The sequence below is a fragment of the Pipistrellus hanaki genome, assembly GCF_964339955.1.
Source record: "Pipistrellus hanaki genome assembly, chromosome: 10".
NCBI lineage: Eukaryota > Metazoa > Chordata > Mammalia > Chiroptera > Vespertilionidae > Pipistrellus > Pipistrellus hanaki.
In genome coordinates, this window is record NC_140512.1 from 73243286 (window position 1) to 73313972 (window position 70687).

Sequence of the window (70687 nt, forward strand, 5' to 3'; positions counted from 1 at the left end):
GGCACATCCCCAGTAGGGGGTGTGCAAGAGGCAGCTGATCGATGATTCTCTCTCATCGATGTTTCTAACTCTCTATCCCTCTCTCTTCTTCTCTGTGAAAAATCAATAAAATATATTAAAAAAAAGAAAAAAGAAAGAAATGTTCTGAAGATGTCAATTCCATCTGGTCTAGTGAGTCAATTAGGATTGATGTTTCTTTGCTGATTATTATTATTTTTTTTTTTTTCATTTTCATTAGCCAGAAAAACCTTTTCCCATCCCTTCACCCTCAGTCTGTATGCATCTTTTTTTTTCTGAGGTGGGTTTCTTGTAGACAGCAGATATATGGGTCATGTTTTCTTATCCAATCTGTTAACCTATGTCTTTTTTTTTTTTAAATATATATTTTTTATTGATTTTGTACAGAGAGGAAGGGAGGGAGATAGAGAGTAGAAACATCGATGAGAGAGAGTCATCGATCAGCTGCCTCTTGCACACTTCCCACCGGGGATATGCCCACAACCAAGGTACATGCCCTTGACCGGAATCGAACCCAGGTCCCTTCAGTCCCCAAGCCGACGCTCTATCCATTGAGCCAAACCGGTTTTGGCAACCTATGTCTTTTGATTGGGGCATTTAATCCATTTACTTTTAAAGTTATTATTGATAGGTACTTGTTTGATGCCATTTTTATTCTTTGTCCCAGTGTTCTTCGCTTCATATTTCTCTTTTTCTTTTTTTCCTTTTTTTAATAGCAGACCCTTTAGCATTTCTTGCATTGCTGGTTTGTTGGTAATAAACTCCCTTAGTCCTTTTTTTGTCTGTGAAACTCCTGATTTTACTTTTAATTTTGATTGATAGCCTTTCTGGGTACAATATTATTGGATTCAAACCCTTCCTTTGCATGACTTTGTATCTCTCATTCCATTCCCTTCTGGCCTGATGTGTTTTTGTTGAGAAATTAGTTGCTAATCTGATGGGGGATTCTTTGTAGATAACTTTCTGTCTCTCTCTGGTCACTTTTAAGATTCTTACTTTATCATTGGTGTTTGCTAATTTAATTATAATGTGCCTTGATATTGGTCTTTTGGGGTTCATTTTCCTTGGGACTCTGTGAGCTTCTTCAATGTGTGTGTGTGTGTGTGTGTGTGTGTGTGTGTGTGTGTGTGTTTTCCACCTATATCAGGGATGTTTTCTGTTATTATTTCTTCAAACAGTTTTCTCTATTCCTTGCTCAGTTTCCTCTCCTTCTGGGACCCCTATTATGCGGATGTTGTTTTGTCTTGTGTTGTTCCAAATTCTTTTAGGCTTTCCTCCTGCTTCTTAATTTTTTTCTAGAAGCTGCTCTACTTGGGTATTTTTTATTACCCTGTTTTTTAGCTCACTGATGCGGTCCTCTGCGTCTTCTAGTCTACTCTTGATGCTTTCTATTAAGTTTTTTACAGCGGCAATATCATTTTTCATTTCTTCTTGGTTATTCTTCATTTCCTTTTGGTTCTTACACATACTGTTGAATTTTTCTTCCATTATTTTCATATACCTTATGACCATTTCTCTGAATTTTTTCTGTGGCAGGTTGCTTGCCTCTATTTCATTTACTTCCTTTTCTGGTGATGCCCACTTTTCTCTCTTTCTTTCTTTCTTTCTTTCTTTCTTTCTTTCTTTCTTTCTTCTCCCTTCCTTCCTTCTTTTCTTCCTTGCTTCCTTCTTTTCTTCCTTGCTTCCTTACTTTTTTCCTTCCTTCCTTCCTTCCTTCCTTTCTTTCTCTTAAAATATATTTTCTTGATTTTTTACAGAGAGGAAGAGAGAGGGATAGAGAGTTAGAAACATCGATGAGAGAGAATCATCAATAAGCTGCCTCTTGCACACCCCCTACTGGGTATGTGCCCACAACTAAGGTACGTGCCCTTGACCGGAATCGAACCTGGGACCTTTCAGTCCACAGGCCGACGCTCTATCCACTGAGCCAAACCGGTTTCTTTTATATGTGGGCTGTTTCTTTGTCTCCCTATGATCTGTCTTTTCCTGGTGTCTGGTTATGTCGTTCTATCTCTCCTGCATTGATTTAAAGGCAAAAAGCACAGCACAACAAGGTACAATGCACATGGCACTGAACACAAATATATTTGCGATATTAATAACCCCAAATAAAGGTGACCACCAGAGAAAGTCGAATTAGAGGATAGGAGAGAAAGAGGAACAGAAATAAAAAAGAGAGAGAGAAAGAAGTGCAAAAATAAAATTGGGAAAAGGAAAAAAATGTAAGAGAGAGAAAGAGAGAATGAGAAAGAAGATGGGGAAAAACTATATATATGGGGAGAAAACTCCAATAGAACAGCCATTAATCCCAACAAATGCCAGCAACAAGTACTTGGAGGTGAATGCGAACTACAAACAACAACTAATATCAAGCAAGGCGAGGGAGAACAGAAGCAAAAAACAAACAAAAATAAAACAAACATAAAAAGCAAAACAATCTCACAAACAAGCATAAAAAATTGATATAATCAACAATCAAGCAAACAACAACAAAGGGACAGAAAGAAAAAAATTATTTTGGATAGTGAAGACAGAGAAGAGAGAGGTATGTATAGATTTGGAGCAGGGGATTGGAAATTATATTTATAAGTAAGGTAAAATTTTAACGGGGGGTAAAAAGAAAGAATATGGAAAATCTAAAACAGGAATAGGATAAAAGAAACAGGACAATAAAAGGGGGAAAGTGAGGAAGAGAGTGTTGGCACAAAGGTAAAGTTGACATAGAGTAAAATGATGCTAAAGGAAAGATGGAAATAGAATGTAGAACATTAATCCCAAAGTAAAATCAAGAGAAAATGAATAACACTTAAAAAAGGGTAAAATAGAGAACCAAGATGGCGGCCTAGGTAAGCACCTAAGCTTCTGCCTCACACAACAATTTAAAAACAACAACCAAAATCAGAACGGACTTCATCCAAAACCACAGGAGAGCTGGCAGGAGTGGGAAATCTGCAACCAGAAAGAAGGAGGCTCACGGATTGGATTGGGAGCCGCAAAGTGCTGAGGTAGGGAGACGCTCGCGCATGCAGAGAGGAAGTGCGGCCGAATGCCTGGCTGGCGGGAGGGGAAAGGAAGTCCCCGATTGCACTGAACCCTTACTACTGCGCTGAACCCCAGCCCTGGCTGAAATCCCAAGGACCCAGGCTCATACGGGTGGAGTCTGGACTGTAGAGAAAGGCACCCAGAGACTCAGAGACTGGGAGACTGGGGGAGCCGGGAACCCCAGCAGGCAGGGTCTTCAGTCGCGAGCGAGTGAGTGCGCACAGAGAGGTCTGACCCCGGAGGTTGCCACAGCCTCTCCATAGCAGAAGGAGTCAGAAGCTCCAGACTACAGAGATCCAACCCAATTCTGGGCGAGACCCTGGGGCACCCACACTCTTGCACGAGGAATCAGGACAGTCAAATGGAAACTCAGGGGAGCCGCGGAAGGCAGAGGTCAGGTGGAAACTCAGGTGAGCTCACAAGGGCAGGGCTGATGGGAAGCCAACACTGTCAGCTCAGCCTTGAGACTGCCCCATCCAAGCTGAGCAAGTCTGATCCTATAAGACTGTCTCCAATACAGAAGGTATCCCAGAGTAGACACAGATGATACCCACATCCAATTGGCCTGAAGGTCAATTCCTCCCAGGGATACCAACAACGATAAAGACTTAGCTACAACAAGGCTGTACATGCAGTCCACAAAGGGGAGCACCAAGAGTGTCTACCTCAGGTAACTGAGGAGGCTGACCCACTAGCCATATAGGACACCAAATACACAAAGCCATCCTACCAACTCTGGGAAGCAGCGAAAATGCTGAGACCAAGAAATAGATCTCAAACGAAAGAGATGGAGGAGAACAAAAGACTGGACATAGAGTTCAAAACCACGGTTATAAGGTTTTTCAAGAATTTCCTAGAAAAGGCCAATAAAATAAAGAAACCTTTGAGGATATGGAAAGGATCAACTAGAAATAAAAAATACATTGTGTGAAATAAAAAATATTATTCTTGCGTGCTCCATCCCGCTGCCTGCCCAGCACTAGTGCAGCAGTTGCTGTCTAGATGGTCACGGGTGTTATTTTGTAGAATCTATTGTAATTCAGCATTGAGGCCTTCTTCACGTTTACATTTTCTGTAATGGCACAATTTAATTATCCAGGTTTTCTCTATTTCAGCTGAGCTGGTGCTGGCAGGGTTTTCCGATGCCATTACTTTCTGGAAATTTCCATTTCCTGCATTTGTCAAGCTGCTTGTGTGTATCTTCATTTAAAAAATAAACTGGCGTCTCAGGGGCTTTATATTTTCTGAATATATATATTGTCTCTGCCTTTACACAGGAAAAGGAATTTGGCTGGTTACAAATCTGGATATAGTTTAGCAGAGAAATTTGAGGATAGCTTTGTTCTTGGCCTTTAAAATGTAATTTGTTTTAATGCTTTTAGAAGTATTTCAATTTTTTAAAAAGTTAAGATATAATTTGACTTAAAGTTTACTGACTATGGCCAGGTGTACTGCCCACGAAGTTTTTATCTGGATTGTCATAAAACCCAGCCGCTGGCAGCCTGAGTGCCATGAAGGAGATTCACTGTGAGAGAACACTGGTCACTATCGCAGTCACTGCTTGTCCTGCCCCTCCGGACACAAGTCCTCCCCCTGCGCGGGGCCAGAGTGGGGTCACATCATGGAACATGAGGGAAGAACAAGGCAGCCACAGTCTTTATTTATCACTGACATTCCCTAGAGGTGGATCCCCCCTCCCCGGGCACAGCCCGCCACCTCCCTGGGCACAGCCCCCACCTCCCTGGGCACAGCCCCCCCCACCTCCCAGGGCACAGCTGCCCCCCTCCCCGGGCACAGCCTCCCACCTCCCCGGGCACAGCCTCCCACCTCCCTGGGCACAGCCCCCACCTCCCTGGGCACAGCTGCCCCCCTCCCCGGGCACAGCCTCCCACCTCCCTGGGCACAGCTGCTCCCCTCCCCGGGCACAGCCCGCCACCTCCCCGGGCACAGCCCCCCCACCTCCCCGGGCACAGCCCCCACCTCCCTGGGCACAGCTGCCCCCTCCCCGGGCACAGCCTCCCACCTCCCTGGGCACAGCTGCTCCCCTCCCCGGGCACAGCCCGCCACCTCCCCGGGCACAGCCCCCCCACCTCCCCGGGCACAGCCCCCACCTCCCTGGGCACAGCCCCCACCTCCCCGGGCACAGCTGCTCCCCTCCCCGGGCACAGCCCGCCACCTCCCCGGGCACAGCCCCCCCACCTCCCCGGGCACAGCCCCCACCTCCCCGGGCACAGCCCCCACCTCCCCGGGCACAGCTGCTCCCCTCCCCGGGCACAGCCCGCCACCTCCCCGGGCACAGCCTCCCACCTCCCCGGGCACAGCCCGCCACCTCCCTGGGCACAGCCCCCACCTCCCTGGGCACAGCCCCCACCTCCCCGGGCACAGCTGCCCCCCTCCCCGGGCACAGCCCGCCACCTCCCCGGGCACAGCCCCCACCTCCCTGGGCACAGCCTCCCACCTCCCCGGGCACAGCTGCTCCCCTCCCTGGGCACAGCCCCCCCACCTCCCCGGGCACAGCCCCCACCTCCCAGGGCACAGCCCCCCCAGACATGGTGCCAAGGTCTTGAGGAGCTGGGATTTGCAGCAACACCCTCAGCTCAGGTGAGTTTTCATTTCCGGAACGTTCACTGTTCTTCGGTTGTAAGACCAGGCCGGCCTCATGCTCCTGGCCTCCCAGCACAGGGAGCGGGCGCGGGCTGCGCTTCTGTCACGTGCTTTCCCAGAGGCAGGCTCTTGGTTTTGTCACTTTTCTGCTCCCAGAGCCCAGGGACCTTGCCTCTTCCATGGAAGGCACTTACATTTTAATTTCTGTTCTTTAAAATATATCTTTGTTGACTTCTGAGAGGAGAGAGATAGAGCATCAGTGATGAGAGAATCCCTGAGCAGCTGCCTCCTACACGCCCCCTACGGGGGACCTGGGCATGTGCCCTGGCCACAATTAAACTGTGACCTCCTGGTTCAACTGCTGAGCACGTGGGTCCGACTGACATCTTAGCTGGAAGAGAGCGAGCATCAGGGGAAGGAACAATACCCCTCCCCCAAGGAGAATCCCTTGAACTTGTGTATTTGTTTTTGGTATTTGTAATGTATTTTGTATGAGCAAAGGATTCTAGATACAATGTGAGTGCTTTTAAAATCTTAATTTCCTAAATATTATCTTTTTCTCTCTTTTAAAAAAATATTATCTTTTATCATAAAAACATTCACCAATGTCCTTGGCCAAGCTGCACCCAGGAGGGGGGCGTGCGGGTGGAGAGGCAGGCTCAGCGCGCTGCCTCCTGCTACTGAGCAGCTGCCCCTCACACACAGGCCGGCGTCGAGCTGTGCTCGCTGCTGCTCTCTGGGAATTCTGGACCAGCTTCACCTGTCATGCCACCCCTGCCTGACACGGACCAGCACCCGGTCACCTTCTAGGTCTTACAAACTGCCGTGCACGTTGGGCAGAATACCGTGCCTGCCTGGCTGCAGCTGCAGCTCCTCCCAGGGCTTCTGTGTGCGTGTTGGCCCCGTACCGCCCAGGCCTTCTGTGTGCGTGTTGGTCCGGTACCACCCTGGCCTTCTGTGTGCATGTTGGCCCCGTACCACCAGGGCCTCCTGTGTGCGTGTTGGCCCCATACCACCAGGGCCTCCTGTGTGTGTGTTGGCCCCATACATCCTGGGCCTCCTGTGTGCGTGTTGGCCCCGTACCTCCTGGGCCTCCTGTGTGCGTGTTGGCCCCGTACCTCCTGGGCCTCCTGTGTGCGTGTTGGCCCATACCGCCCGGGCCTTCTGTGTGCGTGTTGGTGCTGTGGCGTTGCTCACTGAGGGGCCTTAGGAACAGGAACTCCTCTTTCAGATCCTGCAGCTCTTTCCGCCTTGGTCTCAGCCCGAGTCGTGGCCGCTGGCCTGAGCGTGGGGGTCGGGTTTCCTCCAAGGGGGCTGTCTCATTCAGGAAGGGAGCCTCCCCTCCGAGCGCCTTGGGTTCATGTTTAGTGCATTTTAACTCTCCAGTCCCTTCAAGATTTATATTTATCTGCCATGTGAAGTGCTAACAGATGCTCATTCTTTTTTGGTTTTGAGGATGAATTTTTATCATTTCCCTCCCCACTCCAAGGCGCCTCAAGACCCTGCCGGCGATGCAGGCACCGTGAGCACGGGGGCGGGGCCCGTGTGGGCTCCGGGAGCCTGGCTTCAGGGAGCACTGTCCTCCTCACACCAGCCCGGCTGAGGGCTGGGCCCGGCGGAATTTCTGCTCTGGTTCCCACGGGTCTGTTCTCGCTGAGCCTGGCCAGGCCCCCCAGGCTCTCCATCCCAGCAGCTCGGACCCTTTGGGGCAGCCCGCCTCACCTCTGGGGCTGAGGGGCCCCTGGGGCGTTGAGGCTGGGAAGGTGCTTCCTTTGACGCCAGCGGTGCTGAGAACAGAATCAGCGAGAACAGACCCCTCTGCAAGGAGCCCAGGCCCCCTGCAGGACGAATGGAGCCTCTTCGTTTCGAATCAGCTTTTTTCTCTCTTGGAGTTAAATGATTTCAAATGTATTTTCAAGAAATAAGCCAAACCCTGCGGCAGTGGGCGTGGCCCTTGGCCCTGGAGCACAGCCTCAGCCTCTGCCAGGGGCCAGCGAGTCGTCTCCGTCCTGAGCACTGCTGCGCCTGTCCTGCAGCTGCGGGCTGCGGGCTGCGGGCTGTGGGCTGTGGGCTGTGGGCTGTGGGCTGGGTGCTGTGGGCTGTGGGCTGTGGGGCTGTGGGCTGGGTGCTATGGGCTGGGTGCTGTGGGCTGTGGGCTGTGGGCTGGGTGCTGTGGGCTGTGGGCTGTGGGCTGTGGGCTGGGTGCTGTGGGCTGTGGGCTGTGGGCTGTGGGCTGGGTGCTGTGGGCTGTGGGCTGTGGGCTGTGGGCTGGGTGCTGTGGGCTGTGGGCTGTGGGGCTGTGGGCAGTGGGCTGTGGGCTGTGGGCTGCGGGCTGTGGGGCTGTGGGCTGTGGGCTGTGGGCTGGATGCTGTGGGCAGTGGGCTGTGGGCTGTGGGCTGGGTGCTGTGGGCTGTGGGCAGTGGGCTGTGGGCTGTGGGCTGTGGGGCTGTGGGCTGTGTGGGCTGCGGGCTGTGGGGCTGTGGGCTGTGGGCAGTGGGCTGTGGGCTGTGGGCTGTTGGCTGAGGGGCTGTGGGCTGTGGGCTGTGGGCTGTAAGCTGTGGGCTGTGGGCAGTGGGCTGTGGGCTGTGGGCTGGGTGCTGTGGGCTGTGGGCTGTGGGCTGGGTGCTGTGGGCTGTGGGCAGTGGGCTGTGGGCTGTAAGCTGTGGGCTGTGGGCAGTGGGCTGTGGGCAGGGGGCTGTGGGCTGTGGGCTGTGGGCTGGGTGCTGTGGGCTGTGGGCAGTGGGCTGTGGGCTGTGGGCTGGGTGCTGTGGGCTGTGGGCAGTGGGCTGTGGGCAGTGGGCTGTGGGCTGGGTGCTGTGGGTTGTGGGGCTGTGGGCTGTGGGCTGTGGGGCTGTGGGCTGTGGGCAGTGGGCTGTGGGCTGTGGGCTGCGGGCTGTGGGGCTGTGGGCTGTGGGCAGTGGGCTGTGGGCTGTGGGCTGCGGGCTGTGGGGCTGTGGGCTGTGGGCTGTGGGCTGGGTGCTGTGGGCTGTGGGCTGTGGGCTGTTGGCTGAGGGGCTGTGGGCTGTAAGCTGTGGGCTGTAAGCTGTGGGCTGTGGGCTGTAAGCTGTGGGCTGTGGGCTTTGGGGCTGTGGGCTATGGGCTGTGGGCTGTGCTGGGCTGTGGGCTGTAGGCTGTGGGCTGTGGGCTGTGGGCTGTGGGGCTGTGGGCTGTGGGCTGTGGGCTGTGCTGGTCTGTGGGCTGTGGGCTGTAGGCTGTGGGCTGTGGGCTGTGCTGGGCTGTGGGCTGTAGGGGCTGCGGGCTGTGGGGCTGTGGGCTGTGGGCTGTGGGCTGTGGGCTGTGGGGCTGTGGGCTGTGGGCTGTGGGCTGTGCTGGTCTGTGGGCTGTGGGCTGTAGGCTGTGGGCTGTGGGCTGTGCTGGTCTGTGGGCTGTGGGCTGTAGGCTGTGGGCTGTGGGCTGTGCTGGTCTGTGGGCTGTGGGCTGTGGGCTGTGGGCTGTGGGCTGTGCTGGGCTGTGGGCTGTGGGCTGTAGGCTGTGGGCTGTGGGCTGTAGGGGCTGCGGGCTGCTCCCCAAATGGACGGCTCTGTGCCAACGCCCTGCTGGCTCCAGGCCCTGGGCATGTGCCAGGCCGGCAGGCTCCCTGTCTCCCAGCCCTGGCGCACCCCCGGGACCCCAGCTGCCAGGACCTATGGCCCTCAGCCCCGGCCTCCTCCTTCAACCCTTCCTTCCTGGCTGAACCAGGCCTGTCTCCTGCACGCCCACGTGCAGCCCAGGTTAGAGGGACACACAGCAGCGAGGACACACACCGAGACCCCGTGTGCCTGCTGGCCAGGCCCCGCCGAGGGGAGCCTGGCAGCGTTTCCTGTGACCGCAGGGTGCCATAGGAGCTACCCCCTCCCCAGGCCACCGCCCGGAGGCCCCACAGCAGCTCTGGAGGAGGGGAGGATGGCGAGGCAGCGCACCTGAGGGTGGGCAGCCTGAGTGCCCTGGACGCCAGCACCTCCTGTGCACATGGACACGCGTGCAGAGACGTGGCAGACACGTGGCGGCCTCTGCAGAGCTGCGGACCCGGGGTTCCCGCTGCAGGTGGCTCCGGGGAACGTGCTCTGACCGCAGCTGTCCTGGCCGGCCCGCTCAAGCGCACAGGGTTCCTTTCTGGTCGGGGCACGCACCTGGGCTGCAGGCTGGTCCTGCAGGGGGCGCGGTCCCGCCTCCTCCCCTCCTCCTGGGTTGTGGTGTGTGGCAATGAGTCTCTCACATCGCTGTTTCACTTTCTCTCTCTCTTTCTCTCTCCCTCCCTCCACACTTTCTAAAAATCAATGGAAGCCCAGCCAGTGTGGCTCGGTCGGTGGTTGAGCATTGACCTATGAACCAGGAAGTCACGGTTTGATTCCTGGTCAGGGCACATGTAGAGGTTTCAGGCTCTATCTCCAGTGGGGGGCATGCAGGAGGCAGCTGATCAAGAATCTCTCTCATCATTAACGTTTCTCTCTCCCTCTCCCTTCCTCTCCGAAATCAATAAAAATTTACTTTAAAAAAAGTCAATAGAAAAAAATATCCTTGGGTGAGGATTAACACGTAAACCCTGCGGAGTGTGAGCCTGCCCCGGCCTCCTGCTGTGGTGTTTCCTGCTAGTATATCTGAGAGGTCTGTGATCGTGTGATTTGAAAGTCACCAGCCTTGCGTATTTTAGATACGCCACTGTAATGATTTAAACCATGAAGCCTGAGTTTTGTGCTGTTTCTCAGACTCAAGCAGCACAAGAGGTGAGCGACCACCATCTCAAAGGAGAGCTCGGCCTGGCCGGTCTCCACAACTCTGACCGCGTCACCATCGTTTATTTCCTTGTTTCTCGGACTTCAGCTCAGAAAAGATCCCAGCAACGCGGTGCCCCAGCTGGGCCTGCGTGAGCCGCGCCCTCCCCCCAGGGTCCTTGCTGAACCTTTTGAGGAGACAAAGGAAGCGAGAGTCCTTTCCTCTCCACCTTTCAAACTACACGTCCACATAAAAGGCGTCCACATAAAAGGCGGCCTCAATCCTTTGTGCTGCCACTGCAGGCGGCCTCGGGCGAAGACGCAGCCCAGCCTCTCCGACGTCCCCAGAGGGAAGGCAGCGTGTGACAACGCATGCAGGCGGGCCACTCAGGCCAGAGCGGAGGTGGCCTCCTGGGGAAGCTGTCCCCAGGGCTGCAGGGGCAGCTGCGGGGCCGGGCACAGTGTGAGGAGCCACCCAGCCTGGGGCGGTGTGCCCGCCCAAGCCCAACCTTAGGCCCACTGCCGGTTTGCTCTGTGGGAACGCGGGGACACTCGGTGTGTGCGGGGGGAGGGGAGGAGAGGAGTGGTGGTGGGAGGGGGACGGGAGGCCCTGAGGAACACGCATGCGGTGAGGGGAGCACAGTCTGTGCCTCAAGGCCAATGCCTCATCTTAACGAGAGAGCTGCTGCCCGAACTGCACCCCTCCTTCCTGAGGAAAACAGGGATGGACAGCGACCCCTTCCATGGAGAACAGGGAGAGAGAGGCAGAGGGAGCCCCCGGGAAGATGGGTCACTGCACTTACAGCCTCTCGAGAATGACTGAGGTGGGAGACTGCAGTGTGTTCTGTCCGTAACGTGGAGACAAAGCCACAGCCCCAAGCCACCTGGATGGGCAGGGTGCCAGGCTGCCCCCTCTGCCCGCCACCTGGAGCTTCCTGCTCACACCTGCTGGTCTGAGGGGCCGGAGCGGGCCGGGCCCGCCTGCTCTCCTCATTCCCACCTGCTTTGCTCTTAGGAAAAGCACAGCGGCTATCTGTCCGCTCGCCTTGGACCCTCTCCTCTGGACAATTTAGGTTTGAGCAGGTGGGTGCTCCTCATTGTGAAATGGAGCAGTTTGGTTGGGCATGGAGTTTATCAGAAATAGATTTTTTTCTGCTTCTGGCAGAAATGAGGTTGGGGTTATCCAAGGCATACACACACATGCATCCAATGTGCACATAGACATGCACTCACACATGTTCACCTGCATCCACTCAGCAGGCTCGGCTTCCGTGGAGGGGCGACCACACACAGCCCCGCCCTCGGGTGACGGAGCTGCGCTGTGCTGAGCAGCCGCCCCGCGTACGCCGTCAGCTGCAGCAGCATGGGCGGCGGCCTTCCCGAGGCCACGCAGGAGCATGCCCACGACCGCGCCCTCCTCGTCCGAGCGGCCTCAGACGGGGGTCGTCCCTCCTCAGCGTGAGGCCCAGGGCTCCAAGGGGCTTCTGACACACGGGCAGATATGACAGGTTTACTGAGCTGTTTACACAGGCACACATACATGTACATTTTAAAACGATACAGCGGCTGGTCACGTCTCCTGTCAACTACCAGCAAAGCGCCCTCCGTTCCCGGGCAGGAGGCTCGTGCGGCTCTTAGGGCCGAGATGACGCCGAGGGAAGCTGTGTCCGCCCGTGACCCGGGCACAGCCCGGCTCGGGCGAACACCGTCTGTGACCCCGGACGGCGAGAGGGCCCGGCTCGGGGTGTCTGGGTGCAGACCGCCCGGCCGCTCCGCTACCATCCCTGTCGCCGCGCTCCCAGGCGGAAGGAGAGGGGCGTGTGTAAGGGGGAAGGCGCAGCAGGCCAGGTGCTCCACTGGGGGTGGCTGCACGGCCCTCTCCCTCCGCCCGTGGCCGCTCCCAGACGGCCTCCCGGCTCGCCAGGAGGCCTCAGAGCGCTGTCCTCGCAGTAAGACATGCCCTCAAACGAAGAGGACAGGGCTGCTTTCCTCAGGAGCCCTTCTCCCGTGTCTGCTGCCCGACGCCCGGCCGCGGGGGGAGGGCCTGGAGGGACGCACGGTGTCCCTCAGGCGGAGCCCTCCTAACGCAGGACCCCGGAGCACGCTGCTCCCGCGCTGTGGCCCGTGCCCGCAGCCGCGCAGCCTGGGGACCAGGCGGGCAGGGATGGCATGCGGGGGCCGCTCCCTCTGACGTCCAGGCGGGGCCTTCCCCGGCGTGGGGCCGCGCCTCTTGCTCAGGGTCACTTGGTCCCTGTTGTTCTCTTTGGAAATGGGTCTGTCCATACAGCCAAGCGACGAACAAGCAGCTGCTAGGGAACAGCTTAGCCACGAGGAGACCTCGGGCGCCCGGGCCGGCGCTGAGCGGTGCTGACTCCCCGGCTCCCGGGCGGGTTGGCCGGCACTAGATGACCGAGGTCTCCGTCTGAAGGAAGGACGGGGTGTGGGAGCCGCGGTGGGAAGGCAGGGTGCTCTCCGAGCCGGTCCTGGAGATGGACAGGCTGTGGAGCCGGCCGCCCCGTCCAGAGGGCTGGCGCGGGCACAGGCTCTGCCACTTCCTTCGCAGCTCGTGCTGCACCTGGGGGTCAGGGCAAAGCAACAGGAGCCGGTCAGGAGGTGCTCGGGTGCCCCGGGCAGGGGCACACTGCTCCCTCTGCCCCTCCTGGTGCCATCGAGGCGGGCACGGAAGGGGATGTCGACCGGGGACCGAGGGTATCCTGACTGTGGGAGCCGCTGCTGGGAGCTGGTTAAGTCCATTGACAGTGGCGGGCCCAGCGGAGCCGCGACATGCAACCTAGACCTCAGCAGAGGCCATGGGAGTGTGGGTGGAGCCTGTGCGGACAGGCTGTGCGGAGGGGTGGGCAGGTGTGAGGATGGAGGGCGGTGGCCATGGCTGGGCTCCGGGAGGCGGGAGGCGCTGTGCCGGCTGCCACACCAGCAGGAGAAAGCTGGGGGCCGGGCTGGCTGCCCAGGGCACAGCGCCTGGGGCTGTGTGAGCGTGCCTGCCCCCGAGGGGCTCAGTGCCGGGCTGGCGGCCTGCTCTGCTCTGCGGAACTGTGATTCCAGAGGGGCCACCGCAGCAGTAAACTGGGAGGGGGGTTCAAGAGCAGGAGTTGGGAGTGGCCTGGCTGAAACGGTCACCGCAGTTCCTGCAGCTGGGTGGGGACTCAGGAGCGGGACTTGGCAGAAAGATGGGCAGCGTGGGACAGTCTGGGAAGGCGCCTGACAGGAGGAGGGGGCCACGGGACAGTCTGGGAAGGCGCCTGACAGGAGGAGGGGGCCACGGGACAGTCTGGGAAGGCGCCCTTGGCTCAGGTGTCACCGGGAGCATGGGAAATGATGGGCACTCTGGGACAGAGCAGAGGGCAGGCGCCAGGGAGCAGGTGGTCTTGGAGGGCCCCCCTGCCGCTCTGGGCTCAGGGTGCCGGCACGGGCACCCATGCTCGAGGCTCGGGGCGAAGAGGCCGGGCCCCGCAGGGGGGGCGCAGGCGGGCGCGGGAGGACTCGGTCCTGGCTGCGTGGGTGGGGCCGCGCTGGCGCCTTCGCCGGCAGTGTCCAGGCTGGGGGGTTTTGGGAACCCCTCACAACCAGGTGTGCGGGCTGGCCCCTGAGGAGCTCACGAGCCCGCTGTGGCCGGCAAACCTCCCGGCCACCCTCCCGAGGCCCCTCCCCCACGCCCGCGTGGCTCCCGGACTCACGTCGCTGTTGAGGAAGCAGTAGAGAACCGCCACCGCCAGGCCCTACGGAGAGAGGCGGTCAGGGCACGCCGGCGGCAAGACAGGGCAGCCCCCGCCCGCCGCCCGCCGCCCGCCCGCACCTGGAAGGAGCCCGCGCACAGCTCCCACAGCAGCTGGAACCGGGCGGAGGCGCCCGTGGGCAGCACGGCGCACACCACGTAGTGGACGCCGAACAGCGGGATGAGCAGCAGCGTGGACTTGGTCAGCCTCCTGCAGACAGACGGACGGAGCCGGGTGTGACCGCGGCAACGCCCTGTGACCCCTCACTGTCCAGCGGGAAAGCCCAGTGCCAGGCGGGCTGCAGAGAAGGAGTGCCTCGACTTGTCCACCCTCACACCCTCCTGTCTATTCACACGCTCGCTATGCACGACCCTGGAGGACGCTCGACACTTCCTGACCACCGTCCACTCCCTCCTCCTCCTCCTCCTCCTCCTCCTCCGGCGGTGACCACCGTCCACTCCCTCCTCCTCCTCCTCCTCCGGCGGTGACCACCGTCCACTCCCTCCTCCTCCTCCTCCGGCGGTGACCACCGTCCACTCCCTCCTCCTCCTCCTCCTCCGGCGGTGACCACCGTCCACTCCCTCCTCCTCCTCCGGCGGTGACCACCGTCCACTCCCTCCTCCTCCTCCGGCGGTGACCACCGTCCACTCCCTCCTCCTCCTCCGGCGGTGACCACCGTCCACTCCCTCCTCCTCCTCCGGCGGTGACCACCGTCCACTCCCTCCTCCTCCTCCTCCTCCGGCGGTGACCACCGTCCACTCCCTCCTCCTCCTCCGGCGGTGACCACCGTCCACTCCCTCCTCCTCCTCCAGCGGTGACCACCGTCCACTCCCTCCTCCTCCTCTGGCGGTGACCACCGTCCACTCCCTCCTCCTCCTCCTCCAGCGGTGACCACCGTCCACTCCCTCCTCCTCCTCCGGCGGTGACCACCGTCCACTCCCTCCTCCTCCTCCTCCTCCGGCGGTGACCACCGTCCACTCCCTCCTCCTCCTCCGGCGGTGACCACCGTCCACTCCCTCCTCCTCCTCCTCCTCCGGCGGTGACCACCGTCCACTCCCTCCTCCTCCTCCGGCGGTGACCACCGTCCACTCCCTCCTCCTCCTCCGGCGGTGACCACCGTCCACTCCCTCCTCCTCCTCCGGCGGTGACCACCGTCCACTCCCTCCTCCTCCTCCGGCGGTGACCACCGTCCACTCCCTCCTCCTCCTCCGGCGGTGACCACTGTACACTCCCTCCTCCTCCTCCTCCTCCTCCTCCTCCGGCGGTGACCACCGTCCACTCCCTCCTCCTCCTCCTCCAGCGGTGACCACTGTCCACTCCCTCCTCCTCCTCCTCCTCCTCCTCCGGCGGTGACCACCGTCCACTCCCTCCTCCTCCTCCTCCTCCTCCTCCGGCGGTGACCACCGTCCACTCCCTCCTCCTCCTCCGGCGGTGACCACCGTCCACTCCCTCCTCCTCCTCCGGCGGTGACCACCGTCCACTCCCTCCTCCTCCTCCTCCAGCGGTGACCACTGTACACTCCCTCCTCCTCCTCCTCCTCCTCCTCCTCCGGCGGTGACCACCGTCCACTCCCTCCTCCTCCTCCGGCGGTGACCACCGTCCACTCCCTCCTCCTCCTCCGGCGGTGACCACCGTCCACTCCCTCCTCCTCCTCCGGCGGTGACCACTGTACACTCCCTCCTCCTCCTCCTCCTCCTCCTCCTCCGGCGGTGACCACCGTCCACTCCCTCCTCCTCCTCCTCCAGCGGTGACCACTGTCCACTCCCTCCTCCTCCTCCTCCTCCTCCTCCGGCGGTGACCACCGTCCACTCCCTCCTCCTCCTCCTCCTCCTCCTCCGGCGGTGACCACCGTCCACTCCCTCCTCCTCCTCCGGCGGTGACCACCGTCCACTCCCTCCTCCTCCTCCGGCGGTGACCACCGTCCACTCCCTCCTCCTCCTCCTCCAGCGGTGACCACTGTACACTCCCTCCTCCTCCTCCTCCTCCTCCTCCTCCGGCGGTGACCACCGTCCACTCCCTCCTCCTCCTCCGGCGGTGACCACCGTCCACTCCCTCCTCCTCCTCCGGCGGTGACCACCGTCCACTCCCTCCTCCTCCTCCGGCGGTGACCACCGTCCACTCCCTCCTCCTCCTCCGGCGGTGACCACCGTCCACTCCCTCCTCCTCCTCCGGCGGTGACCACCGTCCACTCCCTCCTCCTCCTCCGGCGGTGACCACCGTCCACTCCCTCCTCCTCCTCCGGCGGTGACCACCGTCCACTCCCTCCTCCTCCTCCGGCGGTGACCACCGTCCACTCCCTCCTCCTCCTCCGGCGGTGACCACTGTACACTCCCTCCTCCTCCTCCTCCTCCTCCTCCTCCGGCGGTGACCACCGTCCACTCCCTCCTCCTCCTCCTCCAGCGGTGACCACTGTCCACTCCCTCCTCCTCCTCCTCCTCCTCCTCCTCCGGCGGTGACCACCGTCCACTCCCTCCTCCTCCTCCTCCTCCTCCTCCGGCGGTGACCACCGTCCACTCCCTCCTCCTCCTCCGGCGGTGACCACCGTCCACTCCCTCCTCCTCCTCCTCCTCCTCCTCCTCCGGCGGTGACCACCGTCCACTCCCTCCTCCTCCTCCTCCAGCGGTGACCACCGTCCACTCCCTCCTCCTCCTCCGGCGGTGACCACCGTCCACTCCCTCCTCCTCCTCCTCCAGCGGTGACCACCGTCCACTCCCTCCTCCTCCTCCGGCGGTGACCACCGTCCACTCCCTCCTCCTCCTCCTCCGGCGGTGACCACCGTCCACTCCCTCCTCCTCCTCCTCCTCCTCCTCCTCCTCCGGCGGTGACCACCATCCACTCCCTCCTCCTCCTCCGGCGGTGACCACCGTCCACTCCCTCCTCCTCCTCCGGCGGTGACCACCGTCCACTCCCTCCTCCTCCTCTGGCGGTGACCACCGTCCACTCCCTCCTCCTCCTCCGGCGGTGACCACCGTCCACTCCCTCCTCCTCCTCTGGCGGTGACCACCGTCCACTCCCTCCTCCTCCTCCTCCAGCGGTGACCACTGTACACTCCCTCCTCCTCCTCCTCCTCCTCCTCCTCCTCCGGCGGTGACCACCGTCCACTCCCTCCTCCTCCTCCGGTGGTGACCACCGTCCCTCTGTCTCCTCCGGCGGTGTGCTCCGCCGAGGGCCCAGACCCTGGGTTGGAAGGAGCCGGCGATGGCCAGCTCTCGGCCACACTCCCCCGGCCTGAGCGCCGGGCTGGGCCCGCACTGCACAGCGAGCTCGCCAGGCTCCCGCACTCTCGTCGAGGTTAAAGCATCATGTCCGCTGTGAAGCGTGAGGCCCGCACAGACTGTGGTCTGAGGGGGCAGGAAGAGTCTAGATATGCCAGCGATGGTCACCACCAGACCAGTTGCTATGACACCCACTGTGGCCTGGGGACCTCCTGGCCAACCTCCTGAGGCCCCTCTCCCAAGCCAGCTTGGCCTCCCGATTGGCCCCCCACTCTGATCAGGGGTAGGGCTGGCCAATCACCCATGGACCCTCCCCCAGGCTGCTGGCCCCCAATTGGCACCCCACCCCATTGGGGCCCAGGACCACCAGCCAATCACCTGCAGCCCCTCCCCGCAGCCCACCCGGCCCTGTTCCACCCTCTCCAGGACGGGCTGGCCAGAATTCATGCACTGGGCCTCCAGGTGGACATAAAACACACATGAAGTGTGACCACGGAGAAAAGTCAGGTGGCAAACAGGCCAATGGGCAAAACACCTCGCACGGCTCCAAGGTCTCCAATGCTGAGCCTCTGCACACACGCCCCATCCCGCCCTCCACCGCGGCCGCAGACCGAGGGCTGCAGCGCCTGGAACCCGTTCTGCCCACACGCTGGCGTGGCCCCTCCCTCTCGGTGTCCAGGCTGTGAGGCCTGAGGGCAGCTGGGCCCATGGAAACACTCACTTGTACTGCGACTGCTCGCTGCCTCTGGCCTCTGGGGACGTCAGCTTCTGCAGTAAAATCCGCAAGATACTCACAAACAGGATGAAATTGATCTGCACAAAACAGATACACGTCTGTTCTCTGTTTCCCACCAGGAGGCGGGCTGGGGCCGGAGGCGGGCTGTCGTCTGCATCACGTATTGGACCCCAGCTGCTGCAGGGCATGCAAATTATTGTGGAGACACAAACAGGACAAATGGAAATCCAGCTCCTCTGACATGTCCTTGGCCCGGCTGTGACCCCCGGGGCCCCTCCCAGGAGGACACAGGAGGCTCTCTGAGGCCCCATGCTGAGGGCGCTGAGCCCAGGACAGCGATGCCCCTCCTGTGAGCGCCTCCGGAAGGCCGAGGGGACGGCTGCTTCCCTGCGCACAGGACTGGCTGGCCCTGCCCCTGCGGCCACCGCGGGCGGCTGCTGCCTCGTGCAAGATGACTTACGAGAATTGAGATTAGAATCGGGGTTCGGATCACCCACCAGGGGCCACTGTGCTCGTTGGTATCCCAGCAACTGCAGGAAGGAGAGAAGGAAAGTGACCTCACCGCCGAGTCTGTCCAGGGAGCAGTGAGGGCAGGTGCTGCAGGGATGCCCTCCGTCCCTCCTGCGCCCACAGGCCCGTGCGGAGGCACGACTGTGTGTTAGGCCTTGGCGTGACCTCGGGGGTCTGTTTGTGTATTCTCCCCGTGACAGCCTGCTGCGGGGAGGTGACACCGAAGGTCACGCAGGAGCCCGAGGGGCAGGTCCAGTCCCATGAGACCCCACAAATGAGGGTCGAAGGCGGGGTCAGTGAGGAACAGCTGGCGGTGGCACGTGGCGCACCGTGGGGCCCACACTCACCCCGTGTCTTCCAAGCAGAGCCTGGCCACGGCCCACGCGGCTGTGCATCCGGCAGGCATGCCTGCAGAGACACGCCAGTTACCCCGGCCCCTCGTCAGCCCGGCCCCAAGACCAGGGCTTTACCTCCTGTGAGCCCGTGGGGGTTATGCGTATTCCTCGCTGCGTACTGGCGGAAACGCACTGCGTGTCTGAAAGCTAACCCTGCACGGCCTGACCCACGTGACTCTGCCCTGGCGAGTGTGGTGACCGAGCCGCGGACGGAGACGTGCCCCTCTCTGTGATGTCCCCCGCGTGACCCCTTCCTGAGCCGCCGGCACTCCTGCCCTGTCTGGCTCCCATCGGTCCGCTCAGCAGTGGGGTGTGGCCAGCCTAGCCCAGCCCTGGCTCCCTGGAGAAGTGTTGGCTGCAGGGACCTCACTGTCCTGGCAGTGCCCTTCCTCACAGGGCCTGAAGGGCACCTCCTGGGGCAGCACAGGGTGTCCCAAGGGGACAGGACAGGGACCTGTGGGCTCGCGGGCGGCTGAGGGGGTCCTGGCACGGGGCTGGCGGGGGGCGGCCTTACCCCACCCGATGAGGAGGTAGGTCTGGAGGCTGCGGTCACGGGAGAAGCTGGCGGCCAGCAGGGAGTGCAGGTACAGCCCCTCCGCCAGCAGCCAGGAGAAGTTGGCCATGATACAGTACTGGAAGAACACCAGGCTCAGCTTGCAGCCCACCTGCAACGTCAGAGCAGGAGCGCATCCCGTTCAGAGAAACACCCTCAGGCGGGTGCAGCTCCCGCCCCCCACCCCCCCCAGTTGTGTAAGGAAGCAGGACACCCAGCAGAGGCCCGGACGGTGGGTGCATTTCACAGAGAGGCCCTCGCACCCCGGCCAGCGTGCAGAGCTCGCCGGAAGGTGACACAATATGTGGCAGGTGTCATGCAGCCCCAACGACAGCGGCCTGGACCCTGAGCCGTGGGCACGTGTGACCCTAGCTCCTCGCCTGCCTTCTGTCTCCTCTACCTCGTCCCATTCTCCGCCGCCCTTCTCTCTCTGCTCTTTTCCACTGTCCTCTCTTCACAAGAGACAAACAAGTAAAGAGAAACCAGCAAATGAATGGTCCCAAGAGCTGTGAGGGCCACTTCCCTCTGAGCCCCCGACGGCCTTACCCAGGAGGCCAGCTGGTCGGGGCAGTGCAGGGTGCTGGAGCCGGAGTACAGCACGCCGTCCTTGACCAGCACTGAGATGGCCCTCAGGATGAACGAGAGGAACAGGTTGAGGTGGATGTAGTTCCGGGTGCAGTGCAGCCGCCTGGGGATGGAGGGACGGACACTCAAACACCGATTTTGTGAATTTGCTCCTGAGTGAGTCCAGCAAGGCTGCTGAGCAGGATTAGCAAGCTGAAATAAACTCCTTCCTGAGACAATCAGGAGTGGAACCAGCCCTGGCCGCTGGCTCAGTGGATAGAGCGTCAGCCCACTGCGATCTGGTCAAGGGCACGTACCTCAGTTACAGGCTCCTCCCTGGCCTGGGCCCTGGTCAGGGCTCATGCAGGAGGCAACCAATCAATATTTCTCTCTATCTTCCTTCTCTCTGAAAATATCCTCGGGTGAGGATTAAAAAAAGAAGAAGAAGAAAAAGAAAAAGAAATGGAATGGAACGGAATGGAATCTAACAAAATATATAAAACAGCATAAACAAATACCTAGAAATGACTATCAGAAGAGAGGCAGACTTTATCGTAAATCAGAAAACATTATTGAAAGAAATGAAAGAAAACTAAACAAATAGGAGGATCTATTATTATCACGGATTGAATGACTCTATAAAGATACTAACTGGTCTGTCCAAACTGATCTATAAATTCAATGCCATCTAAATAAACCCCTGCAGAGGGTTTTTTTAAATGGCTACTGACAAGCTGATGTTCAAAAATTCACACATAAGTGCAAATGGCCAAACTCTCCTAATGAAAAAGAAAGCTGACAGGCTCAGACCAGTAGAAGTCAAGATTTAGGATGAAGGTGCAGAAAGCACAACAATGTCAGAATGGCAGTGAAAGGCAGAGACAGATTGCAGTGCAGTCACAGCTGCGTCAGGCTGTGGGCACCAGACGCCCGGACAGGCCTCTGGAAAGACAAGCAGGACCGACCCCACCTTGTGCCACACACTGGACTGAATGGCAGATGGACAACAGCCTGACTGTGAAAAGTGAGAATAATAGAACATCTCTGATAACAAAAGAACATGCCAACGATGTCTTAAACAGGACTCAGGGGGCACTGACCTAAAAGCCAACAAAGAATGACGTCATTAAAATCAACAACTTTTCTTCCTCAAAAGAGAGTGTAAAGCCGAACCACGAGCTGGAGATGAAATTTCTAACACCTGCCTCTGAAAAGACCCTGCTACAAGACTCCTGGAAATATTGTACACTGATAGAAAGAGACACAATGAAGAGAAAATGAGCAAACACTCAAACAGTGCTCATAAAAAAGATTTCCAAACATATGCTCTCTTTACCCACCAGGGAAATGCAAATTAAAACACAATTTTATGTTATGACTAGAGGCCTAGTGCATAAAATTTACAGGGTGGGGGGGTGTCCCTCAGCCCAGCCTGCACCCTCTCCAATCTGGGACCCCTCAAGGGATGTCCTACTGCCCGTTTAGGACTGATCCTACTGGAATCGGACCTAAACAGGCAATCAGACATCCCTCTTACAATCCAGGTCTGCTGACTCCCAACTGCTTGCCTGCCTGCCTGCCTTCCTGATTGCCCCGATCTGCTTCTGCCTGCCAGCCTGATCACCCCATAACCACTCCCTGCCAGCCTGATTGATGCCTAACTGCTCCCTTGCCAGCTTGTTTGCTCCTAACTGCCCTCCCCTGCAGACTTGGTCCCCCCTAACTGCTCTCCCTTGCAGGCCTGGGTCCTTCCCAACTGCCCTTCCCTGCAGGCCCAGTAGCCCCCAACTTCCCTCCTCTGCTGGCCTGGTCACCTCTAACTGCCCTCCCCTGCAGGCCTGATCACCCACAACTGCCCTCCCTTCCAGGCCTGGTCCCTCCCAACTGCCCTTCCCTGCAGGCCATGTTGTGGTAGCCATCTTATGTCCACATGGGAGTAGTCATCTTTGACCACATGAGGGTAGCCATCTTGTGTGTTGGAGTGATGGTCAATTTACATATTATTCTTTTATTAGATAGGATTAGATAGGATAGAGCCATTTCTGTTGGGATTTCTTTTTTAATTAAAAGGAGGTGGGGCCTAAGATTACCCCACCTGACTTTTTATTTTATTTTATTATTTTTTTAATATATTTTATTGATTTTTGTACAGAGAGGAAGGGAGATAGATAGTTAGAAACATCAATGAGAGAGAGTCATTGATTAGCTGCCTCTTGCATACCCCCTACTGGGGATATGCCTGCAACCAAGGTACATGCCCTTGACCAGAATCGAACCAGGGGCCCTTCAGTCCCCAAGCTGACGCTCTATCCATTGAGCCAAACCGGTCCCGGCTCTGTTGGGATTTATGTATCTTCTATAATTGAAACTTTGTAGCCTTAAGCAGAGGCCTGGGCCAGCCAGGGCTGCAGAAGGTTGGCTTCCTCCATCACTGGGGGTAACCCTAGCCTCCTTCTCTCTCCAGATCCGTGGTGGCAGCCATTTCTGTTTGGATTTATTTATCTTCTATAATTGAAACTTTGTAGCATTGAGTGGAGGCCTAGGCCAGCAAGGGCAGGTGGAAAGCTTGGCTTCTTCCATTGTCGGGGAAACCCAAGCCTCCCTCCTGCTCTCTGTGGCCTCAGCCATCTTTGTTGGGATTTATTTGCATATTTGCTCCTGATTGACTTGTGGGCATGGCTTGTGGGTGTAGTGGAGGTATGGTCAATTTGCATATTACTCTTTTATTAGATAGGATTACACACCCACTTGGACAGCTACAGTTTTAAAACTGATGTGAGAGACAGTCACAGGATGCAGAGTGGATAGAAGTCTCCCCTCAGCTGGTAAGCACAGCTGAGGCCACCACTTTGGGAAATGGGTGGGCAGGACCTAGAAAGACTGAAGCTATGCATAGTCTGTGAGCAGTACATGCAGCATACAGGTGAAGTCAGCCTTACTATAAATGTGTACACATATAAACACAACATGTATCTTAAGAAGTGTGCACATATGTGTAAGAGATAATACATGAGCACACGCATAGCTCCTGTTACAGTTCCACCCAAAAGGCACCACGTAGCCACTGGCAGCTAAAGAGACAAACAACGGTGTCCTCTCACTCGCACTGAGAGAGCAGGGCGCCACACGCAACAAAATGGATAGATTTCCTCTGAAATGAGAGGGAGAGAACCCACAGACAGAGGAGTGCCCTTTGCATGACTCCAAGATACGTTCACAGAGCGACAAAAGCATCATGGCCCCGGCCGAGCTGCTCCGGGCGCTGCAGCACCGGCCGCCAGCCGCTCCTGGTGAGAGTCCGCTCACCCTGGGCGCGCAGACCGCCGGCCTGCCGGAAGCCCGCACTCCCCGGAGCCTCAGTCAGTGAAGATGTTCAGTAAAAGTGAGTTTTCTGGTGTCTCCAGGGCAACCTGGAGGCTGCCCCGATGGTGGGCAACTGCTGTGGGGCCCAGTCCCCAAGCTAAGTCCCCACAGCGATGCTGCTCTGTCTCTGTGGCTTTGGGGGGCGAAGGGGAGAGAAACACTCGTCTCTCCAAACTGCCTCTTCTTCCTCTCCTCCTTTCCTCCTTCGCCTTCCCATGCTCTCACCTGTTTCTTCCCAGTGCAGTGGGTGTCATCGCTGCTACCAAGCGTGAACACACCTCCTATTTGCCAGCTCCGCCCTTGTCACCCAACTAAGCATGTCACCTGTGAGTACGGGTCTACAGTGGACGCCGGCGTGCGCAGGGCTGGAGCGTCTACCTGAGAACCAGGAGGTCACAGTTTGATTCCCAGGCAGGGCACATGCCAGGCTCAGTCCCCAGGGGGTGCGTGCAGGAGGCAGCCGATCAGAGGTTCTCTCTCATCACTGATGCTTCTCTCTCTCTGCCCCTCTCCCTTCCTCTCTGACATCAATAAAAACATTAAAAACAACACACACACAAAAGCAAAGTGTGGCTTCTAGACACGCCAGCGGGGCCGGTCCTCCATGGCGCTGGGGGTGGACCCAGACACCACGCCCCACAGCAGGTGGGCGGCTCTGCGCTCAGGGCTCCACACGGGCACACGCCTCCTCCCCTAACAACGCCCCTGGGCCCGGGAGACTCGGCTGTGGAGATGCCGTGAGGACTGGATTGCAAACACATGTCAAGGGCGTGGCCTGGCGTATTGGCAATCGCTGCTGCTCCTCGTGATGCCTGTGGGATCAGAGCTATCACGCCAACTACCTGGACCACAGGCCACGCTCGGCGGCAGCTGCCGTGACCCCAGCGAGGGCCGGCCTGTGCTTGCACCCACGCCACTGTCTCTGCATAAAACAAGGAGGTGGCAGGTAATGTGGGCTATGATGGGAAGTAGAGTTCTCCTCTGGGACTTTGGGGTCCCCTCTCTCATAGGCGTCTAGGGAAGCGGCTCCGATCTGTCCGACAGAGGGAGACAGGAGGGAACAGCTTTTGTGACCAGACCGGGCAGAGACGTCCCTGGGAGCTATTTCTGGCCATTGTGGCCCTGCCAGTAGCGGAGGCTCTGCGTCAGTGTAACCAGGAAGTCTCCCCAGCGGGACTGGCGGGGGCCGTGCACAGAGGACTGTGTTTCATATCATAAATCACTTACAGCCTCTTAACAAATCACGTCCGTGTTTCTGATAATTCCCAAACACCACGCATCTGGCTAGTAAACACGCCGCACAGGGCCAATCCGAATGCACTGCAGACGACAACAACATGGGGTTGTTTAGCTCTTGGAAAATAAGGGGAGCCCTGACTGGTGTGGCTCAGTGGATAGAGCGTTAAACTATATTAAAAAAGAAAATAAGGGGAAATATTTCTTTCTAGTTTGTTACCCTGAGTCAGCTTCCCTTCCTAAATGTTCCCTTTCTTGTTTATGCTGAAAAGTTTGAGGATATGCACCCTATGTTCTAGCAGCACCATTTACCATCCCTGAGGCTCGGAAGCAGCAGACCCGGGGATGAAGCTGTGGCACAGCTCCGCCGGGGAGCACTACTCGGCTGTAAGAAAGAAATAATTCTTACCATGTGCAACAGTGTGGAAGGACCGGGAGAGCATTATGCTAAGTCAGAGAAAGACAAGTATCACATGTCTCACTCATATGTGGAATCTAATGAACAAAATAAACTGATGAACAAAAATGGACTCAGAGACAGAAGCATGGGACAAACTGCTGAACCTCAGAGGGAAGGCAGGGGAGGGTGGGTGGGTGGGAAGAGACCAACCAATGAGCATCACCCGTGACACAGGCAGTGGGGTGCTGCGGGCCTGGGGGGAGCAGGCTGGAAGAGGTCAATGGGGAAAGAGTGAGGAGTATGTAATACTTCCAACAATAAAGATTTTTAAATGTATACATATATGTAGTAAAACATGGAACATAGTACACAAAGGTTCATGTGGTACTAGCCTTTAAAAAGAGAGTAACTAGAATATGATCAATGTTGTTCACATTTTTCGAAGTACACGTTTTTCTGAGAACTACCAGTCCTCTGATATAGGTGAGAGGCCTGAAAAATGGCAGGGACCATTTAATCCCATTTGCTGGAGGTCTCAGCTCTCTGTCACTCGTTTATTTAACTGGCAAGCATAGACATGCTGAAGTGTGTTAGGTTCTACAGACGTTCCACCTGTTATATCATGTATTTCACCTCAATATGTGAACTCTATCTCAGCAAGAAGTCATCAGATATGTGGCAATCGAAATCCTGTTACAATAAGCTCAATATTGTCCCTTTACTTTGTGCCAGTGATGGCTGGCAGGGATTTGACCCTAAGCACACTTAGTAGTGTTTTCTGGACAGAAGCATCTGTTGTAGGACGGAGGCCTCTGCCCTCCAGCCGACAAACAACATGTCCGTTCGCTGCTGAAGCAGCTGTGGAGGGTCAGGGGCAGCGAGGACACGCCTCACCACGTGGAAAACAGGCCAAATGCAGAGCCTGCCACACGCCCTGTGGGCTCCCATGGGTCCACACTTGACAGATGCACAGAGAGGTTGATAATGTGTCCAAGGTCACACAGCTGCTAGAAGACAAACCCAGGATTGGAACCAGGCAATCTGGATCCCACCTTTTCATTCTTACACAGGTACAGCACTAGCCAATGGCAAGGGTTGCTTCTGTGTTTTTACAGCATTTGCATAATATGTGACTGTATTTGGTAAGTAATGCTTGCACTGAGTTCTTGCCTCCGGCAGGATTACATCCTTATGGACGGAGTGCAGAAAAGTTAAACAAAAGGTAAATGCCGGCATCACATTCCCACCGACAGCCAGAGGGCGTGCAGACTCAGGCCGTGTTGTCTCCCCCTCAGACGCTCGGGTGTCACAACAGACAACCCCATCTTACGTTCCCCGCAGACCTGCTCATTTGTGCCACTCACCGGAAAAGGCAAAGGATGACGCTGCCTGTGGCCAGGGAAGCCAGGGAGACGCTGTAGCCCAGGGTGTAGGTGGCCTTCACCAGGACGTAGAAGGTGATCTACAAAAACAGACGAGCCGTCGTGAGCGGCCAGTGCGGGGCCGAGGGCAGTTCCAGCCTCGGATGCAGTTTGCTCAGGAGCTGCTCTTGCCTGCCGATGGCCTGGAGCCCGAGGCAGGCCCTTCACAGTCCCACCCCCAACCTCAAGGTCACACTTCCTCTTCAAACACTGCCTTCCCCTCAGTTCACTGGGTGACTTTGGAAGGAGCAGCAGGGTGAGCGGGCATCCAGGAGACCCCAGGCGGGACCAGCGACCGGCCCCTGTCCAACAGCACCTGGACTCCAGAGTAACACCGCTGCGCTTCCCATGTTTCTTTCCATCAGAACATGTGCAGCTCCAAGTGGACATTTAATCTCAGGAATGTGCACGTGCTCCAGTGACACAGGGTTCTGAAAATGCCGTGATTCAGACCAAAGAGAGGAAAATCCAGCAGTAGAAGTGGGGTGAGAGACATGGCTGAACCCCATATTCTTCCCAGGCCCACCCGCCTGACACCAGTGACCCATTTCAAATCTCCAATCAGAAACCAGGGGGGAAAAAAATGTCCCTGCTTCTGTGTTCCAGTATGTGAGAGTGTGAGCGTGTGATTGTGTGAGCATGTGTGTGAGTGTGCATCTGAGTGTGTTTGTGTTAGCACGTGGGTGAGTGTGAGTGTGTGAGCATGTGACTGTGTGCGCATGTGAGTATGACTGTGGTGTGTCAGCATGTGAAGGTGAGTGTGCGTGTGAGTATATGTGGGTGAATGTGCATGTAACTGTGTGAGTATGACTGTATGTGAGTGTGACTGGGTGAGTGTGGGTGTGTGTATATGTAACTGTGGGTGTGTATGAGTGTGACTGTGTGTGTGTATGTGAGCATGTGTGTGACTGTGTGTGTGAGCATTTTTGTGTGACTGTGTGTGTGAGCATGTGTGCATGCGTGTGACTGTGGGTGAGCATGTGTGTGAGTGTGTGGTGATGTGAACATATGTGTGCTCTACTCTTCCTCTTTCCTGGGATCTGTCTGGCAGAGGAGGGGCTGCGGGAGCCTCCGAGGTGCCTCCCGGCAGGCTAGCCGCCGGGTCAGAGCAGGCCAGGGCGCAGGCCCGGGCCGCCAGAGACGGCGCTGGGGAGGGTGGGCAGAGGGCTCTCGACCAGGGGTCTTGGGTTCGACGCCCTATAATCTGTGACTTCATTTGCTGTCCTGAGCAAACATTTGCTCTGATGCCTAATTTTGTATTTTTAATGTGCTCTTTCCCCTAAGCCAGGCGTCACTTTAAGCTCGGGCCCCTGTGGCTCAGGGAGGTTGTGGCCGCACCCCGTCCGCCTCCCTGTGGACCGGGGTGTACAGGGCCGCCTGCCTGGGTGTGGCCAGGCGGACGGATGCTCTCAGAGGCTTTGATTCGATGCCCGTCCTCAGGACCACCCCCAGCGGGGGGCACAGGGCTGCTTCCGTCTGCGATGGGCTTCCTGTCCCCACACACTGCCGGCCCCCTCGCTGAGCCCGCCCAGTCCCTTCAGGGCCCCGTGAGCCTATGTCCTGCCCGGAGCGCTCCCCCGAGCGGCAGCGGCCAGCACTTCCCAGCGAGGGCGGCTCACTGCGCTCGCCCGGCCTCTGCGGCCTGAGGGACTGTCAGCCCTTCTCCTGAAGGTCCCCATCTGCCTGTCCAGTCTGCACCTCCAGGGCCCCGTGGCACAAACTGCCAGAGGCCTGAGCCCAGCCTTGGGTTCCCCTGGACGCAGCCCCGAAAAGTGTGGGGCTCCCCCAGAGCTGGGCTCCATCGCCACCGGCCAAGGAGGGGAGCAGGCACCTCCGGCAGGCTCTGGGTCCAAGGGGGGCGCTCGTGGCGGGGCCTTAGCCCGCTCCTTCCTGAGGTCCCCTTCCCAGCGCTGAGCCTGGGCTCTGCTTCGGGCTCCGCCCCTCCTGGGTGAGCACCTTCCCTGGACACCGCACCCGGGCAGCGGGCCCTCCGCTGTTGAGAGACCCCTTCCCCATGGCGGGTCCAGGGTGCCTTGCTCCGGCTCCGCCGAAAGCGCATCGGAGTGGCCGGCGATGGTCCCGTGAACCATCTGACCGTGCGTCTCCTGTGCTCAGGCGGCCTGGCCGGGGCGTTTGCCGTGGGCCGGGCTGTGCGGCCGCGGGAACACTGGCTCGCTGCCGCTGTCCATCATCCCAGTCTCCTGCCTGGCCTTGTCCTGCCGGCCCCACGGCCCTGCTCCCGGCCACCCCGTTCTGACGAGCCACGCATGAGGACCGTCTCCGTGGCCCTCACACCACGGCGGCCATCCTCTGCTTCAACGGAAGCGAAGCGGGACTGCCTGCGCTCAGGCTGGTAGCTGGCAGCGTGAGCAGCCACGTGAGGTCCGGGACACCCCCATCAGCCCGGTCCTGCCTCCCCGGGCAGGCGCTGGGCACGTGGGCGCGTCCCGGAGGGCAGTGGGGACACCGAGCACAGGGTGAGGGGGCTCCGGGCCGGGGGGACCTGGTGGAGGGGCCAATCGCGTGAGCGGAGTCACTGCGGCGTCTGGAGGAGGGAGGGAGCGGGCGTATTTTTAGGGTTATGGCATAATATGGAAGAAATGTGTCCGCCTGGTCCACGGGTCGGCTGAAATGCCAAACAGCTCCCGGCTAAATTTAGCAGAAGTGTTCTTCAGTCAAGAGCCGTGGCAGCTCGTGTATACGAGTGCCTCCGGGAGCGCCTGGCACGGGCGCGTGGTGCCTGCGTGGCCTGCGTCCCCGGGGCTCTCGGGGAAGCTGTTTTGTTTTCCTCGAACTTAACTGACTTAGAAACGAGCAAAGACTGCACCCGACACCCAGGGCAGAGCGTGCAGTGTGAGCGGGAGCCCTGATAAAACCCTGGGTCTGGGGAGAAGAGGGGGGGGGACTGAGACCGGGGCACTGGGCAGGCCCCCCGTGCGCTGGCCGGCCAGGCCGGGGCCAACGCACTCACAGAGTTCACATCGGAAATAATTCCCTAAACAGCCACATATTCAAAGTATTTGCAGAAGCTGCATCTGGAAGAAAAATCATCGTTTTGGTTTTGTGCCGTTTTCTCCACTTTCAGACATGAAACTGCCGGACTTTCTAATCCGTTAGGGACGTGCCTTGTGAATGTGCAGAATCTACGAAACGTGCAAGAAACAGCTCTTCGAGCGGGAGGTGAACGCGTCAGCTGGACACTCTGGCTTCACCAGGCAGGCCCTGGAGCGCCCCCACCGTGGGATCTGGGAGCCCGAACGTGAGGGCCGCTCACTCTGGAGGGGCCGGCATTGCCGAAGGAAGCCACCGTGCATGGGTGCTGGTGCTAGGAGGTCGGTAGAGGGGCAGGAAGAGTGGAGGCCACAGGTGACTGCAGGGGCCCCCTCCTGGCCCCGACCTGTGCCCTGGGCCCCCTCCTGGCCTGGCCTGAGCGGCCCCATGGTGCCTGCAGAGGGGATGTGCCAGGATGCAGCCGCCAGTGGACGAACAGGCTCTGCTTCTCAGGCTGCAGAGATGTGGGGGGTCTGTCTCCGTGCAGCGGGGCTCGCCGGGGCTCTGCCGCACCGGAAGGCAGCAGGACAAGACGCCCAGAGGCAGAGGGCGCCGGGGCTGGTCCAGGGGGAGCCTCGTAGCAGGGCCAGCGAGAGCACGGCCTCTCTGCCCCGCACACCCTGGGCCTGACCCTGGAGAGGCAGCGCTGGGGCACGAGGGTCCCTCCGAGGCGGCCTCGCCTCACCTGGCTCCTGTCCTCGGGGTCACGGTAGCCGCATGCATCCATGAAGTCCGGGAAGGTTTGCGACCACCCGTCGCTCGTGCAGTTCTTGCTGATGTTCCCTGGAAGGTAGAGTGTGGTGTCCGGATGGAAGGTCGTTCCTTCCTGCACCCCCCTCCCCCACCTACAGGGGTCAGCGTCTGTTCTCCCGTCCACCCTGGACACTGCCCGGACCAGAGGGATCCTGCAGGCTCCGCTCCTGTCTGTTTCCAGGCAGGTTTCCTCCGGTGACTGAAGCCGGGCCGTCCAAGACAAGGCCAAACAAAGCCCCTCCCGGGAGCAGCCCAGAGGCCTGCAGCGCGGGAGCCGGGAGGCGCCTTCCGGTTCTGGAAACTCAGAGGGAAACAGGTGCTGGAGCCTCAGAGCCCGGTTAGGGCAGAGGCCGCAGAATCTCAGCCTCACACAGGCACCTCCCTCCCGAGGCTGTGGCACCTCCGCCCCGCCCCGCCCCCCACACTCTGCTGGTGGCTCGGCTTTGAGTGGTCAAAGTAAAACGTCGAGGCCATGTGTACTCGACCCTGCCTGCCCCATGCCCGCTCCGGGGCTCTGGTCTGTGGTTTGGCGCACAGGGTCCTGCCTGCCAGCCTCTCCCTAAGGCTGCTCTGAGGGGGTCCCCCGCCTCGCCCAGTGAAGGGAGGGTGCCCGCTCCGGCCGCCCGAGGGAGAAGCAGACCCCGGGCGCCCTAGAGACGCAGGGCGGAGTACCTGGTTTGCCGTGAAGGCTGCCGAACACCTTGAACACCGTGGGGCAGGGCACCGTGACGGTCTCGCCGATGTCCGCGGGGCGCCAGCACGTGAGGTTGTCCCAGGCGCCGCTGCAGGCTGCGGCGGGAGGGAGAGGCACAGAGCGGCGGTCAGGGGCGGGTGTGAATCTTTGCAAACAGACACCGGCTCATTAGATACCTATCTCGCACATTACTTTTCTGTGAAATAAACATGTACCAACGAATTCCTGAGAACAGCGCAGCTGTGTGCTCCTCAGCGTGCAAACCCCGACGTGCGGAAACCCGGCGAGCCCGCCGCACAGCTCTGCGCTCACGGGCGCAGTAAGCGATCCCGCTGACTCGGCCCAACGGGCACCTCTGGGCCTCAGGTTTGGGGCTCTGTCACCGAGATGCCAGGCCACTTTTAAGAGCAAATGTCCCCGGAACCCTCCACTCAAAGCGGAGCCACAAGCAGAGTTTGGGGGGCGGGGAGGAGGTGCCACAGCCAGGTCACTCCAGCGCCCCTCCCGGACACCCCTCCCCCGAAACAGCAGGGCTGAGAGGAGCTTCCTCCTGCAGGGCCTTGTGCCGGGCTGCCTGCAGGCACTTACTGGTCAATGCCCGCACCCCGAGACTTCTATCCACAGCCCGGCCCCGACCAAAGCCGGGGTGCAGTCCCAAGAGGAGCCAGTGCTGAGCTGTGACAAAGCACCCGCAGCGTTGCAGACCCTCTCCCCCTGGGGGAGGCCACTGGACAAAGGACACGTGCAGGGCGCCGGGTCCCAGTTCTGGGGCACCTGCCTTTGGATCGTAACGACATCCTATGACATGTAACGTGCCGTATATACATCGACGTTTTTACTAAACGGGCGTTGTCTGTACCAGCCTCTCCCTCGCTCCTGTTTAGCAATGTCACAGTTTTGGTGCTGTGCACCCTCGTGTGTAAAGGCTTCCTGATATTCCGTGGTGTGGAGTCAGCACAACCAGCCCTGAGCCACCAGGAGCCCTCAGCTGTGAGCAGACAGTGCGGGAGCTCCTTGTCCGCGGAGAGGGAGGGCCTCTCGCCCTGTGGCGGGAGCGACGGGAGGACGTCCTCTTCCAAGTGGCCCGAGAGTCCCTGAGGGAGGCTGTCTGGCCACAGGGGGCAGCTCTGGGAGGCGGGGGCAGCTGGGCTGGGAGCTGCCACCGTCCAGGAAGGCCTGCAGCCTCAGAACCGAGTGGAATGACTCGCCAATGGGATTGCAAGTTCCCTTTTAAAAATGGCCTCATCCTTCCCCTGAGCCTGGCCCTTGCTGGGACCTGACTCCCTGCCAAGCAGTCTCAGCCGCTGGCGGTGAGGCGGCGGGAGGAGGTGCTGTCTGCTGCCTGTCCTGTCGGGAGGCCCCGATGATAGTACAGCCGTCCTCCGCTGGGGCTGGGAGGAGGGGCGGCACGCAGCTCTTGCTGCAGATGCTCCAGGTCAGTGGGCACTGGGCGTCCAAAGACCACAGACAGGCTGCCTGCCCTCTGACCTCTCCCTGCACCCCACGCAGCTGTTTCCCTCAGGCCTGGGACCCTCTAGCCTAAGCATGTCACACTCGTGCCCACAGGCCTCATGTGTCCCACATGCATATTTTGCTGCAAAGCCAATATAACAGTAAGGGAGAAACGTTTTAATAAAAATTTCATAACTAAATTTTTACAATATCTCATTATATATAATCTATCTGTAATAATAAAAGCATAACATGCTAATCAGACCAGATAACCTTCTGAATGAAGCCAAGGCTGAGAGGGGAGCCTGGGCCCCGGGTGCCAGAGGGAAGCCCGTGCTGGCATCCAGGGGAAGGAAGGTCTCCTCTTGCTTGAATTTCATGCACCGGGCCTCTAGTCTGCATACATAAACAGGGAACATGGAGTTAGCCAGGCATCACCACCGGCTCAGGGGGAGGCTGCATTGCCTCCAGCCCCAGTGGGCACATAGCAGAAATGGGCGTGCTCCGAGTGGCCACGCAGTGTGGCTCAGAGCACTCTCCTGGTGGGTGGTGGCAGTGGCTGGAGCGAAGCAGCCCAGGTCCTGGGTGCCTGAGGGAAGCCAGTACCTGCAAACGGGGGAAGGAAGGCCTAGTCTTGCATGAATTTTGTGCACCAGGCCTCTAGTATATATAAAAGTCTAACATGCTAAGTGTCTGACCACCTGGTTGCTATGATGTGCACTGACCACCAGGGGGCAGATGCTCCATGAAGGAGCTGCTGTGACGCACACAGAGAAGTGGCACCATGGACTTAGCGCCCACAAAACAATACTCGGCTTCCCCCAAGTGGAACACAGGCCCAAACCACCCCAGAGCAACAGCCCACTAAATTGCAGCCAACGCCCAGCTGGACGGCCTGGGGAGCGGCCGGAGCGGCTGCCCGAGTGCAGCCCCTGCCTGAGGAGAAGGCAGAGCCTGCAAAGTGCTTTCTGACGCTGTGCCGGGCAGTCTGTGCCACGTGTGGGCAGCTCCCAGCCCATGTCCACAGCTGGGCTGCTGTCGGGGCACCTGCACCCCGAGGATTCCCCAAGGGCCCGGCTCATCCACGGGAAGGAGGGTTCCGTGGGACCCTCAGCGGTTGCCGGCACTGGGTGTGGAGAGGAGCGGGTCCCTGACCACGAACTAGAGGATTCTAACTGCCCTCCTCGTCTCCGCTCCGTCTCTCCTCTCCCTACGTCTCCTGGGTTCCCGAGGGCCCACCCAGTGGCCATGACGACTGCTTTGTCACGAGGCCCCAGTTGGTGGGACCCAGTCTCTTTGATGTCGTAGGACCGATGGTCAGTGTGTGGGGACAGAAGCCCTGTCTGTGGTGAGGTGAGCCACTCCATCAGCCTCTCTCTGGACACAGTTAACGGGAACCGCGAGGTGCAGCCACCGGCACCGCGTGACGTGGATAGTGCTCCTGAGGCCGGAAGAGCCTGGAGGCCAGGCCTGCGCCAAGGCTCCGGCAGTCCAAACGCAACACAAAAGAAAATGTATAAATTCTCCCTAATATGTTCGATTCACTAGCAGTTTAAACGATAACAATTCAGATATATTTGGACACATAAAATGTTAGTTAAACTAATCTCACGTGTTTCTTTTTACTTGTTTTAATGTGGCTCCTGGAAAGTCCACAGCTGCCCAGCCAACCCTCTTCTGTTTCTACTGGGCAGCGCCATCTGCGCGAGCAGGGTGTGCACGGAGCCGGCTGTGTCGGAGCCGGGTCTGTAGGGAGCCAGGTGTGCATGGAACCGGGTGTGCACGGAGCAGGGTGTGCACGAAGCCGGGTGTGCATGGAGCCGGGTCTGTACTGAGACCGGTCTGCACGAAGCTAGGTGTGCACGGAGCCGGGTCTGTACAGAGACCGGTCTGTACGGAGCCAGGTGTGCATGGAGTCGGGTGTGCACGGAGCAGGGTGTGCACGGAGCCGGGTCTGTACAGAGACCGGTCTGCACGGAGCCGGGTGTGCACGGAGCAGGGTCTGCACGGAGCCAGGTGTGCACGGAGCCGGGTCTGTACAGAGACCGGTCTGTACGGAGCCAGGTGTGCATGGAGCCGGGTGTGCACGGAGCAGGGTGTGCATGGAGCCGGGTGTGCACGGAGCAGGGTGTGTCGGAGCTGGGTCTGTACGGAGACCGGTCTGTACGGAGCCGGGTGTACATAGAGCCGGGTGTGCACAGAGCCCGGTCTGTATGGAGCCGGGTGTGCACGGAGCCGGGTGTGCACGGAGCCCGGTCTGTACAGAGCTGGGTGTGCACGGAACCGGGTGTGCACGGAGCAGGGTGTGTCGGAGCCGGGTCTGTACGGAGACGGGTCTGTACGGAGCCAGGTGTGCACGGAGCAGGATGTGTTTGAGCCGGGTCTGTACCGAGACCGGTCTGCATGGAGCCGGGTGTGCACAGAGCAGGGTGTGTCGGAGCCGGGTGTGCACGGAGCAGGGTGTGCACGGAGCCGGGTGTGCACGGAGCCCGGTCTGTACGGAGCCGGGTGTGCACGGAACCGGATGTGCACGAAGCAGGGTGTGTCGGAGCCGGGTCTGTACGGAGACGGGTCTGTACGGAGCCAGGTGTGCACGGAGCAGGATGTGTTTGAGCCGGGTCTGTACGGAGACCGGTCTGCATGGAGCCGGGTGTGCACAGAGCAGGGTGTGTCGGAGCCGGGTGTGCACGGAGCAGGGTGTGCACGGAGCCGGGTGTGCACAGAGCCCGGTCTGTATGGAGCCGGGTGTGCACGGAACCGGATGTGCACGGAGCAGGGTGTGTCGGAGCCGGGTCTGTACGGAGCCAGGTGTGCACGGAACCGGGTGTGCACGGAGCCGGGTATGCACGGAGCCTGGTCTGTACGGAGCCGGGTGTGCACGGAACCGGGTGTGCATGGAGCCGGGTGTGTCGGAGCCGGGTCTGTACGGAGACCGGTCTGTACGGAGCCAGGTGTGCACGGAGCAGGGTGTGTTTGAGCCGGGTCTGTACGGAGACCGGTCTGCATGGAGCCGGGTGTGCACAGAGCAGGGTGTGTCGGAGCTGGGTGTGCACGGAGCAGGGTGTGCACGGAGCCGGGTGTGCACGGAGCCTGGTCTGTACGGAGCCGGGTGTGCACGGAACCGGATGTGCACGGAGAAGGGTGTGTCGGAGCCGGGTCTGTACGGAGCCAGGTGTGCACGGAGCAGGGTGTGCACGGAGCCGGGTGTGCACGGAGCCTGGTCTGTACGGAGCCGGGTGTGCACGGAACCGGATGTGCACGGAGAAGGGTGTGTCGGAGCAGGGTCTGTACGGAGCCGGGTCTGTACGGAGCCGGGTGTGCACGGAACCGGGTGTGCACGGAGCAGGGTGTGTCCGAGCCGGGTCTGTACGGAGACCGGTCTGTACGGAGCCGGGTGTGCACGGAGCCGGGTATGCACGGAGCCGGTCTGCACCGGCTGTTTTAACATATGGCCTTTCTTTGAATTTAATTTTTTCTCTTAAAAAGGATAAAGTAATGACATAGACCAGAGACAAGGAAAGCTGAAGGAGGAAGGGCTTGCTTCTGTTTATAACCTGTGTGCCACGCAAGACCTTGTGGCTACTCATGTGCCCGAGCCGGCTCAGGGCCTGCGCCCCAGCCACCCTGCTGACCGGAAGGCACTGACACTGGGCCTGTCTTCAGGGGAACAAACATCTTGTTTTCCTGCTTGAGTTCCGACAAGTTTCCATTGTTCTTAACGGACCAAAATCACCTGTGATGTCACTGAGGATTAAAATGCAGGAAACCAGATAAACACTCCTGGAAAACGGAGTTGCTTTTGCAAAGCAGGGAACATCCATGACATTATTTTAGTAGCAGTTGCTATTGTCTCAAACCATGGAGACAGTTTCTGTGAAGGACATGAGCTTTCTTTTAAAAAGTTTGTGTGAAGGGCCTTCCCCTCCATATGAGTTTTACCAGAAGTTTATTAAAAAGTGTGAAAATAGACCTGTTTTCTTTTTTTAAGATACAGGTGACCCGCAACACCTGTTTACAGAGGGGGTGAGCTGTTTGCTGCAGTGTGCCCCTCCTCTCCCGCACGCCTCACCGCCAGGCCTGCCTTACCTTTGTGAGCCCCTGGCTGGGCCGTGAGGAGGTCGGCACATTTTGCTTCCTCCTCCTGCATTTCCAGGTGAACTTGGCACTCGGGGTGAACGCTGCTCACCTGGTCAGTGTTTAAAAAAGCAGAAATGAGTAAAAATTCTTCCCTAAGCGGACACTCAAGCAAATGTTCCACAAAACCTCAAAACTGAAGTTTTACTCTGCTTCCAAACAAATGGTCATTGAAAGCGAGCACCTTCATGTTTCTGGCAGGATTAGCTTAAAAGCTGACGGTTTCCTTTGTGAAGTAATCATAAAAGCGATATAAAACCCACCAGCATGTCGTCTGAACAGGAAAGCAAACTCACAGAGTACATGGCATGTTGGCATGTTGCTAGAGTACAATTTGGCAGCAATGGAGCTCTTTAACCCAATAACTCTTTTATTTATTTATTTATTTTAAAATATTTTATTGATATTTTACAGAGAGGAAGGGAGAGAGAAAGAGAGCCAGAAACGTTGATGAGAGAGAAACATCGACCAGCTGCCTCTTGCACACCCCCTACTGGGGATGTGCCCGCAACCAACGTACATGCCCTTGACCGGAATCGAACCTGGGACCTTTACATGCCCTTGACCGGAATCGAACCTGGGACCTTTCAGTCGCAGACCGACGCTCTACAACTGAGCCAAACCGGTTTCGGCCCCAATAACTCTTTTAAAAAATATATTTTTTTTATTGATTTTTTACAGAGAGGAAGGGATAGAGTTAGAAACATCGATGAGGGGGAATCATCGATCAGCTGCCTCTTGCACACCCCCCACTGGGGATGTGCCCGCAACCAACGTACATGCCCTTCACCGGAATCGAACCCAGCACCTTTCAGTCCGCAGACCGACGCTCTATCCACTGAGCCAAACCGGTTTTGGCCATAACTCCATAACTTTCAACATTTGAGTCCTCCATGTCATAGCCCTGATTTAATGACAGCGAGTCCGTGTTCACTGGTGAGACCAGCCAAGGAGCCGCCTAGAAGCCAGCAGCCTCCCATCCACACGAGAGCCCACTGGGATGACCTATCCGCCGGGGCTGCAGGCCACCGTAGGAACCCCACCTGAGGATTTGGGGTGAAGAGAAGATGGGCGGGAGGCGGGAAGAGGGAATGTGGGCAGTCACACCCCCGCCACTAAACAAGACCTTCCAGAGCTGTTCCCGTGCAAGACACACAGCAAGGCCCCTGTGCTGGCCGCATCGCTCTGCGAGCAGAGCCCGGGCTCCATTTCCCCGGCCCCAGCGCCCAGTGCAGGCTGGCTGGGCACCCCTCCCGCGTCTGAACAGAATTCTGCTTTTACTGAAGAAAGTCATGCGCATGGGCACGTTCTAGCCGCCTGTTCCATGTCCTCCCGCTGACAACGCCATCGGAAGGAGCCCGTTAAGCTTCTCGCCAGGAGAAGGGCCCGGAAACTGAGCGCTGCTGCTTTCAGCGCGGCTGTCTCCTCTGTTAAAACAGACCGGGTGTTTGCCCAATCCCGCGGCAGCCACCAGCGACAGCCTCTTCCCGCCCGCTTTCCCGTGCGAGCAGCGGGGGGTTAAATGTCAGGATTAGAGGCATTCTATTGGCTTAAAAAGGAAAAACAAATTTTTGTTAAGGCATTAAAATACATAGTGACATTCTTGGAATGCACGTATTCGGGGGCATCTTAGAAGTTAAAGCAACATTAGCCTTAATTCTGGGTACTTTTAACCAACTAGCTCCCCCTTTTTATTAGATTTATCGGGGTGCCACTTATCAGAGCATCCAGGGAGCGGTGTGCCACGGCGCACCTGGTCCCCGTCCTCCGCGCCCCGATAATTAACAAAATTATACGGGTTTCGGGCACAGTTCTAGGGCGCCTGTGCCTGGGCTGTGCTCCCCACACAGCAGCCTGTTGCAAACAGAGGAGGACCGGACAGGGTCCTCAGTGCGGAGCGTCCCCCCCAGGCTGGGGCTGGGCCCCCCTCCATGTCTGAACAAAATTCTGCTTTTACTGTTGACCAGCTCCAGCCAACACTGAGTATTGAGGGGTGGGGGGGAGGTAGGTTCACCCCTAAACCCGAAATGCCCGGCAATGGCAGCTTCCCCGCGGCTCTGACAGGCTGAAGGACAGGGGTGGCAGAGGTGACAAACCTCCCGCTCTTCTGTAACAAACAGACCCGGAGTTTCCACAGGGGAGTTTCCAGGGCCCATCGCGTCACCTGACACCAAATGGCAGCATCAGACTCCGTCCCCTGACCCGTCCCCGCTGGGCCTACTGGGCGCCGGTCCGGTCCGGTCCGCTAGTCCCGGAGGGCGGCAGGGAGGAGGCGACCGCCGCTTCCGACCGGCCCTGTCCTGCTCCTCGCGGCGCCGGGTCCTGCTGCCCGGACCCGGGGGGGCGCGGAGGGGGGGGCGGTCGGGGCGGCGGGCGGTCGGGGCCGCACTCACCGGGGCGAGCAGCCAGCCGCAGCAGGTCAGCAGCGCGGGCGGCAGCAGCGCCAGCGCCCTCATCTCGCCTCCGCCGCGTCCACATGGGGCGCAGCCTGAGCTCCCCGACCTCACACCCGGCGAGCGCAGCTGCCGCCCCGCCCCGCGCCCGCCCCGCGCCCGCCCCGCGCCCGCCCCGCGCCCGCCCCGCCCCGCCCCCGCCCCGCCCCCGCCCCGCCCCCGCCCCGCCCCCGCCCCGCCCCCCAGCTCCCGACAGCAGCGGAGCAGGTGAGGAATGTACAGCTGTGGCCAAGTCCGGGAGGAAAGGGCGGGAGAGGGGCTGGGAGGGACCCCCACCGCACCCCCACTCACCCCCACCTCCACCTCCACTTCCACCCTCACCCACCCCACCCCCACCTCCACCTCCACCCCACCCTTCCTCCACCCCCACCCCTACCCCCACTTCCACCCCACCCCCACCCCCACTCCCACTTCCACAGCACCCCCACCCCCACCCTCACCCCCTCCTCGGGCCGGGGAGCAGCCGGCGGACCGCGCAGGGCTAGCACCGTGCACCCCGCTCCCCGGAAGCCGCGAGGACCGTGCGGAGGGGGGCAGGCGGGCTTCCCGGCGGGTTTGGGGAGGGGTCTGTGCGGCCCGCAGAGCCGGAGCCCGCAGGCCGGGCCGGAGGCGGGAGGCGGGGGTGCCCCGCGCCGCGCCGGGCGCACCAGAGGGCTGTCGGCGGCGGCGAAGACACACGCTCTGCGGAGTGCAGCTATTTGGAAACAATTTCAAACCCGCATGTCGGCCGGGCCCTTTGCCTTTGTCCGCGCGATTGGCGCTCCCGCATCGCTCAGCACCGCGCCCTGAATGCCGCCCTCTGCCTGGCATCTGCCTCCCGGTCTGTCTGTCCCTCTAAGTGTCTCTCCTGTCTGCCCGGTGGGAACAGCATTCCCGCCGAGGTCTGGCTCCAGGCGAGCGGCTGGGGCGCAGCGGACCCCGGGCGCCGTGTGCTCCCTCAGGCCCGCCCCGCTCCTCTGGCCACAGTGCGCTCAGCCCGCCGGCATGGGGGGTCCCCGCAGCAGCCTCCCCTGGAGCAGCGCATCCCTGCGGGGAGGAGGCGCTGTGCCGGGCGCCCTGCTGGCCGCTGCGGCGGGCGGGCAGCTCCGGGACGCACTGCTTGGCGGGAGGGCTTGTCCACCGGGAGGCCAGTCACCACGTGCGCCGTGCAGGCGCCCTGCGCGCTCTGGCGGGTGAGAGGCTGGCGCGGGCTTCAGACAGCGGGCCCTCCCTGCAGGGAGCCTGGTGGCGGAGGGGAAGCCGCTTTGGGGCTTTGCACACGCACAGCTGTGCCGGGAGGGGTGTCAGCAGGTGGTCCCCCCCTGGTTCTGGAAGCGATCTCAGAGCGTCCTCCGGGCCGGTGGCAGGGGCTCCGCAGGCGGTGACCTGGCTCAGGCTGTCCCCGCGGAGAGCCGGCCCCTCCGCTGCGTCTGGAGAGGAGCGCAGCAGGTGGAGCCCAGCCTGCAGCTCGCACAGGCCCTCCCTGTGGGGAGCACCTTCCGGTCCAGAGGGGCCGCTTGGGAGAGAGACTTCAAGCCCAGCGCCTTCTGTCAGGAAAGCGGCACCCGCGGCGCCGGGCCCAGCACCCGCCGGGAGCAGCGCCTCTCCAAGTGCAGCCGCAGGGCGCCCGGCCCGGCAGGAGCTGCAGCCTGCAGCCCCGAGGAGCACTCAGGCCGAGCCCCCCGAGCCCCCTGGAGGCGGCCTGGACTTAACCAGAGCTGCGCCAGCCTGTGGGCCCAAGGCCGACAGGGCACCCAGACCTCGGTGTTCTGTTGGGTAGCCTCGCCCTGGCCAGAGGCCCGGCCCTCAGAGGCCCCGGTGGCTCCGCACAGCGTCTTTCTCTAGCAGGACGCGCCCGGGCGGAGTGGGAGCGGGGCTCCCCGCTGCCCTGTCCATACTCGCAGGAGGACGAGGTTAAAGCGATGGCCGGCGCTGTCACTCACTCGGTCCATGGCGCGCTGTCCCAGTTTTGTCTTCTCCACGTCAGAGCTGGAATCACACGGTGAAGCACGTAGCCGTTCCCCACGGGCTTCTGCCACTCAATCACGTGCAGTTAAGGCTCTGCCATGTCTTCTCGTGGCTCAATAGTTCGTTTGATTTTAGAGCTGACTACTCTCCCACTGTCTGAAGGGACCGCCCTCTCTCCATCACCTGCTGAGGGGCATCCTGGCTGCTTCTGAGTCTTACCAATTATGAGCAAAGCTGCTCTGACATGCATGAGCCGTTTTTGTGTGGACATAAGTTTTCAGTTCATTTGGGTAAGTACTAAAGAGTGCAACGCTGGGTCAGAGGGCAGGAGTGCACTTTGGGGTGTGTGTGTGTAAAATGCAGTCTTCCACTGCACTGCACCGCGCGCACCCCAGCAGCGACTGGCAGCGACTGGCAGCTCCCTCCTCACCAGCAGCTGGCGCTGTCAGTGTTTGGATTTTAGCCGGTGGAACAGGTGTGTGCTGGCCTCTGCTGGTTTTAATTTGCATTTCCTTGGCGACAGGTGGTGGGAAGCATCTTGTCATTCTTGTTGGCCATCTGTATTTCTCCTTCACTGCGGGTCTCTTCGGATCATTGACCAATTCCTAAAAATTATATTGTTCATTTTCTTGTTAGTGACTTTTAGGGATTCCTCTTTAAGATTTTGGGTTCTAATCCTTTATCAAACCCTGAAAATATTTTGGTCCAGTCAGTGGCTAGTTGTCTTATTTTCTAAACAGTGCCTTTCACAGAGCAGACATTTTTAGTTTTAACTCCAACTTACCTGTTCCCCCCTCTCTTTGATTCTGTTTTTGGTGTTACATCTAAAAAGTCATCACTAAACCCAAGATCTCCTAGATCTCCTATCATGTTATCTTCTAGGAGTTTTATATGTCTGAGCTCGATGATCATTTTGAGTTAATTTGTGGAAAAGGTGGAAGGTCTGTGTCTGGACTCACTTTTCCTCTTGTTATTTCAGCAGTGTTTGCTGAACAGACTCTTCTTTCTTCATGAGTTGCTTTTGCTCTGTGGTCAGAATCAACTGACTGATTGGTGTGGGTCTCTCCGGGCCCTCTGTCCTGTCCCACTGATCTGCGTGTCTGTCTCTCACCAACACCGCCTTGTCTTGATTACAATCTCTTTATACAGAGTCTACAGCTGACTGGCTTTTCCCCAATCCTGTGTTACCTATAAAAGTTAGAAACAGTTTGTGCATACCGTGGGATATTGATGGGATTTTGATTGAATTGCCTTGATTCTATAAAATAATTGAGGAAAAACTGACAGCTTGACAATATTGAGTCTTTCTATTCATGAACATCTCTCCATTTATTTAGTTCTTTGATTTCTTCCATTAGAGTGTTGCAGTTTTCCCCATATAGATCTTATAAATATTTTTTTATTTTTATCTAAGTTTTTCTTTTTTTTGTTGGTAATGTAAGTGCTATTTTGTGTTTTTAATTTGAAATTCCCATGTTGTATTACTAGTATATAAAAAAGCAATTGACTTTTGTACATTAACCTTGTATCCTGTGACTTCGCTGTAATCATTTGTAAATTTCAGGTTTTTTTTAATTGTTGTTGATTACTTGTGAATTTCTGCAGAGACTATGATTTTATTTGTGAACAAAATTTTATTTCTTCATTTCCAATCTGTATATTTTTTTCTTGTCTTATAGCATTGGTGAGGACTTCCAGCATAATGTTGAATTGAAATCACCAGCAAGAAAGCATCTAGTTTCCCAGCATTAAGTGTATTTATAACTATGTAATTGTACCACAGTTCTAGAATATTCTGTTACATATTTATATTATTATTTTCTTGTTGCATCTCACATTTGGGACTTTCCACAGCTATTTCTTTAAGCTCACTGATTCTTTCCTCTGCATGTTTAGTCCCCAAAGGCATTCACTTCTGTTATAGTGTATAGCTCCCTAGCAGTCTCTGCTTGCATTACCCATGTATTCTTGCATGTTGTCTACTTTTAGCATTAGGATTCTTAGCATATTAGTCATAGTTGTTTTCTTTTTTTTTTAAATTTAATAAATCTTTATTTTTCATATTATTACAATTGTTTCTCTTTTTTTTGCCCCATAGCTCCCCTCTATCTGGTCACCACCCTACCCTCTGCCTCTATCTCCCCCACTGTCCTCATCCATAGATGTATGATTTTTGTCCAGTCTCTTTCCATACCCCTAACTCAGACACTCCTTTCCCCCCTGAGAATTATCAATCCCTTCCCATTCTATGCCCCTGATTCTATTATATTCACCAGTTTATTCTGTTCCTCAGATTTTTAATTCACTTGACTTTTAGATTCACTTGTTGATAGATATGTATTTATTGTTCATAATTTTTATCTTTACTTTTTTCTTCTTTTTCCTCTTTTTAAAGAACACCTTTCAGCATTTCATATAATACTGGTTTGGTGCTGATGAACTCCTTTAGCTTTTTCTTATCTGTGAAGCTCTTTATCTGCCCTTCAATTCTGAATGATAACTTTGCTGAATAATCTTGGTTGTAGATTCTTGCTATTCATCACTTTGAATATTTCTTGCAACTCCTTTCTGGCCTGCATAGTTTCTGTTGAGAAATCAGCTGATAATCACATAGGTGCTCCCTTGTAGGTAACCAACTGTGTTTGTCTTGTTGCTTGTAAGATTCTCTCTTTGTCTTTTGCCCTTGGCATTTTAATTATGATATGTCTTGGTGTGATCCTCTTTAGATTCCTTTTGTTTGGGGTTCTGTGTGCATTCTGGACTTGTAAGTCTATTTCTTTCACCAGGTGGGGGAAGTTTTCTGTCATTATTTCTTCAAATAGGTTTTCAGTGTCTTGCTCTCTCTCTTCTTCTGGCACCCCCATAATTCTGATGTTGGCATGCTTGAAGTTGTCCCAGAGGCTTCTTACACTATCTTAAACTTTCTGGGTTCTCTTCCCTTCTCTTCTCTTCTTGCTTCTCCAGAGGAGTGTCCTTTGCCTCTTTGTATTCCAAATCTTTGACTTGATTCTTGGGTTCCTCTAGTCTGTTGTTGGGTCTCTGTATAATATTTTTATTTCAGTCAGTGTATGTTTAATTTCTAGTTGGTCCTTTTCCATATCCCTAAGGTTCTTGCTAAACTTATCGGCCTTTTCTAGGAAATTCTTGAAAAACCTTATAACTGTGGTTTTTAACTCTGTGTCCAGTCATTTGTTCTCCTCCATTTCATTTGTTCGTGATCTGTTTCCTTGTCTCCTCATTTTCACAGCTTCCCTCAGTTGGTAGGGTACCTTTGTGTGGTTCAATGGGTCAGCCTCCCAGTTACCTGATGTGGACACTCTGTGTATACAGCCTTGTTGTAGTTAAGTCTTAATTATTGTTGGTGTCACTGGGAGAAATTGACCTCCAGGCCAGTTGGCTGTGAGGACCCTTTGTGTCTATAATGGAAGAATTGCTGTGCTGGAGACACCCTTATGAGGCAGGACTTGTTCCAGTGGGGCTTTGGTGTTCACTTGAATGTGTGAGCCTCTTGAATGTGTACCTTATGAGAGTAGTTGAAATCTGAAATCTTGAGTCTGCCTCTTGAATGTGTGCCTTATGAGAGTAGTTGAAATCAGATGGTGTCTCACACAGACCACTAGATAAACTGGCTTCTGGATCCCAATGGGGTGCAGGCCAGCTACTGTCTGAGGCCACCCAACAGGAGCTACAGCAAGAACTACAGTTTTCTCCTCTTTGCTTGGGATTTGGAGATTTTGGAGCTATCCGACTGGAGCTGTAGTTTATTTGGTTAAGCTGCCACAGGGCAGGCCAGTTATATGCAAAAGCCTGCGCAGAGCTTGGGTGTGTTTGTAGATTGTGCAGGGCAGGGTCTCAGGGTGTCACTAGGCTAGGGCGTGGCAAACAGTGATGGCTGCTGTCAGCCATCTCTGCCTTCCCGCGTTTCCAAGTCCCTACGTCCCCTGCTCCAGCACAGTAAACAATGATCGCTGGGCGCACCTCTGCAAAATAGTCACCTTCACTTTCCGACCCGATGGCTGACAGTCCAGCTTCTCCTCGTAGGTGTCTGAGTCCCCCGTGTGTCCCCAGAAACTGGATTTCAGACAGATTGGGAGCTTGTTTCCCTTCAAGTTGAAAAAAAGCCAAGTGCCCAATCACCCACCACCAGCCTGATTTGGGTGCCTCCGTACCTCAGCTTTTCAGCATTTGTGCTCCTTTCTCTTTCCTTCTAGTTGTAAGACTTCCATTCAGTCAGCTTTCCCAGGGTTCTGGGTGATATACATTTTGTCTTTTAGTTGTAGTTTTGAAATTGTTGTGTGAGGCAGCAGTTTAGTTGTTTACCTTTGCTGCCATCTTGGTTTCTTTGCAAATCATAGTTGTTTTCTTTTCAGTCTGATAATTCCCACATCTCTGCTATATCTGAGTCTATTTCTGGTGCTTGCATTGCCTGTGAAAACTGTGATTTTGTCTTTCAATGTGCCTTGGAATTTTCTGTTAAAAGTTGGATATGATATTTTAAATGAAAGGGACTGAGATAAACAGGCCTTTATTATTAGTTTTTGTGTTTATCTCACAATATTCACTGTGAGAATCTGGTCCCTTCTAGAGGTAAAACAAAAGTAGGAAGCCTCCTAGCACTGGGCTCCTGGTGGAGTTTTTAACTATCAAATTTGTCCACCATGAGCCTCCATCAGTTAGTCAATTAAAGCAAAGGTTTTTCTACCCCAAGGTGGCAGCTTTTCAACACTGAGAGCCACCCTGCTTGATGGTGGGGATGAGGAGGGAGTGGGGAGAGGAGAAGCTTCCAGGGCACCTGTTCCCTGTAAGGATTCATGAGTCTGAGAGGCTTGCCCTGCCGCTGCACTCGGCATTCTGGGTAGAAATAGCATTAGATTCTTGCTGACTGTGGTAGGGTAATACCTGTAGCTCAGGCATCTAAAACACGGAGCACAGTCTGTGAGCTTTTCAAAAGAAAAGGGTGAGGTGGATGGGATGTGTGGAGCCCCAGGCTCAGTGCTGGAGACTGAGCAGCATGTCCCATCCACCTCATCCTTTTCTGCTCCTGCTCCTGCTCCTGCTCCTGCTCCTGCTCCCAGAGTGTCTCTGAATGGAGGCCCTTTCCTCCGCATTGAGCTGGAATCTCCCAGGGCTCCAACTCTTCCCCAGCTTTTCTTTCAAAAAGCTCACAGACTGTGCTCCATGATTTATTTATTTATTTATTTATTTATTTATTTATTTATTTATTTATTTTAAATATATTTTATTGATTTTTTACAGAGAGAAAGGGAGAGGGACAGAGAGCTAGAAACATCAATGAGAGATAAACATTGACCAGCTGCCTCCTGCACACCCCCTACCAGGGATGTGCCCGCAACCAATGTACATGCCCTTGACTGGAATCTAACCTGAGACCATTCAGTCCACAGACCAGTTTCGGCTGTGCTCCATGTTTTAGATGCCTGAGCTACAGGTACTACTCTGTGATTGAGCAACTTCTCTGTCCCAGGAGCAGCCAGCTGCTCTGGAGTTGGAGCTGAGCCGTTTAGGGATCATGTACATCTGAGATGGAGCACAGCACAGAGTGCAGAGCATTTATTGCAAAGCCAAATAGAGTGAGGAGTGTGGAAAGGGCTTCTCTTGGCTGGAAGTCATGTGCAGCCTGCATGAGTCCTGTGGACCCCAGACCACGTGGAGTGAGTGGAAAAGATGTGACAGGCATGCAGTCAAGGTCACTATGCTCTCTAAGTGGGAAAGGTGGAGGGAAACTAGGAGACAGAAGTTCTGAGGGTAAGTTTGTCAAATCGGAATTGTGTTGCTACTTGTCTCTCAACTGAGTTGGATTTTCTGCTAGCCAGTTTTGTACACTGAAAAGCAAAAACTTCTGATCTGCTCTTTTATATATATATATTTTTTCTATTTCTCTATATTTTCCCTAAGTTTCTAAATAACCACTTTATAAAAAAAATGAGTTATTTTTGAAATTTTTAATGGAATAATATATACTTACAGAAATGTGTAAGTATAAAGAGTATATTATTTTGGCTTAACTTTTCCCTGTAGTTTCTACATGCATTTAGTTTAACAAATATTTACACATTTGTTAGCAGATCTACCAAGCCAGGTACTAGGAAATGTGAGTAATTGGAGGCCTCTCCCTTCTTTGGGGTTAGCAGAGTATGTTAGGAATAGACACATGTGCGTGCATGCGCACGCGCGCGCGCGCACACACACACACACACACACACACACATGCACTTTCCATTGAGAAGATGGACAGGGTTATGTCCCGCTTTTACGCTGAGATTCTCATAGACTTTGGGACACCTCACTTCCAGCAGACATGTGTTCTTCAGCCTCACTCTGGAAACAGCAGGGCCTTCAACACTTTTCCTGCAAGAGGGACAAAAGAAGAGTCCAAAAAACATCAGAGGCAAACCTCATCTTTTAAATATTTAATTACTTCATTAGCTTTTGAATTTAAAATACTGGATAGAGACACTGACACTCTCCTAGGACCAATCTGGAATTGGTACTAAAACACAGGAAAACCATCCTGAATGATCAACTGAAGATTGGCTGGAGAGCAACCTGGTAACCAAGAACAAAAGGTGGCAATGGCACTGAGACTGGTGGGAGGGGTGGAGGCACGAAAGGGCAGCTGGGCTCCCACAGAAACAAGCTGACGTTCCAGAGGGACACCTCAGCTGTGGGAGTTCCCACTGATAACTTTGGGGTCTAACCAAAAACTGGGCCCTCTAGGACAGAGCACCAGAACTAAAAAAGGTGCCCACATAACATCTGGATGTGTAAAGCTTCAGAGTTGCTGTCTACCAGTGAGAGACTGTTGGAAATGCAGGCACCCTATTTGGCCAATGCACAAAATTTCGTGTGCAGCCACTCACTTTGGGCTCCAACAGAGGGAGGGAAGAATGCACTAGAGCTGTGTGAGCAGATCCAGAATTGGGGGCTCTCGGGTTTGATCTTAGAAAGCAGCAACCCCAGTTTCCTGTGCTCAACAGCATGAGAAAAGATATAGTAACTATGGAAGTTACAATTGGGAATAAAGAATGACTCAGTACTAACAAAGAATGCATTGGAAAGAATTCACAGCAGATTAGGGTAAACTGAAGACTGGATAAGTGAATTAGAAGACAGTGAAGGAAAAATAACTCAATTAGAGAACCAAAAAGAAAATAAAAAACAGGAGGACAGCTTAAAGGACTGTGGGACAATGTGAAACATAACAATGTTCAATTAGAAAGTGTGCCAAAAAGGGAAGAAAGAGAGCAAGGGGTAGAGAATGTATTTGAAGAAATAATGGCAGAAAACTTCCCTAACCCGGAGGAGAAAAATGTCACACAAGAGTCCCAAGTAAGAAGAACCAAAGAGGCCCATACCCAGACACATCATAATTAAATTGCCAAAAATTAAAGACAAAGAGGGTATCTTGAAGGCAGCAAGAGAAAAGCAATTGGTTATCTACAAAGGAGCTCCCCTAAGGCTGTCAGCTTATTTTTCATCAGAAACTCTACAGGCCAGCAGGGAATAGCATGAAGGCCATCACAAGAGACAACAAAAGTCACTCACTACATAACACTAAAGGGTTCGATCCAACAAGAGCATACAACCCTATTAACATATATGCACCCAACATAGGATCATCCAAATATATGTTAAAAAAAAAACAACTAGAAGACTTTCAGGGAGAGATAGACAACAATACAATCATAGTACGGAAACTTTAACAACCTGCTGACTTCACTGGATAGATCTTCCAGACAAAAACTTAACCAGGAAACAGTGACTCTAAAGAACACACTGGATCAGAGGGATGTAATTGACATTTATAGAACATTTCACCCCAAAGCTGTAGGTTGCACATTCCTCTTAAGTGCACATGGATCATTAACAAAGATAGACCACATGTTAGGGCACAAAACATGTCTCTACAAGTTCAAGAAGATTGAAATCCTATCAAGCATTTTCTCAGATCACAGTGGAATAAAATTAGAAATCAGCCGAAACCGGTTTGGCTCAGTGGTAGAGCGTCTGTCTGCGGACTGAAAGGTCCCAGGTTCAATTCTGGTCAAGGGTATGTACATTGGTTGCGGGCACATCCCCAGTAGGAGGTGTGCAAGAGGCAGCTGGTCGATGTTTCTCTCTCATCGACGTTTCTAGCTCTCTATCCCTCTCTCCTCCTCTCTGTAAAAAAATCAATAAAATATATTAAAAAAAGAAAGAAAGAAATCAAAACCTTCCTAGGAGCAAATGAAAATGAACACACAACAACCCCGAATCTCAAGGACTCAGCAAAAGCAGTCTTGAGAATGAAGTTGATAGCACAACAGGCCTACCTCAAAAAATAAGAAAAATTATCAAAACAGCCTGGTACCGGCACAAGAACAGACATATAGATCAATGGAATAGAATAGAGAATTCAGATATCAATCCAAATCACTATGCTCAATTAATATTTGACAAAGGAGGCATGTACATTCAATGGAGTCAGGACAGTCTCTTCAATAAATGGTGTAGGGAAAACTGGACAGATACATGCAAAAGAATGAAACTAGATCACCAACTTACACCATACACAAAATAAACTCAAAATGGATACAGGACTTAACATAAGACGGGAAACCATAAAAATACTAGAGGCATCCACAGGAAGCAAAATCTCAGACATATGCCAAAAGAACTTCTTCACTGATACTGCCCCTAGGGCAATGGAAGCTAAAGAGAAAATAAACAAATGGGACTACATCAAAATAAAAAGCTTTTTTACAGCAAAAGAAACCATCAACAAAACAACAAGTAAACCCACTGTATGGGAGAACATATTTGCAAATGTATCACTGATAAAGGTTTAATCTCCAATGTCTACAGACAGCTTATACAACTTAATAAAGGGAAGATAAAGGAGCCAATTAAAAAATGGGCATGGACCTAAATAGAATATTTTCAAAAGAAGACAGAGGAAGGCCAAGAGGTACATGAAAACATGCTCAAAGTCACTAATTATCCGAGAGATGCAAATCAAAACAACAATGCGGTACCATCTCACACCTGTCAGAATGGCCAACATCAACAAATCAACAAACAACAAGTGTTGGTGAGGTTGTGGAGAAAAAGGAACCCTTGTGCACTGCTGGTGGGAATGCAGACTGGTGCAACCACTGTGAAGAACTGAAAATGGAACTCCCATTTAACCCAGTAATCCCACTCCTAGGAATATATCCCAAGAAACTAGAAACACCAATCAGAAAGGATATATACACCCCTTTGTTCATAGCAGCACAATTTACAATAGCTAGGATTTGGAAACAGCCTAGTCAGCAGATGATTGGATAAAAAACAAAACAAAAAACCTATGGTATATCTACACAATGGAATACTATGCTGCCAGGTTGCTGCAAATGATAAGAAGGAATTCTTATCATTTGCAGCAACCTGGATGGAATTGGAGAACAGCATGCTGAGTGAAATAAGCCAGTCAATGAAAGAGAAACACCACATGACCTCACTCATTTATGGATAATAAAGAACATTATAAACTGATGAACCAAAAGATAGATATAGAGATAGTAAAGCAACAAGCAGACTGTCAAATTACAGCGGGGAGGGTAGGAAGAGATGGGGGAGAAAAGAGATCAACCAAAGGACTTGTATGCATGCATATAAGTATAACCAATGGACACAAAACTCTGGGGAGGGAGTGGGGGGCAATGGTAAGATATGTACACATATAATAATTTAATAAAAAATAAGAAAAATTAATAATAAACTATTTAGCTCTAAAAATTAAAGAATTAGAGAACAATAAGAAAAACCCAGAGGAAGTTGAAGAAAGGAAATAATAAAAATTAGGGCATAAATAAATAACATAGAGACTAAAAACCAGAACAAATCAAAGAAACAAACACCCCCCCCCCCCAAAAAAAAATCAATGAAACCAAGAACTGTTTTTTTTTTTTTTTTAAAGAGATACATAAGACTGATGTACCTTTATCTATATTTATCATAAAACAAAGAGACTTAGGTGGTTTTGCTCAGTGGATAGAGCATCAGCCTGCAGACTGAAAGCTCCCAGGTTTGATTCCCAGATTGAAGTCTCAATCACCTGTAGGAGGCCTACAGGAAGCAGTTGATCGATGAGGCAATCCTCTTATCATGAATGTTTCTATCTCTCACTCTCCCTTCCTCTCTTAAATCAATAAAAATATATATATATTTAAAAAGGAACAAAGAGAGAGAGGGCCCAAGTAAATAAAATCGGAAATGATAGTAGAGAAGTAACAACTGACACTACAGAAATACCAATACTATGTAAAAAATACTATGCCAACAAGCTGGACAATGTGGATGAAATAGACAAAATCCTAGACAATTGTAATCTCCCAACATGGAATCAGAAAGAATCAGAAAACCTCATTAGCCCAATAACCACTGATGAAATGGAAGCAGTAATAAAAAACAACAACTCCCAGCCAAGAAGAGTCCTGGTACAGATGGCTTTATTGGGGGAGTCTTACCAAACATTCAGAGAAGAACCAACACCAATTCTCCTCAATCTATTCCAAACATCCAAGAGAAAGTAACACTTCCAACCCCTTTTATGAGGCTAGCATTACCCTAATTAAAAAACCTGATAAAGTTACTGCAAAGAAAGAGAATTACAGGCCAACATCCCTGATGAGCATAGATGCTAAAATCCTCAACAAAATATTAGCAAATCAGACCCAGCAATATATTGAAAAGATCATACACCATGACCAAATTGAATTAATTCAGAGATGCAAGGCTGGTCCAATATTCACAAATAAATAAACATGATACATCATATAAACAAACTGAAAGGCAAAAATTACATGATCATATTAATAGATGCAGAAAAAGCATTCGACAAAATCCAACACCTATACTATATAATAAAAGCCTAATATGTAAATTGTCCCCTCAACTGGGAGTTCAACTGCTTGCTATGATGTGCACAGACCACTAGAGGGTGGCATGGAACATAGTGGTTGCTCGTGATGCAGCACTATCATCAGGCAACAGTGAAGCCACTGCCAGCTCAAATGGGCTCTGATGAGAGCGGGACCACAGTGGGATGGTGGAGCAGGTGAGTGGGCAGTGCCAGGCCAAGGCACTGAGGGAGCCAGGCGGGAGGTCTGATCGCCCTGCTAATTGCTCCACAGCAGACGGCAAACAGTGGCAGTGGCAGGGGGGCAAAGCCACCACCTGGCTCCCAAGCACAGAGGGAGCTGGGCCAATCACTCCACCAATCACCCTGCAGGTGGGATGGTGGAGCAGGTGAGGGGTGGCACCAGGCCAAGGCAGCATGCACGGTGGGGCTGCAGGGCACAAGCTGGGGCTTCCAGCCCTGATTGGGACTGGGAAAGATGGCTCCAATCACCCTAATTGGGGATGGGCAAGACAGGACTGGACTTACCTTGAAACCCTCCTGTGGTCCCTTACAGGCAGGCCAATCTCCTGGGGTTCTTCCCCAGCTGGCTAGCCCCAATTGTACCTATGAAGCCGAAAGAAGCCAGCATTGTAAACAGAATATGTCTGAAGACCAACTATTGGCACAATGTATTTCTGCAGCCAAAAGAAAACATCATCATTGAGAGAATATGTCTAAAAAACTGTCGGGGGGGGGGGGGGGATCCAAGATGGCAGCATAGGTAAACACCTGAACGTGCTGCTGTGCACAACTATAACAAAACTATAACTAAAAGACAAAACAAGTGTCATCCAGAACACAGGAAGGCTGGATGAGTGGAAATTCTACAACTAGAAGGAAAGAGAAAAGTGCATTGAGACCGGTAAGAGGTGTGGAGGTGTGGAAGTGTGAAGACACATGCAGAAACGGGCTGGCAACTGGGCACGCTGTTGTCTTTTTCAATCAGGAGGGAGATACAAGCTCCTGACTGCTCTGAACTCCATTTCCAAGCAAGACTTGGGACTGAGACTCATATGAAGAGAAACTGGACTGTCTGGCATCAGGCCAGAACGTAAGGGCAGCTTTCTCTTAGAGGTGCTTGCAGCAATTGTTCCTGCATGGCATCGCAGGACACAGAGACCTAGGGACCTCTTTGAGGCAGGGCTGATAGGCAGCCATTGCTGTTTGCTCTACCCTGCTAATTCCCTGAGACCCCAGCCCACCCAATTTACAACCTCACCCAAGCTGTGTGCAGAGGTTTTTGCATATGAATGGCCTGGCCTTTTGCAGTCCAAAACCTAACAACTGCAGCTGGGTCAGAGAGCCCCAGAGCTTCCAAAAGAAGGCCCAAGGCTCCATAGCAGCTTGCATTGTTTCACAGCTGGGCCTCATATGGGCACCTCCAAATCCCAAACAAAGAGGAGAAATCTGCAGATCTCTCCATAGCTCCTGCTGGGCCTCGAGCAATGGCTACTTTGCATCTCCTTGGAGATTCAAGAGCTAGTTTACCCAATGGTCAGAGTGAGGCCATCCAAATTACAACTCTTCACATCCATAAGAGACACACTTAGAGGGCAGACTCAGTGAGCACCAAAGCCCCACTGAAGCAAGTCTGCCCCATAAGGGTGACTCCAGCACAGAAGTTCTCCCATCATAGACACAGCTGACTGATCCTCACAGCTAATTGGCCTGGAGGTCAATTCCTTCCAGTGATACAAACAGCAATCAAGGCATTTACCAGGGACATTGAGACCCAGGAGCCTCATATAGCAGGGCTGACAGGAAGCCAAGATTGTGCACAGCCCTGAGACTCCGCCCCATCCAAGCTGAGCACAGAGGCTTTTGCAATTTTGCAGGTCTTGCCCCATAAGGGTGTCTCCAGCACAGAAGTTCTCCAATCATAGGCACAGCTGATATTCACAGCTAATTGGCCTGGAGGTCAATTCCTCCCAGTGACACAAACAACAATCAAGACTTAACTGCAGCCAAAACCAGTTTGGCTCAGTGGATAGAGCATCGGTCTGAGGATTGAAGGGTCCCAGGTTAGATTCTGGTCAAGGGCATGTACATTGGTTGCAAGCACATCTCCATGGGGGATGTGCGGGGGGCAGTTGGTCAATGTTAATAGCTCTCTATCCCTCTCCCTTCCTCTCTGTAAAAAATCAATAAAAAATATATATATTAAAAAGACTTAACTACAACAAAGCTGTACACATAGTCCACAAAGGGGTGCACCAAGAGTGTCCACCTCAGGTAATTGGGGAGGCCAAGCCACTGGGCCATATAGGACACCTGGCACACAAAGCTATCCTACCAACTCAGGGAAGCAGTGAAAATGCAGAGTAAAAGAAACAGATCACAAATTAAAGAAATGGAGGAAAACAAAGAGTTCAAAACCATGGTTATAAAGTTTTTCAAGAATTTCCTAGAAAAGGCTGATAAATTTGGCAAGACCCTTGAGGATATGAAAAAGGATTAACTAGTAATTATACACACACTGACTGAAATTGAAAAATATTATACAGAGACCCAACAGCAGACTAGAGGATCCCAAGAATCAAGTCAAAGATTTGAAATACAAAGAAGCAAAAAACACTAAACAGAAAAGCAAAAAGATAAAAGAATCCAAAAAATTTGAAGATAGTGTAAGAAGCCTCTGGGATAACTTCAAGCATTCCAACATCAGAATAATGGGGTGCCAGAGAAGAGAGAGAGCAAGACACTAATAACCTATTTGAAGAAATAATGACAAAAATACTTCCCTCACTTGGTAAAAGAAATAGACTTACAAGTCCAGGAAGCACACAGAATCCCAAACAAAAGGAACCCAAAGAGGAACACACCAAGACACATCATAATTAAAATGCCAAGAGCAAAAGACAAAGAAATAAAATTAAAAGCAGCAAGAGAAAAACAGTTAATTATCTCCAAGGGAGCACCCATACAATTGTCAGTCGATTTCTTAATATAATAGAAACTATGCAGGCCAGAAGGGAGTGGCAAGAAATATTCAAAGTGATGAATAGCAAGAACCAACAACCAAGATTACTCTACTTAGCAAAGTTATCATTCAGAATTGAAGGGCAGATAAAGAGCTTCACAGACAAGAAAAAGCTAAAGGAGTTCATCACCACCAAACCAGTATTATATGAAATGATGAAAGGTATTCTTTAAGAAGAGGAAGAAGAAGAAAAATATAAAGAAAAAAATTATGAACAACAAATACATATCTATCAACAAGTGAATCTAAAAATCAAGTGAATAAAAAATCTGATGAACAGAATAAACTGGTGAATATTATAGAATCAAGGACACAGAAAGGGAGTGGACTAACAATTCTCAGGGGGAAAAGAGGGTGGGGGTGCAGGAAGAGACTGCGCAAAAAATCATACACCTATTGATGTGGCCAGTGGGGTGGAGAGGTAAGGGCAGATATTGGGGTGGGAACCAGGTGGAGGAGAGCTATGAGGGGGAAAAAGAGGAACAATTGTAATAATCTGAATAATAAAGATTTATTAAACAAACAAACAAATAAAATATGGTATGTGGACCATGTGGAATATAAAATTCAAATAGTTTATGTATGTCAAATGTTCAAAGGGATATCCAAAAGAATTTCAAAGTGGATCCATTGGAAATATTGATGGATATCCCAAATACAAATGAAGATCTAGTAGCACCATGTCTATTGGAAATAAAATTGTTGATAACACTTGGATTGTTCCTTATAACCTACATTTGTGCCTTAAATACAAACATATAAATGTTGAAGCTTGCGCATCGATTAAGAGTGTCAAATATTACTTAAATACGTCTATAAAGGGCACGATTGTGCAAATATTCAAATTTCTGAGGAAAACATGATCAGTCATGACGAAGAACAGACCTTCATCGACTCCAGGTATGTGAATGCTCCTGAGGCTATTTGGAGACTTTGCATGACCAATCTCATGCAATCACAAGGTTAGCTATTCATTTGCCAAATGAACAAAATTTGTATTTTCATGCTGATGATTTTGCTGAAGTTATAGATATGACTAGAACGAATAACTCAACTTTGATGGCTTGCTTTTTATTGAATAAAGAAGATTTTAATGCATATAGTTATTGGGAGATTCCACAGCATTATGTGTTTAATAACTCTGTGGACAAAACACCAAAAGGGTGGGAATAAAGTATTAGGTAGATTGTTCACTGTGAGCTTTATTTATTATTATTTTTTTAATTTAGCAATCTTTTTATTGGAGGGTGGGGATGCGGTCCGAAATAAATTTTTAAAAAGTTACTTAACCTAGCCAGTGTTGCTCAGTGGTTGAATGTTGATCCATGATTCCTTGTCAAGTACAAGCCCAGTTTCCCAGTAGGAAATAGCCAGTCAATGTTTCTCTCTTATCAACATTTTCATTTCTCTATCCCTCAACCTTCCTCTTTTTCTTTCTTTTTTTAAAAATAAATCTTTATTGTTTAGATTATTACAAATGTGTTCCTCTCCCCCCCACCTCAATTGCTTCCCTCCACCAGGTTCCCACTCCACTCTCTGCCCTTTCCCCACCCCCTATTGTCCTCATCCATAGGTGCACAGTTTTTGTTCAGTCTCTTCCCGCACCCCCACTCCCCTTTTCCCCGAGAATCGTCAGTCCACTCCTTTTCCATACCTCTGATTCTATTATATTCACCAGTTAATATTGTTCATCAGGTTTTTTAATTCCCTTGGTTTTTAGTTTCACTTGTTGATAGTTATGTTTTTGTTGTTCATAATTTTTATCTTTATCTTCTTTCTCTTCCTAAATAACCCCCTTCAGCAATTCATATAATTCTGGTTTGGCAGTGATGAACTCCTTTAGCTTTTTAATTTTATTTATTTATTTTTTTTTATTTGTGAAGCTCTTTATCTGGCCTTCAATTCTGAGGTATAGCTTTGCTGGGTAGAGTATTTTTGCCTGTAGGTTCTTGCTATTCATAACCTTGAATATTTCTTGCCATTCCCGCCTGGCCTGCATGGTTTCTGTTGAGAAATCAGCTGATATTCGTATGGGTGCTCCTTTATGGGTAATTACCCGCTTTTCTCTTGCTGCTTTTAATATTATCTCTTTGTCTTTTGCTCTTGGAATTTTAATTATGATGTGTCTTGGTGTGGTCCTCTTTGGATTCCCTTTGTTTGGGGTTTTGTGTGCTTCCTGGATTTGTAAGTCTATTTCTTTCACCAGGTGGGGGAAGTTTTCTGTCACTATTTCTTCCAGTATTCTTTCGGTATCTTGCTCTCTCTCTTTTTCCGGGATCCCCATAATTCTGATGTTGGTTCGCTTGAAATTGTCCAAGATGTTTCTTCCACTATCTTCAGCTTTCTGGATTCTCTTATCCTCTTGCTTCTGCGGAGGAGTGTCCCCTGGCTCTTTGTGTTCCAAATCTTTGTCTTGATTCTTGCGATCTTCCAGTCTGTTTTTAGGACTCTGTGCAATATTTTTTATTTCAGACAATGTTTTATTTCTAGTTGATCCCTTATTATTTCTATTTGATCCATTTTCATATCCTCATAGGTCTCATTTATTTTATCGGCCTTTTTTTAGGATATTCTTGAAAAACCTTGTAACTGTAGTTTTGAACTCAATGTCCATTCTTTTCTTTTCCTCCATCTCCTTTCTTTGTGTCCTGCCTCTTGTCTGCATTTTAGTTGTTTTCCTGATTTGATGGAATAGTTTTGTGCTCCAGGTGTTCTGGTAGATCCCAGTAGCACAGCCTTCCCAGTTACCTGCGGTGGACAGTCTTGGTGTAGCCTTTGTGGGCTGTGTGTGCAGTCTTGTTGTTAAGCCTTGCTTATTGTTGGTATCACTGGGAAGCTTTGATCTCCAAGCCAATTGGCTGTGAGGATCAGCAATGTCTCGGCTAGGAAGGCTTCTGTACTCTTGCTTGGTTGGGGCGGAGTCTCGGGGTGGTGCAGACAATCTTTGGTTCCCTGTCAGTCTCACCTTAGAAAAGTCCTGTTTGAAGTGAGTCTTGCAAGATTGGTTGCAGCCCTGTGTACCTCTTTGGTAAAGGCGCAGGCAAGCTTTGGATTCCGACCAATCCCTTCTTAGAGATAGCCAGCCTCTGGGAGAGCTTCTGTGCTAAGCTTGGATGGGGCAGAGTCTTGGGGTGGTGCAGACAAGCTTTGTTTTCCCGTCCGTCCCTCCCCAAGTCCTGCAATAATGGCCACTGGCTTCACACACCTGCGAGAGATCTCTGCCTGCTGCCTGACAGTCTGGCCTCTTCCTGTCTGGGGCCGTCTATCAGGGTAATAGGGGGATTCTGTTTTCCTCCAGAACAAGAAAGCCAGTTGCGCATTAGCTGTCCGCCCTCTCTGTGCACTGGGAGTAAGCCAGCAACGAACTCGGCCGTCCTCTTCGTGCGCCGGGAGTAAGACAGCAGCAAACTCAGCCAGGCCTGCCCTCTTTGCGCGCTGGGAGTCAGCCAATAGCAATCTCTGCCCAGCCCTCACCCGGAGTGCCAGCAGCAATCTTGGCCCTCCCTCTCCGCCCGCTGGGAGTAAGCTAGTGCCTTTTCGCACACAGTTCTCTGTACCTTCACATTTTCTGAGGGTCAGCGCCCCTTCTCTCTCCTTCCCAGATGGCAGAGCCTCCTCTCAGCCAGCCATCCAGTGCTTCAGGGCAATGCCTCCCTTGTTTTGCAGTTCTAAATTCAAATTTGTTGTGGTAGGCTGCATTCGGGTGTCTACCCTATGCTGTCATCTTGGTTTCTCTCTCCCCTTCCTCTCCACTGTGAGCTTTAGAGAACCAGAACTATATTACCTTAGACTTTTGCTTCTGCATGTAAAAGGTGCGATAAGTTTTGAGGATCTGCGAACTGTAGGAGGTGTAACTTATGATACATTTCAGGAAGCTGCTAACACCGAGGATTATTCAATGACACTATCTGGAAAGATACTATTGACGATGCAATCAGCCTTAACATGCCCAAACAACTACGGCAACTTTTTGCATATATATGCATGCATGGATGTCCTTCTGATGCACCCAGATTATGGGATGAGAATAAATCTCATTTTATTGAAGATTGCTGTTGGAAATTACACTGAAGAGAAGGTGCCTTTGTGAACTGTGTCCTTAATGAAATTCAAGAAGTATTCACGCTGCATGGAATGAAATGTATGCATTTCAAACTTTTGGACTATCCTTTATTAAGGAATAAAAATACATGTGATGAATCGTATGAGGGACAACAGATCATCATCTCTGAACGATGAACAGTTGGCAGCCTTTCAGACTATTACTTTTAACATCGAAGATCAAACTGTACATCCCAAATGCTTTTTCTTGGATGGTCCCAGTGGTAGTGGAAAAACATATCTTTATAAAGTTTTAATACATTCTATTAGAGGTCGTGGTGGTACTGTTTACCCACAGTGTCTACAGGAATTGCTGTAAATTTGCTTCTTGGTGAAGAACGTTTTATTCCCAATATAAATTACCAATTCCATTAAATGAAACTTCAATTTCTAGACTCAATATAAAGAGTAAAGTTGCTGAAACCATTAAAAAGACCCAACTTCTCATTATTGATGAATGCAACATGGCATCCAGTCATGCTATAAATGCCACAGACAGGTTACTAAGATAAATTACGAATTTGAATGTTGCAGTTGGTGGGAAAGTTCTCCTTCTCGGAGGAGAGTTTCGACAATGTCTCCGTGTTGTGCCATGTGCTATGTGATTGGCCACAGTGCAAATGAGTTTAAAGTACTGTAGTGTTTGGGGATGTTTCAGACAGTTGTCTCTCACAACAAATATGACATCAGAGGATCCTGCTTACAGTGAATGGTTGTTAGTAAAACTTGGAGATGGCAAACTTGATAGCAGTTTTCATTTAGGAATGAATATTATTGAAATACCCTGTGAAATGATTTGTAATGGACCTATTATTGAAGCTACCTTTGGAAATAGCATATCTATAGATAATATTAAAAACATATCTAAACATATGATTCTTTGTTTTAAAAATGAGCATGTTCATATTATAAATGAAGACATTTTGGATATACTTGATGGAGATTTTCATACCCTTTGATGATACCAAAAAAGAAAAATTTCCCATTGAATTTCTTAATAGTATTACTCCTTCAGAAGTGCCATGTCCTGAATTGAAATTGAAAGTAGGTACAATAATCATGCTACTGAGAAATCTTAGTAGTAAATGGGGTCTTTATAATGGTACTACATTTACGTATTATCCCATTAGAGGCCTGGTGCACAAATTCGTGCATCAGTGGGGTCTCCTAGCCTGGCCTGTGGGATTGGGCCAAAACCGGCTCTCTGACATCCCCTGAGGGGTCTGGAATTGTGAGAGGATGCAGGCCAGGTCGAGGGACCCCATGGGTGCATAATCAGGGCTGGGGAGGTACCACAGGAGAACTATAGGGCATGTCTGGTCTGACTTGCTCAGTCCCAATCAGCCAGACCCCAGTAGCAAGCTAACCTAATATGTTTTATTGATTTTTTACAGAGAGGAAAGGAGAGGGACAGAAAGTTAGAAACTTCTATGAGAAAGAAACATCAATCAGCTGCCTCTTGCACACCCCCCACCAGGGATGTGCCCACAACCAACGTACATGCCCTTGACTGGAATCAAACCTGGGACCCTTGAGTCCGCAGGCCAACGCTCTATCCACTGAGCCAAGCTGGTTTCGTCTCAATGTTGTTTTTATATCATGTTTTTGTTGTTTTTATATCATGTTTTTGTTGTTTTTTGTTCTATCATGTTATTTATTAATAAATTTATATATTATTTTCAAACACATTTTACTAATTGTCTTTCATCCCTGACACTTCCATTACAGAGAAAGGGCAAATAGCAATAGTGAAATATTTCTTCTAATTACTTTCCTTTCAATGTGCACAAATCGGTGCACAAGGCCACTAGTTTTTGATAAAAGTTCTCAGCAAACTGGGAATAGGAGGAGCATATATCAACATGATAAAGGCCATATATGACAAACCTACAGCAAACATCACACTCCAATGTGCAAAATCTAAAACCACTGACCTAAGAACAGGAATAAGACTGGGATGTCTGCTTTCACCACACTTATTCAACACAAGAGGCCTGGTGCACAAATTCCTGCATGGGTGAGATCCCCAGGAGGGGAGAAGGGCCAGGACATAGTCGGCCCTCCAGTCATGTGGTGGGACGCCCCTAACAATCTAGATCCATTCTGTTAACATTCGCACTGGTGGTCTGGAGCCACCTGGTAGCCACTTTTATATTGTTTCTTCTTTGTGCAATCCCCACTAAAATACCAATGACATATTTTCTAGATCTATAAAAAGCTTTCTAAAAATTCATATGGCATAAAAAAAAAGACCCTGAATAGCTGCAGCAATTCTGAGAAAGAAGAACAAAGTAGGTGGGATCACAATATCAGATATCAAGCTATATTACAAAGCCACTGTTCTCAAAACGGACTGATATTGGCACAGAACAGTCATATAGATTCATGGAACAGAACAGAGAACCCAGAAATCGACACAAGCCATTTTGCTCAATTAATATTTGAAAAAGGAGGCAAGAACATACAGCGGAGTCAAGACAGCCTCTTCAATAAATGGTGCTGGGAAAACTGGATAGTTACAGGCAAAAAAATAAAACTAGATCACCAACTTACACCATGCACAAAGATAAACTCAAAATGGATTAAAGACTTTACCATAAGACACGAAACCATAAAAATCTTAGAAGAATCCATAAGCAGCAAAACATCAGACATATGTTGTAACAATATCTTTACTGATTCAGCTCCTAGGGCAATGGAGACTAAGGAGAAAATAAACAAATGGGACCACATCGAAATAAAAAGCTTTTACACAGCAAAAGAAACCATCAAAAAAGAAACCATGTGCAAAACAACAAGACAGCCAACTGCATGAAGAACATATTTGCCAATGTTGTCACCAATAAGGGTTTAATCTCCAAAATTTATAGGGAACTCATATAACTTAACAAAAGGAAGGTAAACAACCCAATTAAAAAATGGTCAAAAGACCAAAATGGACACTTTTAGAAAGTGAACATACAGAAGGCCATGACATTGGTTGCGGCCACATCCCCGGTAGGGGGTGTGCAAGAGGCAGCTGGTCGATGTTTCTCTCTCATCGACGTTTCTAGCTCTCTATCCCTCTCTCCTCCTCTCTGTAAAAAATCAATAAAATATATTTAAAAAAAAAAAAAGCCGAAACCGGTTTGGCTCAGTGGATAGAGCGTCGGCCTGTGGACCAAAAGGTCCTGGGTTCGATTCCGGTCAAGGGCATGTACCTTGGCTGCGGGCACATCCCCAGTAGGGAGGTGTGCAAGAGGCAGCTGATCGATGATTCTCTCTCATCGATAGAGAGTTTCTAACTCTCTATCCCTCTCCCTTCCTCTCTGTAAAATATCAATAAAATATATTTAAAAAAAAAAAGAAGGCCATGAGACATATGAATACACACACAAAGTCACTAATCATCTGAGAGAGGCAAATCAAAATGACAATGAGTTTCTGTCGCACACCTGTCAGAATGGCTATCATCAACAAGGCAACAAACTACAAGTGCTGGCAACAATGTGGAGAAAAGGGAACCCTTGTGCACTGCTGGTGGGAATGTGGACTGGTGTAGCCATTATGGAAAACAGTATGAAGTTTCCTCAAAAAATTAAATATGGAACTGCCATTTGATCCAGTGATCCCACTCCTAGGAATGTATCCTAAGAAATTAGAAACACCAATCAGAAAGAATGTATGCCCCCCTATGTTCATAGCAGCACAATGTACAATAGCTGAGGTCTGGGAACAGTCCCAGTGCCCATCAGTAGATGAGTGGATAAAAAGCTGTGGCACATTCACACCATGGAACACTATGCAGCAGAAAAAAAGAAGGATCCCTTTGAGGCAGCATGGAGGTGCCTGGAGAGTATCATGCTAAGTGAAATAAGCCAGTCAGAGAAAAACAAGTATCACATGACCTCACTCATATGTGGAATCTAATGAACAAAATAAACTGATGAGAGACATGGAAGCATGGAACAGAGTGTGGAATCCCAGAGGGAAGGTGAGGGCGGATGGGAACTTGTATGCATATATGCACAACCCATGGACACAGACAATAGGTCTATGAAGGCCTGGGGGTGGGGGGGCAGGCTAGAAGGGGGCAATGGGGGGAAAGGAGGCATATGTAATACTTTGAACAATAAAGATTTAAAAAATAAAAATAAAAAAAATACTGGATAGAAAATATCCTCCAGAAGTGGATGCTGGGGGGTGGGCTTGGGGGGGAAATGACACAAACCCTACAGTTAAGAAGGGGCACCTGCAAGAATCACCCCTATCTTCCTTTTTTTTTCTCACTGTGACCCACCAGGTGCCAGTGGGTCTGTGAGTGTGGAAAATCCATGCTTCCAGATTCAACTCAATGGTGCTCAGGGCTGTATTTTTTTTTTTTTAATCTTTAAAAAAAATTTGTATTGTTGAGATTATTACAGATGCCCTCCCCCCCCCATTACTCTCCTCTACCTAGTTTCTGCCCCACACCAGGCCTTCACCACCCTGTTGTCTGTGTCTGGGTAATGCATATATGCACATAAGATCTTTGGTAAACCTCTTCCCACCCCCTTACCCTCCTTTCCTCTGAGAATTGTCTGTCAATCTGTTCCATTTCCATACCTCTTATTCTACTTCATTCACCAGTTTATTCATTAGATTTCTTATTTATTTTAATTTTTAGATTCAATTATTGATAGGTATGTATTTGTTGCCATTTTTTGGTTCATGTTTTTTTTTGTTTTTTGTTTTTTTTGTTTTATTTTTTTTATCTTTTTCTTTTTCCTCTTCTTAAAGAGTACCCTTCAACATTTCATGAATACTGGGTTGGTGGTGATGAACTCCTTTAGTTTTTTTCTTGTCTGTGAAGCTTTTTATCTGACCTTCAATTCTGAATGATAGCTTTGCTGGGTAGAGTAATCTTGGTTGTAGGTTTTTGAAATTCATCACTGAATGTTTCTTGCCACTCCCGTCTGGCCTGTATAGTTTCTGTTGAGAAATCAGCTGAGTCATATGGGTGCTCCCTTGTAGGTAACTGCTTTTCTCTTGCTGCTTTTATCGTGTTTCCCCGAAAATAAGACATCCTCCGAAAATGGTTTCCTTCTGAGTGAAATATAAGGCATCCCCCCGAAAATAAGCCCCCCCCCGCCCCGACTAAACATGAGAGATTTGGTCCACTGATTCTGAAAGAAATGGAGTCACAAGAAATTCACCAGGAAATTCAGGAATTGGATTGTTAGATGTTCCAGAAGATGATGACATGATTGTCATTGAATAAATGAGTAAATTCTTGATACTGTAGTATTCACAGTTTGTCTGGTTTGTGTTGACAACTACTGTACTACCGTACCGTATTCAGGTAATAAATTTCCTTTATTTTCATTTAACAATAAATGTGTACCGTATTCTTCTTCATGGAAAAATAAGACAACCCCTGAAAGTAAGACCTACCGCATCTTTGGGAGCAAAAATTAATATAAGACACTGCTTATTTTCAGGGAAACAGAGTAATATTCTCTCTTTGTCTTTAGCCCTTGGCATTTTAATTACGATGTGCCCTGCTGTGGTCCTCTTTGGATTCCTCTTGTTTGGGGTTCTCTATTCTTCCAGGACTATTTCTTTCACCAGATGGGGAAGTTTTTTTTTTTTGTCATTATTTCCTCAAATAGGTTTTTAATATCTTGCTCTCTCTCTCCTCCTTCTGGCACTCTCATAATGCAAATGTTGATATGCTTGAAGTTGTCCCAGAGGCTCCTTACACTATCTTCATATTTTTTTTTTCATCTTCTGGTTGGGTGTTTTTTACTTCCTCATATTTCAAATTGTTGATTTGATTCTCAGAATCCTACAATATACTGTTGAACCTTTATTTTAGTCAGTGTATGCTTAATCTCAGATTGGTCCTTCTCCATCTTTTTGGAGGTTTCTACAATAGAAGATTCTTGAGTAACCTTATAATCGTGGTTTTAAGCTCTATATCCAGTAGTTTGTTTTCTTCCATTTCTTTCATTTGTGACATGTTTCTATGTCTCCACATTTTGGCTGCTTCCTGTGTTTGTTTCTATATATTGGGTAGAGCTGCTAAATCTTCTTGAGTTGATAGAGTGGCCTTGTGTGGTGTTCCATCGGGCCCATTGGCTCAGCCTCCCCAATCACGCAAGCTTGGCACTCTAAGTGTGCCCCTGTGTGGGCTGTGAGCACAGTCTTGTCGTAGTTGAGTCTTGATTGCTGTTGTGTCCCTGAAAGGCCAATTTGCTTCAGAGGGGCTTTGGTGTTCACTGAGTCTGCCCCTTGAGTGTGCCACTTATGGGTGTGTAGAATTGTAATCTGGTGTGGTCTCACACTGACCACTGGGTATACTGGCTCTTGGGTCTCTAGGGAGGTGCATAGTCAGCCACTGCCGCCCAGGAGGCTGCGGCAGAGGCTGCAGCAGAGGCTGCAGCGGCTCCTGGCTGTGACCCGGCGCAGAGGCAGTGGCCATGCCATCTTGTTGACATTAATCGCACTGCGGAGCTTCCTGGCTGTTCTATGTGTCACTCTCATCGAGTCCCAAACTCCCCAAGTCTGGTACCATGTCCCCTGGGCGCCGGGTGGCCTGCTCCTCCGTGTGGGCTGCGCCTTAGCCCGCACAGCGGCCTCGCCAGCGCCTTCCAGGGCGCAGGAGGGCCTCCCCGCGGACCCTCACGCCGGCCAGGGGCGCCCCAGGCGGCGGGAGGAGCCCGGAGGAGCGGGCGCCGCCGCAGGGAAGGACGGGCGGACATCCACGCAGGGCGGCCGCGCACCGCGGTGCTTTCTGGGGAAGGGCCCGCTCGGAAGGCCGGCGCCTGGGCTAAGAGAGGGGCGCCGCCCTGGGCGTGGGCATAGGCGCAGGGCCTGGAAGTAGCCCGGGAGCCTAGAGAGGACACTGAAAAGCAGGAGACAGTGGAATCCCGCGCGGCCTGGCCGCGGGAGAAGCTTTCTGGAAGGAAGTGGTGCCCAGTGCGCTGCGTGGGCTGCAGAGGGATGGAGTGACACGGCCCTCCTCGTGTCATCGCCTGTCCCGGGAGTCCCCCCAGGAGCGCAGGGGACCGAGCAGCAGCCAGTGTTCCCGAAGCACCAGCAGACCCGGGCCTCCGGGCTGAGGCACAGCATAGACCTCGGGGAAATCTAAATTGTTTGTAGTGGTTCTTGCAGCCAAACTCAGCTCAGCCTCCAAACACATGCAGAAGAGGCCTTCCTGGGGGTGCATGTGGCCAAGCTCCTGGCCAAGCTCCAAGCTGCCAGCCGCTGCTCTGACTTTCTCTCTCAGGCCCAGACCCAGGCGTGTGTGTGTGTGTGTGTGTGTGTGTCAGGGGGCGGGAGGGGGGGACGTGCTGCTCCTGGTTCCCAAGCTGGCATTGTCATGAGCAGCTGGAGCCTAGCAGCTGGTGGGTTTGAGGGAACAGATGGAGGGTAATTTGCTGAATGAAGCGGGGCTCCGACACTGAGCTGGCCCTTAGCACACTTTCTGGTTAGTGCACACGGGCTTGCACTATTCCCATGGCCTTCTGCGGGCATTGCCTCGGTCACAGAGGCTTTCTCTGTGAGAAATAGCTTTTGGAGCTGGCAGCAGGGAAATGCTGTGGCCCTGAGCATGCACTTGGGTGAATCCCAGCACGTCTGGTCCCTGTGCTTCTTACCCTCAGGAGACAGAGTCCCTCCCCACAGGGAGGAGAGCACTCCGGTGATGGCACCGCTGTGTGCAGAGGCCAGAGGATGCTCGCACAGCAGACCAGCTCCCGGCCGGCCGGCGGCCTCCGTGGTGCTCACTGCTCCAGGCGGGCTCCTGCCAATGGCACATCTCCCTCACGGCTCCTGTCCTCACCGGCTCCCTCACCACTGCTCAGGCCTTTCCTGACCTCACCCCCTGGAACCTGCCCTCCTTCCCCCCCCCCCACCCCCCAGCCGTCCTCCGCAGGGTCAGCTTCACCCCAGCACAGAGTTCAGCCTCCAGCTGCTCAGGTGGGGTCGAGATTTGATGTGAGAAGCAGCTTGGGTGATTTTTTTTTTTTTTTTTTTTTAATATATCAGCTTCCAAGGATTTAATGCAAAGAAGTGAGTGAGAAAGGAAAGTCCGTGGGGAAAGGAGGCCTCACCATGGCCCCGCGACCTCTCTCGCTGAGCAGGTCCTGTGCCAGCAGCTTCTGCTCCGCAGCAAACGCCCGCATTTTCAAGCCCAGGACCACAGGCGGGGCCCACGTGGGCGCCGTCTCCCCACTCCCTGTTCACAGGTGGAGGCACTGGTGGGGCTGAGCTGGGCCCTGGCTCCTGGGCCTCAGCCATCACTCTGCTCCTCGGGGCCTGGCAGTAAAGGGGGCCTGGGCCTTGGGGTTGTCTCCTCTGGGGGTCTCTGGAAGCAGTGTTCTCAAAGTGTGTGGGCGGCGGGGCCAGTGGCCAGGGCTGTGCTCTCTGGATTCCAGGGAAAGGTTTTCAGTTTTTGAGCTTAGACATCTTCTGAAAGCAAAATCACAAAAAAATCCTGCCTTCACATATTGCTCAATAACATTTATTTAGTAAGCTGCAAAGGCGAGAGATTTATGTGCAGCGGTTACAGAATGGACTGTTTTCTTCTTAGTCTGCTTGGTAGCAGCTATGCCAAGAACATGCCGCTGGTGAGATGGGCTGGCTGCTGGGCTGGCCACTCGGGTACACGAGCAAGAACTGGGCTCTGTGGCAAGTCTAACCACATCCGTGCCGTGTTCTGGGAGCGGGGCCAGTGAGTCTGTCCTCTGGTTCCTTTCTTCTCATTAAGCATGGGAGGAAGTATGGCCGCCAGGCTGGGTGGGCACACGACGGGCCTCCCAGTGCTTGCTGCTGGCTGCCCGCTCCCTCTGCGCAGCACCCCGTGCCGACAGCACCGGCCCTCCTAGCACCTGCTGACAGCGCGCAGGGGGCCTGGTGCTGCCCCAGCAGCAGATGGGAGTGGGGCCAGAGTTGTCAGTGTGAACAGTGGCAGTTGCTGCCCTGATCACCCCTAAGGAGCAGGGGGAGGTGGAGAAGCCCGGAGGTGGGATCAGGGCCAGAGGCACCGCTTGCACCCTCTGACAGCCCGAACAATCGGGACTGGCACTGGCGCGGCAGTGGGTGTGAGCAGCAGCTCCGGTGCCAGCAGTGGGTACGAGTGGGGCTGGTGCCGGCAGCAGGTGCGAGTGCCAGGCGGGACCGCAGCAGCGCCCCCGCTCACCTGCTCCACCATCCCACCATAGTGGAGCCGCCGCCTGCCATGCTTTGTGAGCGCCCCCTGGTGGCCAGTGCACATCATATGGACCAGTGCTTGGTTGTTCCACTATTCAGTCTATTTGCATATTAGGGTTTATATATCCTCACTAGGACATATCCTCCTAACACAAGAATATTGCTGGCGTTGCTTCATTATCCTGTCCTCAGAGCAACTCCCGGCACGCGGCACACACACAGCTGTGGTTGAACGAAGGGAATAAATGGAGGCCACACAAGCAATCACAGCTCAGCTTCCTCCACAGCTGTGCCCACCAAACGCCTGGGTTATAAACAAAACATGATGCCTACTCTCACTTCTCTTTGGTAACAAAAGACTATCACCATTGGGCTGGGATCATACTTCATTCTCTTTTTGAACTTTAACCTGACTGAACATAGTTTGAAGACAGGAAGTGTGTGAACTTGAAGTTGATGGCAACAAGTAGTGTGATGAGAGACAGAGGCATCCAACGACACAGGCGGAGGCTGTACCCTGCGCACAGACGACAGACTGCTGCTCGCTCCCCGCGGAGGCCGAGGCCGCCGTCCGCCCAGGGTGCGGCGAGCCCCTGGGAGGCCGGGCGTCTCGGGGCACCCGCTGCCTCCCAAAGGGCAGGAAATCAACAGGGCGCCCTGCGCCTGAAACAGGGCAAAAGCCTAGGGTGCGAATCCCGTAGCCGGGCCTCCACCGCTGTGGCCGCTGTGCGGGTGGAGCCGCCCAGCTCCCTGGCCGCACGCACCCTTCCCCGTGGCTCCCAGACTCGCTGGAAGGATGCTCGGCCGCCGCTCAGCGGGCTGCGGGCAGAGCTCCGCAGGAGCACTGGTGCTGAGGGGTCACGTCGGGGCTCCCTGTCCGAGCGCAGCGGGTCCGTTTCTGCCAAACGGTGAGGACTCAGGCCTGGAAGCAGGCGCAGACCTGGGGCCGGAGTCCTTCGGGCACAGGATGCTGGGCTCGGTACCACCACGGCCCCGGGGGCTGTCCTCCAGGGAGCGCAGGAGAGCAGCCTCCTCGGCCTCGGCCCCCACACTCCCCCCCCGCCCCCCGCGCCCCGGGGCCCTCCATCTACCCCCTCCCCGGGGCCCTCCATCTACCCGCTCCCGGCCCTCCACCTCCCCCCTCCCGGCCCTCCCCCTCCCCCTCTCGGCCCCCACCTCCCCCCTCCTGGCACCCCCTCCCTGGCCTCCATCTCTCCCTCTGGCCCCCCACCTCCCCTCCCCGGCCCCCTTCTCCCCCTACAGCCCTCCACCTTCCTCTCCGGCCTTCCACCTCAATCTATTGAAAGGGAAGACATGTTTGCCAATGATTGGAGTTAATATCCAAAATTTACAAAGGACTTGTAAAACTCAACACCAGGAAGACAAACAATCCAATTTAAAAATGGGCAAAGCCCTGGCCGATGTGGCCCAGTGAGTTGGGCATCGCTCAATGTACCAAAAAGTTGCCAGTTCAATTCCTGGTCAGAGCATTGCCTGCATTGTTTCTCTCTTTCTCCCTCTCTCCTTCTCCTTCCTCTCTATTGGCCATACAGATGCCAATAGACATGAAAAGATGCTCAATGTCAGTAATCAGAAGAGAGATGCAAATTAAAACCACACTGAGATATCCACACCCGCCAGGGTGGCTACCATCAGTAAATCTACAGACGGTGCTGGCAAGGATGTGGCGAAAGGGGAACCCTCATGCACTGCTGGAGTGAATGCACTGTGGAAAGCAGCATGGAGTTACCTCAAAAAATAAAAAATGGGTCTGCCTTATGACCCAGTAATTCCACTTCTAGGAATACATCTGAAGAAATCCAAAACACTAATTTGAAAGAATGCATGCATCCCTATGTTCACTGCAGTGTCATTTACAATAGCTAAGATATGGAAGAAGCCCCAGTGCCCATGTGCAGACAAGTGGTTAAAAGCTGTGACACATTTACACCATGGAACACTGTGCAGCTGTGAAAAAGGATGAAATCTTAACCTTCGAGACAGCATGGAGGGACCTGGAGAGCATCATGCTGAATGAAATAAGCCAGTCAGAGAAAGACAAATACAATATGATTTCATTTATGTAGTATATCTAATAATGAACACAATAAACAAACAAAATAGAAACACACTCATTGATACAGAGAACACTGACAGCTGTCAGTGGGGTAAGAAGTAGGGAGGGTTGGTGAAAAGGGAAAAGGGATTAAGCAAAGAAAAAAACTCAAAGACACAGACCATAGTATGGTGATTACCAGAGGGCAAGGGAGGTTGGGGGAGGTAGGAGAGAGAAAAGGGTGGGTAGATAGTGACGGAAAAGGAAACTTGACTTGGGTTGGTGAACACACAGTATAATGTACAGATGATGTATATAGAATTGTACCCCTGAAACTTACATGATTTTATTAACCAATGTCACCCCCATATAGTTAATACAAAAATAAATTAGAATATATAAATTAATTAAATTTTTTTAAAAAAGAAAGTGCTTGAGACCTTT

The 70687-nt window shown here is 53.0% G+C and overlaps 1 protein-coding gene across 2 annotated transcripts; it reads right to left on the reverse strand.

Moving 5' to 3' along the window:
* Positions 1 to 11872: 11872 nt before the first annotated feature.
* On the reverse strand, positions 11873 to 39138 carry VIPR2 (vasoactive intestinal peptide receptor 2). Of its 2 annotated transcripts, XM_084897249.1 has the most exons (13): positions 38981 to 39138; positions 36540 to 36639; positions 30980 to 31096; positions 30240 to 30337; positions 26447 to 26544; positions 20066 to 20207; positions 19481 to 19631; positions 18919 to 18979; positions 18522 to 18591; positions 18047 to 18138; positions 14191 to 14320; positions 14072 to 14113; positions 11873 to 12951 (listed from the first exon to the last, which is right to left on the reverse strand). In XM_084897249.1, the coding sequence occupies exons 1-13, from the start codon at positions 39041 to 39043 to the stop codon at positions 12778 to 12780; spliced, it is 1338 nt and encodes a 445-aa protein (XP_084753375.1). In that variant the 5' UTR covers positions 39044 to 39138; the 3' UTR covers positions 11873 to 12777. The 2 variants fall into 2 exon arrangements, with proteins under 2 accessions (XP_084753375.1, XP_084753374.1); XM_084897248.1 differs by lacking the exon at positions 14191 to 14320 and having other exon boundaries at positions 11881 to 12951.
* Positions 39139 to 70687: the final 31549 nt, after the last annotated feature.

Coding starts and splice junctions, on each gene's coding strand:
- VIPR2 (XM_084897248.1), bottom strand. CDS start 39,043: ATGAGGGCGCTGGCGCTGCTGCCGCCCGCGCTGCTGACCTGCTGCGGC. Junction 20,208..26,446: donor GTCATCCTTTGCCTTTTCCG/GTGAGTGGCACA, acceptor CTCCATCCCCAG/GCGGCTGCACTGCACCCGGA. Junction 18,980..19,480: donor CTACCTCCTCATCGGGTGGG/GTAAGGCCGCCC, acceptor GTGTCTCTGCAG/GCATGCCTGCCGGATGCACA.